Source organism: Sinohyriopsis cumingii, chromosome 1 (assembly GCF_028554795.1).
Source record: "Sinohyriopsis cumingii isolate HCF-2022 chromosome 1, ASM2855479v2, whole genome shotgun sequence".
Classification (NCBI taxonomy): domain Eukaryota; kingdom Metazoa; phylum Mollusca; class Bivalvia; order Unionida; family Unionidae; genus Sinohyriopsis; species Sinohyriopsis cumingii.
This window is the reverse complement of record NC_142961.1, coordinates 49,987,426-50,059,514: the sequence shown is the minus strand read 5'-3', so window position 1 is coordinate 50,059,514 and position 72,089 is coordinate 49,987,426. Positions and strand designations below refer to the sequence as shown.

The window sequence follows — 72,089 nt, the reverse complement described above, 5'->3', positions numbered from 1 at the left end:
GTGCCAAACCTTACAATGAAGAAACTAAAAGAAAATCAGCATAAGAACGTCTACTGTTTCATATATTCTAAAGAAAATGGACAGTTGAGTACGGTTAGTTACAATATGCCAACAGATGATTAACATGTTTAAACATTCCATTTATATATATCACGTAAACAATTACATTTCATGTCTAACGTCTTGTGCTATGTGCACAAACATTCAAGTAATTTAACCTAAACTGGTTCCACCCATCATTCATTCCAGGCCGTGTGACCAATCTGCGTCAAACCCAGTGTTGTTATTTAGCTTAAACTGACCAGACAGAACAACAGTGCTCCAACCAATTCGGACACATCGGGTGGTCCACGATGGGCTGCATACAGCAGCATTGATTCAAAGTTCCAGTACATCTAGATAGTAACAATTGCCTGCAATACCTTCACCTGTTCCTGGGTTTCAAGTTACTGCACTGATGCAGTGGAGCCATTGGAAGTAGTAGCTGGCATCGCTGCATATGTAACATCAGTTCTAACAAACTCCGGTGATGCAGATGCAAGCAGTTTACCCAACTGGTTACCAACAATTGCTGACCCATATAGGAGACCATATCTTATTATGTAAATGTATCTCATAACACTACAGATTCAGTCATTGTCAAAAGTACAACAACAGCTTTGGTTTGGTCTGATGGTCAACGACAGCTTTCGTTTGGTCTGGTGGTCAACGACAACTTTAGTTTGGTCCGTTGGATACATAGATTTTCATATTCTCGTTCTCCCGTCTGTCCACTATCTAGACTTGACCTCTTTGGGTTACAAACTAGATTCAAACAGACAGGAGATCAGGTTCCCGCTCGTAAAACTTAAGACATGTAACAGCTCGCTAATATTCAGCTTCCAAAACGCCGACCCATTTTCTCCTCCCCAATTAAAAAAGTACAAATACAAACATTATGATAACCATGAAATATAAAAAAAAAAACAACAACATAAAGTCCATTCCATAATTGGCACCTTTAACTTCTCCTGTGCTGTTGTGCTACTATGTTGGGTGTTCTTCAAGTGCCTAATTGATTTGACTACTGTCTTCATGAGGGGCAGATTTCTTGAGGTTTTAACGGTAAATCATCTTTCTCCATGAACGTTTCCTGCACTCAGACACCATTAATCTAAACAGTGATGTGTCCAACGCATTAGGATGTGAAGGTGTGCATGGAATTCATTACTTGATAACACTTGAGGTCTCACTGGACAGTTTATCTGGTGAATTTTCATCCGACAATGACCAATTACAGAAAAAGGAGAATAATTTTACACTGAAGATACAAATAAAAACAAACTAATGATTTTTGTATAAAGCATACATGAGAGATTTTGACTGCAGTAATCAGGTTAATTCCTGATGCAACTGGTGGTTTTTATACTGAACCAACACTGCCACCAACCCCTAAATTTTACATTCACTTTTGACAAGAAATACTATTTTGAATATTTTTCTGTGACAAGGCAGCTAAAAGAATCAGTATGTGCCTTATGCATGAATAAAGTTCACTAGTACTATAACAAATTAGCATACTTTTCATCACCCCTCAACCATCTAGATTCTTAGATACCTCTGTAGCAGACACACATAAATACGTAAGCCAAGTCGGCGGCTCATTTGCAGCCCAAGTTAGGCATTTGATCTCCAATGTTCATCTAACTGTGACAGGCAGTCACCAACAAGCCAACCTATTTCCAAGCCTAACTCAAAGTAAATCTAAACCACATTATAGATTTAGCTTATGTGTGAATTTATAAACGCTAGGCTTGTGATAATTAGGTTCATGCCTTCTACCTTAAAAATTAGGGGGATGTCAAAATACGAAACTATCCAGTGAGACCTTGAATACCAATATCAAAGGCAGCCTTCAAATAAAATTGATAACACTTGGACACCAAAATCTAAGGCAGCCTACAAGCAAAGTTGGAATTTACAGCACAGCTTCACTAAAGAATATTCTTTAGAAATCTCATTTTCAGTCTCTACTACGCATTTTACACTCTCATTTCTTATTTAGTTAGCTGGAGGGCTGCATAAATGGAATTGACCGTGATTGTGTTACACATGCATTGAATTGCCCGTGATTGTACTACACATGCACTGAATTGCCTATGATCGTCTTACACATGCATTGAATTGCCCTTGATTGTGTTACACATGCATTGAATAGCCTGTGGTTGTGTTACACATGCATTAAATTGCCTGTGATTGCGTTACACATGCATTGAATTGTTCGTGATTGTGTTACACATGTACTGAACTGCCTGCGATTGTGTTACACGTGCACTGAATTGCCTGTGATTGTGTTACACGTGCACTGAATTGCCTGTGATTGTGTTACACGTGCACTGAATTGCCTGCGATTGTGTTACAGATGCATTGAATTGCCTGTGCTTGTGTTACTCACGTATTGAATGGCCCATGATTGTACTGGACATGCATTGAATTGCCCGTGATTGTGTTACACATGCACTGAATTGTATGTGATTGTGTTACACATGCATTGAATTGCCCTTGATTGTGTTACACATGCATTGAATTGCCCTTGATTGTGTTACACATGTACTGAATTGCCTGCGATTGTGTTACACATACATTAAATGGTATGTGATTGTGTTACACATGCATTGAATTGCCTGTGACTGAGGTTACACATGCACTGAATTGCCGATGATTGAGCTACACAAGCATATACATTAAACTGCAGAATCTGTTATAGCCCTGTGTGTGATGTTCGAAGGGAATATCACAGATTTGATTAAAACGTACTTGTTAAAAATAATCGACCAGTTGATATAAAAGACATATACGAGTAGATATCATATAAAAGGTGAAGTCAACTTTCCTTGAACTGTTATGTATTGGGCAAAAGAATATGCACTGGGAAGACTATTTGCTTTGATTACCATCAAGCTTGGACACTGATTTTCGTTAACTCTCTCTCTCTCTCTCTCTCTCTCTCGCTGAACTTTGTTAACTCCCTTACATTCAAAATCAGTTTTAGGATGGGGGCAGCGAGAACAACTGCGCATCAAAGGCCATCCGTCAGTCAGACCCATCACTGGGGTGTGATGGAAATCTCGTGTTTTCCTCCCTCAATATGACCTTTTCACACTCCATCAAAAATAGCATTGCGCTCGCCAAATAATTTGAATTATAATTACAGCGTGACCAACAGATGGAAAGGAATAAATAAATTCTCAGATACTTGCGTTATACGATTCTTGAAAAATACTGAGACGTTGACAGTTGTGAATGAAAATGAGCAACGTACATTCTGGGTGAGAATGCGTCCAATATAAAGATCATATCAGTCACCATAATATATCAGCACGAGTAGTTTCAATTTTACGTGCAGCCTGAGAGTAACAAACCTGGAAGCATTCTGGTTAGCCAAGATTCCGATATGATAACCCTATCTACACCTTGGCGAAACAAGCAGACATTTCTGTGTTTCGGGTTTCTGAATTTCATAGAATGCGGCGACAATCAAAATTAAGTTGTTCAAATTTGAACACTACTGCTATATGATCGAGACAAAGGCAGCACAAAACTTTAATGGACTGATAAACAAGAAATTCTCCACTGCTGGTCCGTGTTTGTACAAATACCTTTCACTCAAACACACCTGTAATGGCTTCCCTCTGGTACGTAGTCATAGTTTTGATGTTAAGCTTACAAGGTATAATTTTTAAGTCAATTGCATCCACCATTTCGGGCCAGTGTAAAATGCAGCAATGTTACACGCTATTGGTAAGATGGCATTACATACTAAGGGAGGCAACTAATTAAATCCAACAGATGTCGCTAGAATAATGCACTAAAATATCTGTTCGATCCGCCAAGGTGTATATAGGGTTATCATATCGGAACCTTGGTTGGCGAAGATGACCTGGAAGGTGTCTGAAATAAACGGCACTATTTCTTCATGTATGTGTGGAATATATAAAGCTCCTCTTGATGGTCAACTTATTTTCTAGAATGTTCCAATTTTCCACAGATTTGCTATACATTAAGATTAGCTATACATTTACTTCGATATTGTACATGTTGTAGAAGATTTTTATGGTCAAGATTAGATGCTGTTGGCGCTGAATTTGGTAATGAATGTTTGTGATGGTTGCTATTATTGGTGGTGGTGGTAATACTGTTGTAGTCCGATAAATCAACCCCACAAATCTGTGTTGATACTGATGGACGATGTTGTGCCGAAAACCAATATCATCACGGGTGAAGGGCTGATTTATCGGCCTAATACTGCTGCTGCTGCAGCTGATGATGATAATGAACGGGTAATTTAAAAAGAAAAAGAAAATAAATCTTCAGAATCAGGCACAAACACCACTATCTCAGCTGCAACAACAACAGTAACAACCATACTACCACTACTACTACTACTAATAATAATAATAATAATAAAACAACTGCAATGGCTGGCCATCACAAATGCGTACGATTTTAGTACGTATTTATTCCCCAACCCCAATCTCGCCATACATAGCCAACTCCCCAGACGGTGACACATAACAACAAAGTTTCGTGGATTTTCACCTGGACGAGATGTGGTAACGGGCACACGATCGAATGGACTGACGCACAGACAGACAGAAGGGATGTTTGAGAATATCCGCGACGCCTTTTTTCTCTCAAAACATTGTCTTTAATAAGCGCCATCATTATCACCTGTCCTTTCCTTTATATTGTTTACAGGTATGCAACTAAACAAGAGATTAAAAACACCGTATTTCATCATTGGCAATTTCCACACTTAGATTACCAGTCTTACGCACTGTCAACTGAGCAATCGCGGCTCCCAACACATTATTGAGAGAGAGAGAGAGAGAGAGAGAGAGAGAGAGAAACAAAATTAAATTATGTTCGTGAGGAAGAGACATGCAGGCTTACCTTACCAGTGAGATCACGTTGTCTGCACCATACGATAAGCAAAACGTTTGCAACAGATCGTGCATTCAGAGAATACCAGATTGTATAGAACAGACGGGAATTGAAAGGGGATTTCCCACTTGATACTATAACCGCATAGCAGACAATACAAGGGCAGAGTATAATAGACCAATTAATAGGCAAAACACTCCAAAGGAACGTGTACGCCTCTAAATGAGGTACCGACTAAAGACACATTGTAATCCTATTATTCAAATATTCATAAACTGCAATAAATCATAGCGGCCAGTTGTATGCGTGCGTGCGTGCGCGCACGCGTGTGTGATAGAGAGAATTTATGAAGAGTTTAGATTACCCGATATTAGTACGAGCATGATCGGTGAACAACGTCTCATAAAGCGGATCTCTAAGGGCAGCCGTCGCCGCCAAAATTATATTAATCAAATGATGTAGTATGAAATCAAATGATTTAACCTAGCAAATGAAATGATAAATCCATATTCCAAATGATATGGTGTCACATGAAATGATTTAACGAACAAAATCGAATGATGAATTTAGATTCCAAATGACTTGGTATTAAATGAAATGATGTTGTGTGAAATGAAATGATTTAACCCAACAAACGGAATGATGAATTCAGATTCCAAATGATGTTGTGTGATATGAAATGATGTAGCATGAAATGAAATAATTGAACCCCAAAAATGAAACAATGAATTCAGATTCCAAATGATGTGGCGTTAAATGAAATGATCTGGTATTAAATAAAATGATTTAAAGAACAAAACGGAATGATGATATCTGCTTCCAAATGACGTGCTATTAAATGAAATGATGTAGTCTAAAATGAAATGATTTAACTCGACAAATGAAATGATGAATTTAAATTCCAAATGATCTGGCATTCAATAAAATGATTTAAACAACAAAAGGGATTGATGGATTCTGAATCCAAATGACGTATTATTAAATGAAATTACGTAGTCTGAAAAGAAATGATTTAACCCAATAAATGAAATGATGAATTCAGATTCCAAATGATGTAGTATTAAATAAAACGATTTAAAGAACAAAACGGATTGATGAAATCTGCTTGCAAATAACGTAGTATTAAATGAAATTATGTTGTCTAAAATGAAATGATTTAACCCCAAAAATAAAATGATGTATTCAGATTCCAAATGATCTGGCATTAGTTGAAATGGTCTGAAGAACAGAATGGAATGATCAACTGATATTTCAAATGTCGTGGTATTAAATGAAATGCATGGAAAGTAAACGGTCTGACTCGAAACAGCATTACAATTTAACGTCAAAATGTAAATCATCTAGCGTAAATCCAAACAAACACGTGGGGGGGGGGGGGGCGCTCTGTTAGCCAGACTTATAATCGACAGGCGTATTTACAGCATTCGGCTGAGACTTTTGCAGACGACATTTAACAGCTAAGGCTAGTGTTTCTTCTCATTTGATATAAACAAGAACTATGTTTTCCAATCAGCATAAAGTGACTATCCACATTAGAGGACGTCCATTAATTATGTCAACAATTTTTAGGCAATTTTTTACCCCCCTCCCCCCCCTTGTCAACAACTGTCAAACTTTCAGTGACCCCCTAATAAAATTATGTCAAAATTTTTTTACCCCCCCCCCCCACAAACTAACAATATTTTATACGGCTGGCCTTTATGCTAAAAATAGAATTATGGAAATTAAAAGGTCTACAAATAAATTTTAATACATTTTTTTAACTTGTTTAACAGATTTCAAATTGACTATAACACTTTGAATTCATGAAAAAATCGAGACTTTATGTTCTAGCTTCTATCATCTTCCCATGGAGAAGCCAAATGTTCCTCAATTGTTATAATGGGCATAGTGGCTGATTCATTCATTTGTTCAGATTAATACCATATGTGGTTAATCTGTCTACAGTCTACAATCTACATTGAATAAAAAACAAAATATAATGATGCAAGACTATGGCTTCCTTGGCAAAAGCTCAACCGGTTTAGGATGAAACTGGTGGGCTGTTGACGGGCGAGCGAGTGTGTGCCATACCAACGCACCGACTAATTTCCTATTTTTTTTATTTATTAAATTTATTGTAAAAAATAACATTGTTGACGTCAATTTATCTTGAACTCCCCCTCCCCCATTTCAACAATTGTCAAACTTCTTCAAACCCGCTCCCCCCATTTTGTTGACATAATTAATGGACGACCCCTTAATGAATGTGTGTGTATTTTTTTTTAAATCTGCCTTGTACTGCGCGAGTTTTTAAGGCTTCGACTCAGCTAGATCTATCAGCTAATGAGATTAAATCTTCATGTTATTTGATCAGTCGTAATTATCATATTTAATAACCTAACGTAGCATACACACTAGACTAACAAGTTGTTCTCCACCTTTTCTTTTTTTTTTTGACTGGTGGCGGAGACCAACGTTGTTATGCACTACTTGTGCTGAAGCGTCCGCAGGTGTATCTGCCGATGATCGGACCGCGCGCTATTAATTAATAAATTTATTTAGACTAACCTTTGTATCCAGACGATAAGTATAATCCCTCTTCTACTGATCCACTGCGTTCAATCCTTTAGAACACTCACCTTTTTAGTATAAATCCCTGTCAGAACAGAACACCTGTGCATTCATCGGCTGTTGACCTCGGATTTGAATTACCCACGCATGCGTGTAAAGCAGCATCACCACATGGCAAGAGTAACGCGAGCAAACCGACTAGGACTCACGGTACTAATTCCACTCCAATGGTAAACATATGGAAACACTATCATATTCAAAATTCAATAACTTAAAATTTATGGGTGCTGATAATGACACCTATAATTTTTTCGTGCACATCTAACCTTGGTGCAAGCTTATGTGTGGAGAACACCATATGACCCGCGGCAATTTGTTTACATACATGTGCATGAAACACGTGTTATTGATTCTGCACGAAATGAATCAGGTGCCACTTTCAGTATTGAGTACTCCTGAGTCAAGCCTGTAAAAATGCTAAAATTGCATCAGTAGAAATTTGTCAATATTTTTTTTACATTACATATAGGATAAGCTCTCAAAAGATATTTTTCCTAAAATTTTAATTTTCATTATTAACCAATTATGGACCACCAAACCTGTAAATACTCTATTATTTCTTCACCCATTTCTAGACTGGTTCACAGTTCTTCCGTATAATTAGTACCGTGTGTCCTCTAGCGAGGCATGTATCACTGGAAACTGACTAATGCTTGGGTGAGAGCTGTGCCTATACGGCAGAAATTTAGGAGACAGAGATACGTCATGTCAGAAATGTGAGATAGAGTGAATGATAAATAAATTGTAAAAAGACCACAAACCGTATTCAAATGTGAAAATATGCTACACAATAATAATAATAATAATGAGGACTTTGTATAGCGCCTAATCTTTAGAAGCTCTAAGTGCTTTACAACATTAGACAACACCTGTAAGATAAAAAACATATAATTATATGATTACAAAAACAAACACTATGAAATTAGAAAACATTTTTTTAAAAAAACATGCTGAGAATATTGAATGTGATCACTGTGTCTTTGTGTCTAAGTTCGATGGGCAATTCATTCCACGTTGCTGGGCCGTGGTATGCAAAAGAACGCTGTCCAAATGACTTTGTTTTCATAGTAGGAATAATGAGTATATGATTGTCAGAAGAGGAGCGTAAGTATCTTGCTGGTGTGTATACATGGGTGAGGTCGGATAGGTATGTTGGACTAGAGTCCGACAGTGAAACGTAGCACAGAGAACAAATTTTGTGTTTGATTCTGGATCGAATGGATAGCCAGTGTAGGGTACAGAGCAGCGGGGAGGTGTGTTCTGATCGTGGTACTCTAAGTATGATCCGAGCAGCTGTGTTTTGAACTTTTTGAAGTTTCTGGAGCAGATATTGAGATGAACTAGACAGAACTGAGTTACAATAGTCCAGTCTTGAAAGTACTAATGAACACACAAGTGTTTTAGTGGCATCAACTGAAAGATATTCGCGAATTGAGCTGATGCGTCTCAGCTCAAGTTATGCAGCCTTGCATATGTTCATGACATGTTGGTGCAATGTGAGAGTACTGTCCAGAGTAACACCTAGGTTTCGTACTGATTGTGTCAATTTAATGTTGGTGTTGCTGATATTTATTGTTTGAGGTAAAGGATGTGAATGAGAAAGTCTTTGTGTTGTGATCAGAATGGCCTCAGTCTTATCATCATTCATCTGCAGCTTGTTACATGATATCCATAATTTCACATCATAAATGCACCTCTCTACACCTTGGATGGTAGCATCAACTTCAGTAGGGTGGCTAGATTTGTATATTTGGGTGTCATCAGCATACAATTGGTGAGACACTGGATGATGATCTATGACACTTGAGAGCGACTGAGTGTACAGAATGAAGAGAACAGGGCCAAGAACAGACCCCTGTGGAACACCACAACATAGATTAACTGGGCTGGAGTGTATTCCATTTGCAAACACAATTTGTGTCCTGTTGACTAAGTAGGACTTGAACCACAGTAAGGCTGTATCATGAATGCCAAATACATGCTGGAGACCGTGAAGTAATATATCATGGCCTATTGTGTCAAATGCTGCGGACAAATCAAGGAGGGCGAGGACTGTAATCTTTCCGCTATCCAACGCAGAGAGAATGTCATTAGCTACTTTTAGAAGAGTAGTTTCAGTGCTGTGGCAAGGGCGATATGCAGATTGTACATTGCTAAAAAGACTGTTTGAATTTAGATGAGATATAAGCTGTGATAGAACAACCTTTTCTAAGATTTATGATATGAATGGGACATTAGAAACTGGGCGGTAGTTCTTTAAATCATTATGGTCTAGTGTTGGTTTCTTCAGCAGAGGCTTTACAATGGCAGTTTTGTAAATGATGGGTATTCCCCGGATGAGAGAGAGGTATTAATAACATCAGATAGTGAAGGCAATATTGGATCTAAGCACTCAAGCAGCAGTGATGTTGGAATTGGATCAAGTTCACATGACTTTGGTGCACTCTTCATCAGGATGGTACGTACTAAATCCATAGAGAAAGGTTAAAATGCTGCTAATGGTTGGCGCTCAAATTCTGTATCCCAACTGTATGGTGACTAGTCAATTGAAATTGTGGTGTCAAGCTTATCTCTAATGGTTTGTACTTTGTCACAGAAGAAATTTGCAAACGTGTCCGGAAGGTCGACTGGAGAGAAGGTAGCTGGAAGTGGTGTAGATTTGTTCCTTGACATTAGCTTGTTAGTAATCTCGAACAGCTCTTTGCAGCTGGAACTTTCCATCATCTTAGTAGTGTATTGGGCTGATTTCGCTGCATGGACTATATTTGTGATATTCTTCTTAGCGGCTTCATAGATTTGCTTATGAATAGTGAGTCTGGTGGAAAGCCAAAGCCTCTCAGCTTTACGGCGGTCTCTTTTAGCAGTGCGAAGCTGGTCCCTAACACTGCAATACCATGGAGAACACTTCTGAATTGATGCTCTGGACTTGGTAGCTGGGGCATGTTTGTCAAGCAATGAACGCAGGCAGTTATCGAGTTGTTCTGCAGTAGGAGGTAAGCAAGTTGTTAGGTTAGCTTGGATGTCGTGCATTAGTTTGGTTCTGTTTATCATACGGAGGTTTCTCTTAGTAGCAGATAAAGGTGGATGGTTAGGGACTGATACGTCAAGATGTCATATAATGCAGAGGTGATCTGATGCAAGGTCATGGGATACCAGGGAGGACCGTAGAATGTTATCATCAGGTATATGAAGAATCCAGTCTAAAATGTGACCATGTTTATGGGTGGGTTGGTTAACTGACTGTTTGAGGTTGAAAAACATTAATGGAATCTGTGAGTTTTGATGTATTTGAGTTTCCGGGACAGTCAAAGTGAAAGTTGAAATCTCCAAGAATAATCAGGTTGCCACCTATCGAATTTCCATAGTCCTGGAGATTCGGAAACTGCTCCAAAAAGAGAGAGTCAGACAGCTAGTTTTTTCTACTAGGAGGAGGGCGGTATAGGCAGAAAAAATGGACTGACCTTTGCTCCAGTGTGAGTGTGGTTTGGACTAGTTCAATTATTAATAATTTATTATTATTACTAGTGGTAGTATTTTCAATCATATTTAATAACATTTGCAATGGTATAAATGGATTTTATGACATACATACATATCTACATATTAATACTTTAATACTTTTATCAAGAAGGAAATCTAAGAAAGGGAAGAGCAAGAAAGACTCTGTAAGTGAAAAGGCTGTCGACCGAAAATTCGAGTATACAAAGACAAATCTCATCAGAGGGATGGAAGATAAAGTAAGAAGAGATGCTGTCGGAGAAAATGATGGCCCATCAATGGTGTCCTTTTGGAAGCAACACATGGTCAAATTCCACAACAATAACCACAGAAAATACTTTATCCTGGGGCACAATCTAATTACAAGTAAGCTATATTATATTTGTTTCAGAGCATTAATGTCTTTATATGCCTAATTAGGTCAAGCTAACTCCATCTAACATCTATGAAGGAACATCCTACATTGAAGCCTTTTATTACTGTAATTATTCTATATTCATTCTCCCAGCGACTATAAAGAACAAAATGGTTATCCATGATTAAACAAATACAAGAAAAATCCACTAAATGCTTACTTGTTCATAAAGTAATTTTACAAAATTCCTGCATTATATTTTTTGGGGTCCTTTTTTGCTGTACTTAGTGTTTAATTTAGGGTTACTGTACGAATAAGTATTAAAAAGGCAAGTCAAAATAAATTATAAAAGTTATGACAAGTGTTTAATTGGATGTTACAAAAGTTCCGCAGTAAAGATTCTATCGGTTCATTTATATAAAAAAAGTCACCTATATTTAACATAATTTTGGAACATCAAGGAAGTGACAGCTGAATACCCATTAGGACTATATCAGAATCATCAGATGCATATATCAAATATTCTGAAGAAAATAGTTTTAATTTAGCATGATCATTCTGCGGTAGTATATCACATCTTTATTTCATTTGTGGGTCAGTAACAGTAAATTTGTATAACAATCAGTTAAACAATGAGAAAACAGTCCTAAGTAACAAAGCAAATTAAATTCTTGCAGACTTGTCTGGGTGCGTATCAGAGAGAATGCAGCAAGACTTGGTGTGAAAGAGAAACAGGTAATCTTCGAGGAGGTGCCGGAAATATTGATGAGGTTGACCTAGTCAATTAATTTCTTAACAAGGAGTTCAAAGTAAACCATTTGATAACGGAATTATTATTAATCGTTTTGAATTGGAAGAATTGTGTTTTATAAATATATGAAGTCTTAGTATATGCAGTATTTTGTAATTCGTGGAAATACGACTTTAACATGATGTTCTTGGTGTCTAATATATTATGTGTTCATTAATTTGAAAATTACCATATACTGTTAATTTTGGAGGTTAAAATATTAATGCTGACTTTTTATTATCTTTATAGAAAGCTTACGATCGGCTGGTCATCAGCTGAGTGACGCCACTTTGAACAGACATAGCACGTTGGCTGGTGTGGTTGGCCATGTTCTAGACAAAATATATTCTACAACAGTCTCCGAATTGGAAAGTTTCCAGACAGGAAAATCAAAATTTTCACGAAGAAAGGATATTGAAACTTTTGTCAGAGTACTGAAGGACGAGGAACTCTTAAGAGAAATCCCTGGAAGATATCACAGAGCTTATCAGAATTTCCGCTCAGAAGCAAGAATAAAGAACACAGACATATACATCTCGCACATAAACAAATCTGACAAAAGAAACAAAATTAACTCACATGTCAATGTATGTATGTATGTATGTATGTATGTATGTATGTATGTATGTATGTATGTATAAAGTTCATCATACTAATCATGTTATAAGTAACGATTTGTTTCACGAGGGATTAAAATATGAAGGAGAAAGTTTATATTTGCAGTGAAAACAGGAGATGGGGAAGTGAGTCGGATGTACATGGTCTGATACCAGCAGTGCGGGGGAATATTTCATATGAAAAGGAAAGTTATCATTATTATTATTATTTCAGAACAGACACTGCTGTTTTTATTGTTTTATCTTGGTTGGTTGAAGAAATGGGAGACCAAGTATACAGAGACAAAAAATCAGCAAAGACACGTTTGATTGAAATGTATCATTCCTCCATGGATAAAGAGACACAGGACAGAATTATCAAGGAATTTCGAAGACACGTAGTCACAAGGGAAGAAGAAACTATTGTTTTTTATTAAAATATAACATTATCCATATGTTATAAGTTATGGTGTAAAATTATAACAGACGTATGTATGTATGTATGTATGTATGTATGTATTCATAAATACCATTGTAAATGTTATTAATAAAGTTCATCATACTAATCATGTTATAAGTAATGTTAAGTATTAACATGTATGCATGTATGGATGTATTCATAAATACCATTGCAAATGTTATTAATAATGTTCATCATAATAATCATGTTATTCTTATAAGTAATGTAAAGTATTAATATGTAGATATGTATGTCATAAAATCCATTTATACCATTGTAAATGTTATTAAATATGAGTAAAGATACTACCACTAGTAATAATAATAAATTAATAATAATAATATTATTATTATTGTGTAGCATATTTTCACATCTGAATACAGTTTGTGGTCTTTTTACAATGTATTTATCATTCACTCTATCTCACATTTCTGACATGACGTATCTCTCTCTCTCTCCTAAATTTCTGCCGTATCGGCACAGCTCTCACCCAAGCATTAGTCAGTTTCCAGTGATAAATGCCTCGCTAGACGGTTTGCTCGCGTTACTCTTGCCATGTGGTGATGCTGCTTTACACGCATGCGTGGGTAATTCAACTCTGAGGTCAACAGCCGATGAGTACACAGATGTTCTGTTCTGACAGGGATTTATACTAAAAAAAATGAGTGTTCTATAGGATTTAACGCAGTGGATCAGTAGAAGAGGGATTATACTTACCGTCTGGATACAAAGGTTAGTCTAAATAAATTTATTAATTAATAGCGCGCGGTCCGATCATCCGCAGAAACACCCGCGGACGCTTCAGCACAAGTAGTGCATAATAACGTTGGTCTCCGCCGCCAGTAAAACAAATAAAAAATGTGGAGAACAACTTGTTGGTCTAATTTAATACCAGATCATTTCATTTAACGCCACATCATTTGGAATCTGAATTCATTGTTTCATTTTGGGGGTTCAATCATTTCATTTCATGCTACATCATTTCATATCACACAACATCATTTGGAATCTGAATTCATCATTCCGTTTGTTGGGTTAAATCATTTCATTTCACACAACATCATTTCATTTAATAACACGTCGTTTGGAATCTAAATTCATCATTTGGTTTTGTTCGTTAAATCATTTCATGTGACACCACATCATTTGGAATATGGATTTATCATTTCATTTGCTAGGTTAAATCATTTGATTTCATACCACATCATTTGATAAATGTAATTTTGGCGGCGACGGCTGACCATAAGTTCTCCCTCGATTTCTCAGAAGGCCTAACACAGGAGAAAATACCGAGAAGTGTCATGTATGTGTAACTGCTTTTTGTTCATGAGGGTCTTTAACCGGGTACGAATAATACTGGAAATCTCGAACATTTTGATCTAATAACACTGGCTCCAGAGTTTCAAATGCGGGATCGGGTGCATTATTAAACTGTATCGTTGTTTATACATTATCAGTCTCATCCAATCGGCCATTTACATCCAGTCTCACTCCAAAACCGTAATCCGCTTCCCACTGCCACATTTGTAATAACTGAACCATCCAGACATTGCAGAGCGGCTTCACTGATGATTTTACAAACCAGCATGGACATTGTTTCAGTTGATGGAAGTGTAATCCCCTTTAGTTCTACCCGAGATGCTTGAGTGACTAATTGTCGTAGTTGATCTCAAATTCATTGAATCGCTCGCACTCCCAATTGTTTTCAACCGATCTTCAGCCACGTATCTGATGTTATCAACAGCTTGTTTAATGATTGGTGCATTACATGCAACCAGACCTCAAGAACGTTTGGCGATCTAGTGACTAATCCACGAACAACCTCACCAAGACTAGTTAAGTAATATACCGTTAAACTAGTTTTCTTGCGTGCACAAGTCTCACACTTCCGTGTACCAATGTCATTATATTTAAATGACGAGTCGACCTCTGATCTGTAGTTGTATTGTCAAGGTCTCCCCGGAGATATAATATATGCTCGTCCTTGTCCACTGGAATAAAAGTTGTTCAAACCAAGGATTGTGTTAGGGAAGATACACAGAGCGAGGAGTATTTAATAGCAGAAAATCCGGTGAGCATTTGGGGCGAATCCAAACAAAATATAACCCTGTGATTCGACTCCATTTCCTGAACATGAACTGTAGCTGTTACTGACAGTGTGGGATGTTACATTACACTATACCATGGTGGTGACAATGTGTGGTGCGATATTACATCCATTACGTAGAAATCGTTTGTCCTCGGAAATCTCCTTTAATCAACTGAGAACTGTTCTTAGTGACGACTGTTTAACATGAATCACATACTGTGGAGATTCAATGGAGAAGGCAGAGGTGAGTGTGGGCTCGTGTCACCAACGAAATTCTCCGTGGGATTTCATCATTCATTTACATAATATCGTACGCGCCAGTGGGAAGTTCAATAACATTCCAGGATGAGCACAGGTCCCTAAAAGACAAACAAGTTATTCGCGGAAAGGCCAACGAATGACCGTGATTGAATATTTGGCCAGCTGTAATACAGGCGCAACGACGCTAGTGGAATCTCAAGTGTGAAGGATACGGTTCCCGTTCTTTTCGTCGACAATCATATCAAATTTATTGTATCAAAAATTACTTCGTCAACTGTTCATTTCTTGGCGACAGATATTAGGTTGATTTCCATTTCCTCAAACACATTTAGTCGAACTTACTTCGACGTCACAATTTACGTTGAAATTAATTTTGGTGATAGTTTTTACGCTGACTAATTTTTTTTTAGTTCTACTTTAAATATCGGTTCTATTTATTATTGTTGAAACTTCTGCTTAGCAAACATTGCATCAATAATCAATCATGGCTGAGCACACGTTTTGATTTCGTAATCCACATAATTAAAATTGTTATCGTGGCCAAATAACCATAAAGTTGGTTTTGATTCAATGACAGAGATTTAAAAAATATGAATCAAATGGCTGGCCTTTAAGTAGTCTAACCAGGGTTTAATAGAAACCCATAATCGTTCTGATTAGTTTGTCGCCTCTACTTAATATAATGGTTTCATTTATTATTCAGCTAATACTGGTCACAAATTACGCAAACAGTCATGCATGGTGGAGCACTCATTTGATGCAACCTGGGTAAATAAACCATCAATTGTTTTCCCCGAAAAGGAAGACGATTGTACGATTTTGACCGTCACAATGGAGAAAGTAGCAGACGTAACGATTAGGCTATTTATGAGAGGTATTTCTATACGAAAGAAAAAGATAAAGGAGGAAAAATATACTGGCTTTGTGAATTCTGATCATGTAATTCACGTCTACACAGCACTGGAGATGTTGTATGCTCACCATTGAACATCGTCTACATTAGCCATCATCTGAGGGAGTATCGGCAGCGATATTTGTCGAAAAGGTTAGTCGTGAAGTAACTGAGTGGGAAAGTACAACCACAAATATCGTTAAACACGCGATTTCTCAAGTGCCTGTTGTTGGTACAGCGGCATTGGCCTCAAGGTATCTACTGTCACATAAGGAAACGCCGGGCAGCTATTGAGTCTGCTGCTGCAGACGACGAAGATGAATCTGCTTCAGGTCTAGTTTAAAGAAAAATTCAACGCACCTTCGATAATCACGATTTCTTGAGATTATCAACAGAGAATATATTGAATTTTGCATCGAGAAATGGATTCGGTGAACGAAAACTCAAACTGGTTTGCCGATAGAAACTTCTATGTTCCACGAAGAGATTCTTCTCATCTTTACAATTCAAGTGTTATTAGGAAATTCCGAAACAATTCCGTGTGATTATGTGCTTCTAAAGAACAAGTCACAGGAATTGTATGATGTTCATGCTTCAAATTCTATGGGATCTGAATCCCGATGAAAGTTTAAACCAGTCTAATTATGTCGACTACGAGCTTGCAGCCATCTCAGCCTTTAAAGAACAATTTTCAGATGGTATAATCCATGGCTGCTTTTTCCATATAAGTCTAAAATAATATCGACAAAATATCCGCAACTAAATAATTATCAACCAAATAAATGTTATCTAAATGAGTTTGATCAAATGAATAGTTGATAAAATAATTTTCAACAAAATGAATTCGACGATAAGATTGTCCACGAGAAGATTATCGATGAAATGATTGGTCACGTGGGATACATCTGCACATAAAATTATGTTTTCATTGACAAAAGTGTAATCATTGAGGTAATGCTCGAAAATAAAAACCACGCTGCATTACATCATCGATTCCACGTAAAATGGGAACTGCACCAATACTCATCGATGGTTTTATACGAGCTTTACTCGTTTTAAAGTCACATATGTTTTCAGTGAGTTCGTGCATCAGAAAGCGAGAATGTCCCCGAGTCCATGATGTCGTCGGTGAGCAACCTCTGACAAATCGATGCGGCCCCATTAATAACTTCTGGTTCGTTGTTTTCTACGTGCACCGATCCCACGAGTGTTTCCAACCTATCCACAAGTTCATTTACATGTGGCGGGTCTGTCGTCACGCACTCAGTAATATGACGGACAACGTTAATTGCTGTCTTTCCAACCTATCCACAATTTCATTTACCTGTGGCGGATCTGTGGTCTCGTAATCAGTAATATGACAACGTTAATTGTTCCTTATTGATACCCTCACCTTGCTTTATTAAATGACCCTATTTTTCAACGTCAAAGTTAAATTTATTCCAGTGTGGGCCAGATGCAGAATGCAGATAAAACTTGTCCCGAAATTCCCACTTGGTCCACGTTTGATAGACTTTTCTTTCAGACTTCTTATATTGTCCCTGAACAGTCCAGCTGGTGGGAAAATCTCATCATCTTGGAGGTACTTCGACGACTTTCTTGACTTGTTCCGCAGTTTCTCGCGTCGGTTTCATTAAGATTGCAAATGCTTGTTCGAAGCCCTGTCTGATGTCTTCTGTTCGTATTGTTGCGACTGCAACGTATCTTTGACGCGTTTGCGTTTGCATGCATCCATGTGCATGCGATGAAGTTCCATTTGATCGAGCTCGGCATTGCAACGTCAGTTAGCAGCCTCTGCTATGGTATCGTTTGCAAATTTCGTCATTGTGTATGTTTATTATGGTTGTTAAATTGTCTTGTTCAAACCGGCTCGATAGTTTCCCCAGGAAGTTATGGTCAATATATAGGCAACTACACGGGCTCTGGGTGACATCCACAAACATATCATAAAACTCATACCACAAATTTTTGCAAGGTCATGTGCGTGAAAACCACGAAATATCATTAACACGTTACAGTTGTCTCGAATCACTTTAGGTACGCTTGCTTGACATAGATCACGTGTAAGTTTTTGTGTCGGTCTCGTGCAATAGTTTTCAACTATCACATTATCGCGCATAACAAGATTATCTGCAGCCGCATCGAGGTCATCCATGGTAGGAGCTTCATCAATTGTGGAAAAGAGATCAATGGTGGATGACTTACTTCTTGTGGTGACATTGTCACTCAACGAGCGAAACGCTTCTGTGAAATCCTTGAGTACATCATAACACGGTTGATCGTCCACAGAGGGTGTAATCACGTACATGCGATCCCACGTTAAATATATCTTGATCAGATTCAACAACAGTTCGGTTTTCCCTAATCCAGCCGGGAGAATAATTAATAATTAACGTGACAACTGAGTTTGGAAACATGTCACCGTGCGTGGGTCATCTGAACATGCCTGCGCAGAGAAGTCGATGACAGAAAAATCTGTGATTGTTCTCTGGTCGGAGCGTTTTCTCTTTCGTGATGCCATGTTCAAAGTAATTTGTTGGATAACTCCCTTATGACTAAACATGGATTGTGATGCCGCATAAAACTCGTACTGCAAATCCAACTAGTGTTCAAACACGTAATGGTCGAGCTACGATCGCCGAAATTTGTGTTCGGTATGGAACAAAGAAGTTCACGTTTATTAAAAAGAAGTCGTCGGCCATGTTGCTGCTGTGTTAATGAAGCTACCAGGCACACCGTGGAGTAAATATCCTGGTAAAAAGCATATCCCTAGATACCACTACAATGACTCGGAACACGGCTAGATATAGGACTTGATTATAAGAACCAATCCAAGCCTTGAAAAGCACATCTGAATCGTTTCGATGATATAGCGAACACAGTATCAAGTGATAACCGTGGGCGTCAAAGTGCTGTCAGAGATCTCATCCATAACTTGAATGCTTTTAATTCTGCACTACGAGAATGAATCGCGAGATGTATCATCAAAGGAGGTATGAAGATTAAGATTGCATTTAGAGGCTACTAGGTGGTGAACAAAGTTCAGTCTTTGGAAGTAAAAATATATTGGTATAATAAACAAACACGAATAAGAAAAAGTAGCTTCCGCACTGCAGTCCTCGCGGCTACTGGAAGCGTGAAGGGGCCGTTGAAAAGTTAGTAAGCGCGGAAAAGTCACCCATGAGATTGCTCCATCATGGTTGACCAAACAAGAGTACAGGCAAATTTACCTACCCGCGTTAATTTTCAGCGGATGATTTCATACGAGGACACCTAACGAAGTTTAATCGGCTGGTATTTTGTTTGACATGAAAGGGTACAAGGACACACATACACGTACGTGTTATCCATTGTAGATGTTGCCGTCAGATACAAGGACTGACTTCCAAAGATTCGGTGAGTGTCGCAGACGTTCTTAAACGTTTCTATGCACGTGCACCACTGACATGGACGCGGCTGTAGCAAGTGAACCCGGGCAAAGTTGCTACATTGTCAACAAAACATAAGGTGCTGGTTCGTTTTGGACATGTTGACATAAATCGTGATCAAGCCATTGGTGGAACGTGGAACGAGTTAACCGTTCACTCACAGAACGATTATTCGGACACTTATGCGTGCATGAGCATGTGGTCTCGAACTTGAAGTGCTCTCACTCTAGAGCGATCCTGCCAGCGGGTAACACGATTTGCATCAGTCATATAAGCATTAAATAATCACACGCACGATTGGATTAAAACCCGCTGAGGCAATTCGGCAGTTCTAAGACTGTCACCGTTACGCATAAATCAGTTGCACAACCATCCGTGTTAGGCTCATTCGGAAACTATTTCGTTCGATGCCCGTATGCACCAAGGCGGGTACCATCGTGCTATTGACCTAGTATGGTCCATTGACATATTTTCAGTCACAGACCGGATTGATTTTCCGGGACAGTCAACACATTACTGCGGATGAACGAGCAGCAAAGCCATCAAGAGCATTTGTGTAAGAGGAGTTGCAAGTCGTTTCCACGGATACAGAACTATTACCTAAGTAAATTTTAATGTGCTAGAGCGTCAATTTTAAGTTGATTGACAATGCGTGGTGTCCGTATTCGTATTTGGTGATTGAATCGGATAATATCCATTATTTGGTGTTAAGCAGTGACAAACTCACATTGGTGCAACAGTAAACCACTATGCGATGTGTTATGTTTATTTAATTTGAATTACTTGTTGGTTAGTTTTATTATATTTTTTCTTTTATTACATGCTATTGTAAAGTAACGTTGTATGTTGGACTTGACCTTGACCAAAACGGAGTTAATTTCTGTTTGATTTTAATTGACTTCATTATTTTATTCTGTGTAAACAACTAATACATGTCTAAATTATTCTCTACGTGTATGGGATTAAAATCAGTATCATTATTAATAAAGTTAATATGTTTATTTGGGTCTAGGTTTAGGTTTTCGAATTTCCTTAGTGTATTTGACATAGTCTAGATTCTGTTTCTTGTAATAACTAACATTTTTATTTTGCAAACATCATGATCATTCTCGAAAGTTTTTTTTCTTCTCCACTAGGTAATAGTTTGTTTTTATTTTATAGAAAAAGCTAATTGTGATAGATAATGCTAACTGTGACATGAGGTCAAGTAGAGAACTATATAATCTTGTAATTGAGAGGATTTATTTTCGGGCTTTAAGTCATGGCACAATGAAGTTGTATTATAAGTTGTGTCCGGTATAATTTCGGGCTGTAATATATTGTCTTGAAATTATTGAATTCAAGTGATTATTTTCTCTGGAAATACAAAAGTGCTCTGATAAAATTCTTGTATAGAGACATACACTGGAGTTTATAGTGTATTCAGAATTTATAGTGTATTTAACAACATACACTCGCCAGCGTAATTTAGTGCAAACTGGTTTTTGGAGTATATATATATATATATATATATATATATATATATATATATATATATATATATATATATATATATATATATATATATATATATATGACGATACCTGAGTCTATTTGTTTGACAAAAATTGCAAGAAACGAACGTTGTGGACAAGTAGATACCGATAGTACGCTCTTAGGTTCGATACAGTTGTGTACATCCTATTCGTTTTGGTATTGATCGATACCACCTTGGTTGAATGAAAATGTTTGGGTTGGCGAAAACAAATGGTTCGCGAAGACCTCTAGCATTAGAACAATATATGTGCATAGGATATAAGTTTTAGTTGTCTAGAATACGATTTTGATTGTTCTCGCTCTTGATGTTGGTTCTATCTAATATAAACTCGTATTTATTTTGAAGATGTTCTACCATTATAGGTCTATCTAGAAAACAAGAATAATCCATGGTTGCATCTCATGCATAGAAACCGATTCCATCTGCTCGCAACGATTGCAGAAACCGGGTAGCAATTGGAACAATTCTTCGGATGGAATATTGGCTGTGTCTATTTCGCATACAAGAATCTATGCCAGTATTATTTATTTTGTTTTGTTTGTTTTTGTTGTTGTTCTTTGTTTTTTTGCATGTAATACGTAGAGTACATGTGCATTTTTCGTGATATGGAATTAGTTGTAGATCAATATAGAGATTGTGTTATTTCGATGTATGGAGCTGTGGAACCAATACGAACATGTAGAGCATCTTGCAAACCATTTGCAGATGCATGTGTATGAATATGTGCAAGAATCGCTTTTGCAAAAAGATCTGCAGCCGATAGGGACATCCCTCCTGCTCTTGTATGAGATATTTGGTTGTCGGAAAGAAGACTCCAAACATACAGATCCTTGACAAATAGAGCTGATATTGGTTGCAACTTTGCTCAAGATTTTCTGGTCGATTTGGGGAAGATCGCCTATATTTGCTATATCCAATTGAAAGTTTTTCAGCTTTTTTTTTTTTTCAGAACGCGTGCAAATCGGTTCTCTCTCCAGCAGATCACATACTCTTATCGTGACCGGTCGAATATGTGTTCCTTGCAATGTCTGTTGTCCTTCACTCGAGGAGTGTCGTTTTAGAAACATGATTTTTGGTTTCCATATATATGGACAATGTCATTTATCCACCTGACATTGCTCAAAAGGGCACCAAAGTAAAAGTCTGTTTACTCAAATTTTGCATAATATGCAATAAACGTGCGCAAGAATACAACGGTGGTCAAATTTCAATTGACAATTGACTGTACCTTGAAACGTATATTTCTTTTTACCGGGGGGGGGGGGATATCCGGAAACCTGGACGACCCTGCCAACCCCCCCCCCCAACCCCCCGACCCTGCACACATAGTCGAGCTATTATTTGGTAGAACTTCAGGCAATGTATAATTTCAACATACTCGCTACTTCAGGCTTGAAGCCGAGTTCCTGTAGGGAAAACACGTGGTTTACTCAGGTGTTCTCGTGCATCTTGCCTTACAAGTGATTAATTTCGTCATCATAGAACTTATCAAAATGAATCTTGGAAAATCTTGGGAATATATTTCAACATGTTATTGGTGATAAGTATTTACCGCCATGTCGGCCTATTCTGCGCGCCAGGTAATTCTGCGGAACGATACGTCATTTCTGTAAACATTTGATCACGTGCTATTTTGGGTCAAAAATCCATTTTGTATCCAGAAAGAAGAATCGTACATTAATTAAGAAAAGTGATATTCATAAAGTTTAGAAAAATATCCCACATTTAGACTCGAAATGCACATAAAAATGTGATTTCTAAATGGCAACGTGAAGACCCACTCCATGACCTTCTTGAACCTGTAACCCAGAAAATTCGATTGACTATGCATCTTTTAGAATCATACAAATAAATACATTATATAAAAGATGGAAATGTGTACATTAAAACAAAACTATTTTAATCCAAGTTTCCAATTTTGCAAGAAGTTGTCCCACACGTACAAAATCGTCTGCTACCCAACGTGTCTACTAGCCACTAGAACATAAATTCTGAACAAATTCCCCGGCCGATAGTCTGTTTCTAAATTATGTAGTAATTTTTCCCCATCAACAAGACGTAAACACATTACACCTTATTCATGATTGTTTCTCTTCCACGTAATAGCTTATTTTTCATAAAATGTTGAACCTTACTAATTTTTTTACAAGATCGGTTTAGTTTGCTTAATATATCTTGCCATTTATTGACATTACATCTTTTCAAAGCTATGCGCAGAAAAAGCTGACATATTGCGAGACAGGAAAATAGTGGGGTGGTATCCCCTGTGTCCAAAATTAATATTATTTTGAACAGAATATTCTGGTGACAACTGCATCTTTTCAAATGGTTAGCATTGCTGTATTTTATTTTTGTCAATCGCTCGAATTCAATATGCGTTTTGCTTCAATATTGGAAACGAAAACCTTAGGTGCGCAGAAATGCCCGACAGCAGTGTAGTTTTAAAAGAAAAATAGCAGGGTAGAAAGACTTTCTTCTCTATCAGAGACAAAGTCTAAAAAGGATTTTAAAAAACTGAGTCAAATATCGGTGTTTGGTCGAATGCCAGTGATGATTTCATGTCAAAATTTTCAATACACATCACAGGCTACAACAATCCAGACTTTCAAGAGCTACTGTAAAGCCGACAAAAATCAGACATGTATCATGTCAAACTGGTTTCTTATTTGTCAAACACCCACAATCCGTCCCAGTTGAATCAAGCATTAATGCAAGCGCAAATGAAAATTCCTGCACTTACCAACCAGAGTGGTTCATTCATCAGTCCACACGTTATTCCACCAATTTTTAAAAAATGATAATCCATTCTGCTTATCATTGCACTAGTGACAGCAACAATATGATATTTTGTTGATAGTTTACTACTATGCGGTAAATAGTTATAAAAATGTGACTCGATGACGTCAGTCCGACTGTGAGAATTGGTTTGTCTGATAAACGGTTTCCAATATTACCCCGAACGGCGTTATGGCTAGACAAACAAGTACATCTACGCTTTTCTTTCTCTTCTTCCATGCATTACTGATAGCGGAGACCAACGCTGTCGGGACGTATTCCATACTGAAGTTTTACGCTGTTTCAGCCTCCCGTCACTTCTGACTATCGGACGCTCGCTAGTAATTCATAAATTTATTTCGACTGACCTTGCTATGCGGATGGTAAATAAAATCCATCTGCTTTTGACTGCTCTCCGCTATCAGCAATGTCAGGAAGAAAAAAGAAAAAAAACAAAAAAAAAAAAAAAAAAAAAAACAGAGACCTACTTGTTGGTCTACGTTATGGCTTATTCTGTCAATATTCATGTGAAGTTCTGTTACTTTACACAAGCGCCATCAATTTTCATATTAATGTCAGTTGATAAACAACAACAAACTGTACAATTTTTTATTTTTATTTACTCAATTACTTTACTTTCTTTAACAATACTGTATTTTCATCCCCATGATTATGCAGTATTTAGCAGGACCGGGTCTGGGGTGCTCGATGATATATCGGAGTAAACAAAAAATAAACAAGAACAATATGGCCACCGCTTCACGTATTCAATCCAACGGGTCTCACTAAACACCCCAAGACTCTCAAAAAACACATCAACACTCAATCATTTGCCTACTTTAAATTTCAACAACAGCACAAACAAACATAGAAACAAAAAGTGTGAATATTTAGCGATTGTTTATTTAACAGAAAAAGTAGCGAGATCAAAGATTTGCCAAAGGGAAACAACTCTCATTTCGACGAAGAGTGTTCGGGTGCAGTAATGTGAATATTTATCAACATTTATAAATAAGTAGCAATACCACATGGGAGCAAGACATTTCGACACCAAGAAAATTCCCTAGACATTTCGACCCCAAGACACTTACACTCCAGTCAAGGGATAAGTCGCCCCCAATCAGAGGCGTAGCTATGATATTTTGCGCCCGGGGACGAACTATAAAATTGGCCCCCCAGCCCCCTCCCCGTTTAATCACATTTTTGAATATTACCCTTGTTTACTTATTATGATGTAAAGTTGTAAGCCTCATTTTGGCGCCCCTGTACCTTGGCGCCCGAGGACATATGTACCCCCCTGCCCCCCCCCCCAGCTACGCCTCTGCCCCCAATTCATGCATATTGAAAATAATAATTAGCACTAATATTAATTTCCACTAATCACGCCATTATTCATTGACGTCTACAATTAAAGAAGATACCAACACATCTCTAAGTCGCCGAAAAAAATGTCAACAGTTAATTAAAATTAAAGTAACATTTATTAAGTTATTGAATGCACGCTAATCTGAATGAAACGAAATTACATTTACTGCACACTAGAAATTTGCAAAGAAATCCGATTTGTTTTAGAAACAATAATTAGCTCACTGCTATTGATCATTCGCACTAATCACATGGTTATTCATTGATGTCTGCAATAAATAAAAAAGATATAAACAGTTAATTATAACTAAAGTCACTTTTATTAAGTTAATCAATGCACGCAAATTTGAATGAAAATAAAAAGGTTTGAAAATTAAACGCACCACACGCTTAAAATTTGTACAAAAGAGCCATACATGTGTGTACATTGTGGATTAATTTACAGTAATTACAGTTTATATTGTGACATTTCGATCGGATATATTTTGGTACAATATGAACTGAAATGTGTTAATTGTGACAATAGTGTTTTATCCTTGTCTACAATATCCTAATCATGTCAGGCCTCGTTAGCTTATTTTGTCTTGTAATATATGCGGAAAATGACAGCATCGCATTTACGATACAGGTTAGTGTAATGATTCATTATCCTTTTTTATTCTGTCAGTCTTTCGCTCTTAAAGATATATTTATTTATCTATTTCTGAATTGAACATACCAAGTAGCATACATGATGCTTGTATATTCATACATTTTAGATATAATAGTATATATATAATTATTTTTTCCCTTCAAGCTTACCAACTTCATACAGTTATAGAATTTCTTTATTTTTAGAACATAATGTAAATAATTAAATATTGAATCAATTAACGATCTGTAAAAACATCTTACTAATTTCAATATTTCAGGCTGACTCCAACATTGTTTGAAGTAGTTGCGAAGTATTAAATGTTTGAATCTAAATGCCAATATATCATGTTCTGTAGTTTCCAAAATTATTTCTAAATTAATTATTACTGAGCATGAAGTTGGTAGCTAAATCTTCTTTACAATAAATCAATACTACGATTACAGATACATGTAAATTCTTGATATCATTTAACTTTCCAAAACACAATATATATTTAATAATTAGTAGTATATAATAATAGCTTTATTAATTACGGTGTATTTTCCATTTAGTGACTTCATGTACTTTGATTTCTATATACGTGTAATGTCCTTGAGGACGTTTCCGAAAATCTCCGTGGTTTGCTTTTCGGATTTGCACCTCCAGACGCTGTCATGTATATGACAAATGTGTTGTTTTTTTCGTTAACTGATAATTCGCGCTGTCGTAAAGAGCGCTTCTATCAACCATGAAATGGTGCTGTGTCACGCTGAAAAGTTTGTGTATTAGATCTTGCGCGTGTTGTGGTTTCCAGTCAAACGAAAAGTTGTAGAATGTTATTGATGGATGCATTGTCATTAGTCAAATTCACGCATTCAGTATTTTTGCAGCTATCTTTTTGAAAAATTATTTATGTAGTCTTGGTTTCAAGTTATTTATAAAGTATAGTGCAAATGTCGGATGCTATTCATTGATGACTATTTCCAAAAGTTCTGATCAACTTTCAAAATCTATTGTAGTATTTGCATCTGTGATGACACCGGTATCAAATATCTGGGTCTTTATTATATCGCGTTAACCCTTTTCCACCCATATTTTATTTTGAAGGAAGTGCCTGACATTATCTTTCAGATGTCTCGTGCAAAGATAGCATGTAACCGAGGGGAATACATGATCTATTGGCCTGGATATACTCTTCTCATCATCACTTCCAAATTCCATCATCTCAAGCACTCTTTCTTCCACGGACTCAACACTTCTATCTAGCAGTAGTGAATAGGGATAGTATAGCGTCAATGGGACTTATCATTAAAAAGACCCTTGGGAACATATAGCGTCAAGGGAAATTTAACATGGAGAAAAATCGTGGGAACATATAGCGTCAAGGAAATTAACATGGAGAAAAATCGTGGGACTGTTGAGCGTCAAGGGGAATTTAAACAGGGTGGGACTGTATAGCGTCAAGGGAAATGGAACATGGGATTTTTTTTTTTTAAATTTTTTTTAAAAAGGGGTAGGCAATGGAAAGGCTATCTCTTTTCGAGAAATATGGCTGGCCCTGAAAAGGGCCTTTGGGTTTTTTCTTCTTCTTCTTCTTCTTCTTTTAACTTCTTAACTTCTTCCACCATCCTCTTATTTTGTCCATCATTCCTTTCTTCTTTTTCTTTTCTGTTTCCGGCAACCAGTCCGGGTGGCCCATGGCCCGGAACTTCTCTTGGATTTTCATCCAGTTTGTGTTCAGTTTTTCGAATTCATCCCTTTTTTTTCTATTTTCTTCTTCTTTTCTTTCCTTGGACCACTTTTCTTTGATCTTCTTGACCTCTTCGGTCAGCACATTCCTCATTAGTTCTTCAGCTTTCTTAAGTTTTTCTAACCCCCACTTCGCGAAACACCAATCTGTCCATTCTACAATGTCTTCTAGAAAGCACCTTGCACTCGTCACATGATCTATCGCTTCTTTTAACTTACCCACTTTGACATACGGTGGGTTAATTAAACCTCTGATTCTCTTCTCCTCATCCTCTATCATTTCTTTTACAATATTTACGGATAAGTGGAGGCTGGTTACTTGTCTTGAGACGAAGTCTTTTGTCACTGCATACCTCCATTCCTGTTCAACCCTTTCTACTACACTCAATCCATCCACCATCCAATACCAACTTCCCATAAGATCGTTGTATAAAGCTGAAGCTGCTGGCATCTTCTTGTTTACTTATTCCGTAGAATGGGCTCCAATGACCAACACTGTTAGTTTTATAGTGAAAGCGCGTACGTGAAGGAAAACATCCCTGAAAACATAAAATTGATCTTACCTCGATCATGACCAAGCAACGCGCGGACGTGAAGGAAAACATCCCCTACTTTTCTCATTTCATATAATATAACCCTAACTATACTCTTCAGATACGCTAAGAAACCCATAATCTACTATTCACACAAACATACCTGAGCTCTTACAAACACAAACACACAAACACACAAACGCATACCCTCACACTATCTTAAAAAAGAGTTAGTGTTTATATACACACTACTCTACCTACACACATTGGCAAATTGATCGTTATTTCTTTTCTAGAGTATTGGGTAGCCCTGAAAAGGGCTGTTTTTTGAACTCCTGATGCACCTATCTAATGGTTGCACCGTCCTGGCCTGGCGCCACACACGCATCTTCTTCCCCAGTCTTCTTTCACCTTTCTTCTGGGGAGCGCAGAGGGAGGATGATTCGCTTCAACACCCCAATCCTCTGTCTCGGGAATATTGAACGACATCCTCTCTTCTCTTTTCTTTTCCTCTTCTTCCCTCTCTCTTCTCTCCTCCTCTTCCTTCTTTACTCTTGCTTCTTCTACTATAGCCTCCGCTGATAGTTCGTTTACTATGCGCCTGGCATATTCCAGGTGCATCTGGAGTTCTAACAGTTTCACTATTCTGCTAGTCATTCTTCTGGCTGTGTTGATCAATCAACAAGGGTAGCTAGACTGCCCAGCGAGTTTCAATTTATAGTGAAAGCGCGGACGTGATGGAAAACATCCCCTAATAACATAAAATTGATCTTACCTAGATCGTGACCCAAAAAAAAAAAAAAAACAGCAACGCGCGGACCTAAAAGAAACACTCACTCACTTTTTATGCTACCCATCACTATTTTAAAATTTTTTATAAATCACTCCAATATACTATCCACATACGCAAAGCAATCCAATCTAACTCCAAATATACACCTCTAACAGCCAAAAAAACAAACATCATTTTAATCTACTATCCACACCAACCTCCTTGATCACTTACATACACACAAACACACAATCCTATACACAAACACATACCCTCACATTTTTTTGAAAAAGAGTTAGTGTTTATTTTCACACTACTCTACCTACACACATTGGCAAATGGATCGTTATTTCTTTTCTAGAGTATTGGGTAGCCCTGAAAAGGGCTGTTTTTTTTTGTTTGCTATGGCATTCTTTTTAGTTTCTAAGAATGCGATGTCCTCTGAGGATAGACTTTCTGGCGATAGGTCTGCTTCTTCGGAAAGAGAAGAAGAACTCTTTGGTGTCGATACGACAATCGACAAAGCCTCTGTCAGCTTCAGGTTGCTGCTGCTGCTGCTGCTGTTGCTGCTGCTGTTGCTGCTGTCTCTGAAGTCTGTACTTCTCTGTCCATTCTTCTTTTTCCCTGTTCATTTCTTCTCTGAAGAGCTCTTCTATCAGGTCTTCAGTGATTTTTAACATTCTCACATTCTCTATTTCTTCTGGCTTCGGTATCAGACTGTGTCTGACCCTATGCAAATTCACGTAGGCTTCGTTGAGTTTAGCTAGTTTGGAGCACATCTTCTTAAGAGGATGAGTCGACAATGGATGGTTAGACTGGGAACAAACCGGTTCTTAAAGTCAAAGCGCGGACGTGAAGGAAAACATCCCCACACGGTTTTCGAGTCGCAACGTTTAGTGAGTGTCATGAGAGGGATAGTAAGAAATGAAAGAGCATCAATCCAACATTCTTATAGCTAAACAAAAGACAAAAGCATTTTTTTCAAAACACAACATTTTTTATTCAAAAATCACTTAACACTAAACAACAACTCTAACATTTTTAACAATAATCCAACAATATAACATCAAACAATTTTTTCAAATCACAAACATTTTTATCTCAATGGACAATCTACTTTAAACAGGGCTGACAACGTTGTGAATGAAATTGTGATTTCCACTGTTGGAAATCATTAGGTCATTGATGGACACTACGTTTCCTAGCTTGAGACAAAAGATAAGCATAATGGTCACAAAACCATCGATCTACTTTCACATCGTTTCTAGCAGAAGAACGAGGATCGAAATGAGTCACTAAATGTTCTAAGGAATAGCCCAGGCTGCGATGATGCAGAAAATACACACAGTACTGTCCACACACCAAGGAATCTGTGCCTTGTAATTTCACATTATTGAATCGGGTGGTTTGAGCATTTCTTCTCATAAAGTCAATGATATCGTCTTCCAAAGGGGGCAATCCGTACGAATCGAAATATTCCACACATCCTTCTTGAGGAAAGTAGACGGCTACCCAGTGGGTTCCTGGGAGATGACTGTCGTCCGTGTTGATCACGTAAGCTTGATGGTCTTTAGGTTTGCGATGAGGGAGTTCATCTTTAGCACAGACGACAGGATTCCAAGAAGCCGTATACGAACTGTGGTTCAAAAGGTAATAAAGTTCCCAGGTATCCATTTGTGTTGTTTTCTTCTTCACAGGTAATAATAAGTCGTCAATTCGATCCTGACTTTTTGCTTGAAAATGTCTGACGAATAAACGGTTATTCGTTCTGTTTCCTCACTCTGATTTAGGAGAGCTTCGATACGATGGATCTCTTGAGTGGTTAATGGTGGACAAGAATGTTCACGCAAGTCTTTATACCACTGGTGCAACACGTCTTTGTTCGAGATGAGACCCCAAGCTTCGTCCAGATACTCGTCCAATTTTTCTTCTTGACTCAACATCAGGCATTTATCGTGTTGAATTTGACTGGGATGATCGTTTTGACATCCATAACAATTTTTCTTGATCAATTCCGTCATTTTGTCGACCAAGTGTTTGGCAAAACAGGAGACTAAATGGGCTTCTTGTTCTGGCCATCTCGACTTCATCATGATCACTTCTTCTTTTTCCACACATTCCATCTCCAAAGTTTCTCCACTAGGTAAAGAGGGAGAACAGTCTTCCATGGCTTTCTAGTAATCTAGAATGACTTCTCTCAAACTATTGATTTCTATGGTATTATCAAATTCGGCATACAGGATGACGTTCACCGTTACATCAGGGTCTCGGTTTGCAAACTGAAGTTCCACACGAATTTGACCAGATTTTATAGGGTGGAAATGTCCCTCGTCGCTGCCTTGGTCTGGAGTGAAATCGAAAGCCCACAAAGCATAACCTCCTGCGTAATCCTCGTACGTAATGCCGTGACTGGTGTTGGTTCCTAACTGGCCGGTGGCTTCGTACAGGGACAAGTACGATCTCAAGTAATTCTTCTTCTCAAAGTCAGGTTCGAAAGGTCGGGTACACAAGGTCTTGCCATCGCGACTGACTTCGATCTTGGACACACCAAAGTGTTGAAAGTAGAAAGGATTTTTTTCGACAGCTCCGTTGAAGGCTGTATTCTCGACGATACCAACGATTAAACGTTTGGGTAGCTGTCCTTGGAACAGATGATCTTCGATCATGGATCGCTGTCCCTTGGGAATGGTGAACGTTTTCACTTCCACGCGTCGTATGGGATACTTGGCGGTCGTTCTGCTCAACGTCTGACTGATGTCGTTACCCACTTTAGGTAACACTTCCACACGGCGTACGTAGAGCCTGGCTTCCTCGATGACAGTTTTGCAAACAGTAGTACCTATCAAATGGAAAGCGGCACTGCTACGATTCAGTCTCAGGCGAACATTCACCCCGTTTAGCAAATATTTCTCTTGCAACCACATGTCCAGATGTAAACGATCCATCAGTTCTAAACTTTGTCCGTTTTTGATTTTGTCTCTTCGTTCTACAAATCCGTCATTGTTTGGTGTTTTGCTTGCATCAGTTTCGAATCTTTCAAACTGGCCTGCTTCGTCAGCTTCCCATAGCACACAGGCATTGAGATGAGTGTTCTTGGCATCTATTCCGTACGTCAAGAGATTTTCCAGGTACGCTCGATAAGGGTAAGTATCCATGCTGCTGCTGACCAGTTTGTTGTTCAAGTACAAGTCCACTCCGCTAAACAAGGAATGCATGAAATTGTTGACGGAAGCTATTACCTCATCGCCATCTAGGGTCGAATTGTCCTCATCGACAACTTTGACTTTCAAGTACAAGTAACTGCTATTCAGATCGATGTAATCTTCGGGCTGTCCTTTGATTTCAAACTCGATGGGAGCTGAGGCTGTCAATGAGGAGACGGGGTGAAATTCCACCCACTGGGATTCTTGCATTGTCATCATGGTGGGGGGCATGGCAAACAGATCCAGTTCCGTCTTGGAACAGGCGCAAGACTCTCGGTGCATCATTTTTTCTATGTTTCAATAATCGAAAACGTCTAAGTCTCGAACGGTTCTTCTTTTCTTGGCCTTTCTCGCTTGAAGTCTGGTGAAAGGGTGCTTTCTGCATCGTCTCTTTCTGCCTTGTCCTTGCTGAATGCCTGACTCGGTAGCGTGCAGGGCATTTATAGGTGTGTCTCGTCGGCCTAAAATGTCTTTACCCGTTTGCAGCAAGACATTTTTGCCTGCCCTCATGAAGGCTTCTTTAGGGTTTTGTTTGTCGATGATGACATTTTGGAGAAATTCTTTGCCTTGCGTCAGTGCCGCATCTTTCAAAGCGTGCAATCCGCGTGTCACCATCGGTTTCAACACTGGGGCCACCGAACGAAAGGCCGATTTTAACATGTCTCCTAAACCGTGTCCTCGCTGTCGAGCAACCCCTCGGTACACTGGATACATGACTTACTTACGAGTCGTGAGAGAACCGTTTTCGAAAATGGAGTTTCACCGTGACTTTTCCTTTGGTGAATGGAATATTTTGTCCCAAATCTCCTTTTATAGTAATGTTGACTGTGTCCAAATACGACTTACTGACAGGCAAATAGTGAGGATGGACAAATTCACGGTGGACGTGGTAAGTGTTTCCACCTTCCTCGTCAGCGTTTGCGACAGAATCCACTTTGAAAGGAATGACACGCAGTAACTGTACGGAGGTGTGTCCCACCACGTTGTACTCCACCACATCGGAGTACACGAACATCAAATTCAGTCCTTGGTTCAGTTCTACCGGGGTACGAAAATACTTGGCAAAAGAATCGTTGTCAGAAATGACTGGTAATTCACCTTTTTCTTTTTCTACTTTCTTCCTTAGCTCCATGTCACCGCCCAACATGTCAAACAATTCATGACAAAATAAGAAAGACATGATTTTGGGCCCCTCAGGAAATTTCATCAGGAAGCGACGAGCTGTTTTGTGGTACTCCAGGGTGACAATTTTTTTGACACTTTCCAAAGCTTTCAGAAACACACCATTAAACCTGGTGGCTATGGTGTTGACCAAATGTTGACCACTAAAATAATAGCCTGGGGGAATGAACAAGTGATAGGTGGTCCACTTTTGATTTGGTGTACGGGTTTTCTTGTCATATTTGCTATGGGTATCCATCCACTGTTGCATTTGCTCGTCATGAACTTCCACATCAAATTTATTTTCATTGGGAAGGACATTGAGGACTTGGGTCGGGTGAATCATTTCTACTAAAGCCACTTCCCAATGGGCTTCGTGATCTAAGGGGATGGCCTGAGGTAATTTGGCCGTGTAACAGCACAACGTGTTGTGGGGAAACACCTCCATGGAACTGTCACTGGGTAAGGTTAAGTAAAATTGGTTTTGGTGACTCATAATTCCAGAGTTCTGTGGCTGTCCGAGGGGTTACTGGACGTCAGAGACGTGTCTCCGCCCAAAATGGGGTTCTGGTTGTGGTTGTTGGAGTGGTGACTGACACTGGCACTGGACACAAGGTTCCCGTTCGAGGACAATTTCAGGGAGGGATTGGGAAGCAGGTAACCGATGCAACTGCTCAATAAAATGGTCCACAATTGTTTGTCTCCTTGTTGCAAACTCAAATTGGCGATGGCTGCCCCGATGACACAATACATCACGAAGATTTGGCAGAAAAAGACGATTTGCGTTTTAGGCACACGTTCTCCACACCACACCCACAAGGGTTGTTTTTGTAAATCTTGCACAGAAGAACTAGGGGAAGAAGGAGTGGTCGACGTAGCTGCGTCTGCTGAGTGAAAGGGCATGATAGTCACTTCTTCTTTTTATAGTCGATGACTTGCGAAGCGTCGATCCAAGAATCGAAACTGGGTGGATATCCTTTCCAACGTACTTTGACTTCTTTGACACGTCGTTTGCCCACTTTACGGGTTCTGCGTTCGAGAATGCTTTCGATGTCGTACACGTCGTCTTCTTTTTTGGTGACACGTTGTAATTCGGGTAAATAAAACGTTCCTTTGAGCACTTCTCCGTTCATGTCTTCCAATTTATAGACGGTAGGATGACGGCCATGCACTCGTCCAGTGACGCGAAACAATTCGGTCGTCCAGTTAGGTAAGTAACCTTTGTCGAAAGTGCGTTTGGTTTTGCCAATGCGCACCCAATCTCCTACGGTCAACTCTCCACTTTTCTCGGGGACAGCCCTCGTCGGGGACGTACCAAACAGACGCTCAAACACCAGCACTTCGTTGTCGGGAGTCACGTCTTGCGGGGCACGTCCGATGCTTCGATGGTAAGATTGGTTGTACGCTTGCACCAGGTGCGGTAAGATGTCGATGTACTTCAGAGTGTGGTGATGCGTAAAATATTTCCACATGCGTTCTTTCAAAGTACGTTGAAAACGTTCCACGATGCTGGCTTTGGTTTCGGGATTCTCGGTGGTAAAAAAATGAATGTCACGTTTCTTTAATTCTTTTTGGAAAGCTTGGTTCAGAAATTCGGTGCCTTTGTCCGTTTGCCATCGAAGAGGGTGACGACCGCTTTGTTTCAACACCCGTTGCAGGGCTCGCACTAACTCGCTGCTCGATTTGGAAGTCAAGGGCACGACCCAGGCAAATTTGGAAAAGACGTCGATGACACAAAACAAATATTTGTAGCCACGATTGTAGCTGGCCAAATGAGAGACATCGGCTAAATCGGCTTGCCATTGATGATCGATGCCTTCCACTCGGGTGCGACTTCTGGCAAACTTGCGTCGAATGGGTTTGTGTAAAGTGTAGGTAGCTTGTTCTTGTAACCATCGTTGCACTTGAGGTAAACGGAGACTTTTCAGTCGAGTTTTGGCAGCACGATACAATTTTTGAACTCCTGCGTAACCTGCAGGATGCAAGGGATCGTAGTAAATGCTGGCTAAGACTTTTTCCATTTTTTTTGTGTTGGTTGGTGTGTTAATAAGGCACCCACTCTTGGAAGAGGCTACTCTTTTTCTCTTGGGGTATTTTCTTGGATTGCAAGGCTTTGCGTGTGCGGCCAGCAATAGGTGTCGAAGAGGAGAAGGATGTTTGGGCGGGGGATATCGGTTCTTGTTTCACTTCTGTCTTCACTTCTGTCTTCACTTTCTTTTTCTCTTGTGATGAAGAAGGGGTGGCCATCATCTTTTTAATCCATCCAATTCTGGAGGTAGGTGGTGTTGTTAACTTGCGTACTTTTTCTGGTGGAGTTTGAAACCCTTCCTCTTCTTCTCCTTTTTCTGTCTTGGTCACGGGTAGTGATGGTACTGGTACTGGTACTGGTGATGGTGCTGGACTTTTCATCAAGGTCTTAAAATCTTTTAGAGTGGGTAAAGCTGTTTCGTCTAAAGCTTTCTGGTGAAAGAGTTGCAGTCGTTGCAAGAGTTGACCGTACTTTTGCGATTTTTCTGTTTCGGACAAATCTTGGCGATCCATCAAGGACTGCAATTCATGTTGTAACTGGGACATCTCGCTCAAATTGGGATTGGGAGGTAAATGTGGGGTGCGTTGTTCTTGCCACCGATGGTATTCCATCCATCGTTTGTAAGGCACTAAAGCTAGTTTTCGTCCTTCCATGGGGTTGTCAGGGGTCGATTCTGAGATCTTGGGACTTTCGAAGGCCTTTTTATCTTGCTCCCATCAGTCCTCCCAACATGGTTCCCAAGACTCCTTTCAGTATGGGGCCTAACAAGAGAGGCAAAATGCCTCCACGTTGAACCAACATCTTCTTTTGACGAATGGGAATTTTCTTTTGAACCATTTGGCGAAGAACGTGACGATGTTTGCCTAAGCATTGTTTCTGGTGTTTGGACAAAGGGATCGTGCCTTTCAAAACGTTCAAACAACATTCGCACACGGTATCGATGACCTCTTTGGAGGCCGTTTGAATGAGTTTTTTTCGTAGGGGTGGAGAAGCTTTGGACAGGACAGATAACAGGTCCCCATGTTTGGCTAAACGTGGTGGCAGTCCTTTCCTTTTCTTTCCTTGGGGTTTTCTGGAGGGTGACATCTTTGAGTCTTTAGGAGCACCAAAAAAACACTGATACCCTACTCGGTCACATGCCTTTTTTATACTGGAACGCGTCGCCACTGATTGTCTTTACGTCGTATCAACTTCATGACAGGCATGACACGTCGTGCAGGGGTACGTAACGGACTAAATCGAGTCAGTTCTTGCTTGGACAAATCCAGTAAACTTTGTAACATGCCCGATCTTTCATGGACTTTGATTTTGGGAGAAGGTACTTTGTGAGCAGCAGCCACTGCCACTAAATTGGAGGGTCCTGCCACTGGGGAAGTTCTTTTGGGGGTCATCAACGGAGAAGTTCTTGGTGTGATTAACGTCTCCAAATACTCTTCAGTTCCTGGTGACATCAACGGAGAAGTGGATAAACGTGAGGCTGTCGGAGACGCAGTCACCGCTGTGGCAGATCGTGGTTTGCGAGTGTAAGGCTGCGTCCTGGCCGCAGTGCCTCTCTTGCGACTAGTTTTCTTCTGTGGACTTTTCTTTTTCTGGGGACTTTTTCTCTGTTTCTTTTTCTTGGGGCTTCTTTTCTTTTTCCGGGGTGGTGTCTGGTAAGAGGAGGGTCCCGCCACTGGAGAATTTCTTCTCTTTGGGGACCTGGTCTTTTTCTTTTTCTTCTTGGGGCTTCGTTGGACTTTTGTCTTAGGGATAACTTTGGGGGCATTAGGATCCCATCTTAAGAGTGAGCGAATGATGACACCTCCTAGAGTACCGCTCCCTCCAGGTTTCAAAATGATTTGGTTTTTGGTTTGAGTGTCGATGCGGGGATCGGCCAGTTGGACCAAAGCGACTTTGTTTCGATCGAAAAAGCGTTGGGTTTGATGAGGAATCTGAATGATTCCTTGGAGTAATTGACGTGCCGTCACCGTAAACCATCGTAAGACTTCTTTGAGACTAGCTTCTAAGACACGAGCTCGTGTTTGTGGATCTTTTTCTCGACTGATGCCATACAAGGCACGAATCAATTTGACGGGAAGATGCGACTGAAGGGACGTCATGTTCGCACTGAGTGTGAGACAGACGAAAAAGGGTCTGAGGTTTTTATAGATTTTTTGATGGGGAGTGAAATGAAGTCGAGGACGGAGACGTGTACAGGACAGGCCCTCCGTCTTGGCACCAGTGGTGAAACAAGTGGGTACGAAATCGCAAATCCTCGGGAGTGGTAGGTTTCAAATCGACGAGTAAATAGGCGTGTGGCGTTTGAGTGGCATCGTCGTACGCCTGAGTCAGCCAAGGCGTTCCTAACTGTTTGGCTAAGACTTGCACTTGCGATTTATCTCGAGGGCTTTTAAACAAGACCACGTAATGTGCATTGAGACTGATGGTGCGATGGGCTTTACTTTGTTGAAACAAATTTTGGGTGATGTAAACGACACTGGCATTACGGTGATGCCCTTTGCGCGTGAACCACAATTTAATTTCTTCTTCGTCTTCTCCTAACATGTCGTCGAAAATGACCAAATGGGTTTGACGGGAGTCAGAGACGATGCCGTCGTCTTCTTTAGGAATGCCTTCCACAAACACGATGGAATCGCCTTGACTTTCTCGCAAAAGGCTGTACGCCGATTGCCACTCTTTGTAACACCACACGATCCGTTGAGGTGGCCGATCGATCAAATGATGTTTATGTTCGATCAAACGTTTGACGAATTCGGTTTTGCCTGAACCGCTAGGTCCAGAAATGAACATGTTAAAGGGATGGCGAAGATACAAAGCCTCCCAACTGGCACGATCTAAGTGTTCGTCGATGACTTTGACAGTAGAGGAAGAGGGAGCAGAGACAGCAGAGGTAGCCATGGTGTGAGAAATGTCACTTGTGACACGAAAAACAAACAAGACAAGAGTTTATATACTTTTTTCAGAACACGTTTATTGAATGTTTCAAATATGAACACGAAAGACAAAAATACATACAACCCAAATAGTGATGTACAGGAATATAAAACACAGCAAAGCGATCAAAGTGGAATATAAACAAGTGTCTGTACAACATGTTTTGGGTAACCAAGATGTCCTAGGGACAGTGTGTAATGTTCTTACAGTCTCTACCTGAGGTATTGCCACACAAGTGTCCTCCCGGAATGACCTTTCAGGAATGTCCATGACAGTCCTGTCCTGAAGCGAGTGGTTGTTCTCGGTGACGGGTTCTTCTGGCACCGTCACTAACACGGGTTGAAAAGTAACTTTTTTCCTTGAACAACTCTTGTGCATACTGGGCCACTTCTTGGGTCCAAGCCTCAAAACCCCCCTTTTTCCAGTCACGAACATCTGTCCAATGAGGGTGTAAGTCACAAGCTACACACACATCGTCATACACGTCTTGGGTAGCTAAAAGTTGACGAATCTTTTTTTCCTGTTGAGGTCGAGAAGTATCCAGATGAAACCGCAAGGCTTTGAGCAAAAGGAGTTTTTCGTGACCATTTAAGGCCATGGAGGTGGTAAGTACTGATCGTAAAGAGTCCACAAAGAATCGGCTGGTAAACGAAATCCCAGAAAACAAGTCACTAAGACACACACCACTTGTCGTCCCAAATTGAATGGATACAGTTCTTGTAATAATCGATGGTAATGATCCACGGTTTGAATATGGTCATTGAGTTCCTTCCACGGAATCTGTTGGATGACATGTGACATAAACCGTGGCATGGCAGCCTGTTTTTATATTCTCTTTTTTTCGGATGCAATACACGTACTTTCTAACCAGAGATCTTCGTTCTCCAGTAGGGAATCTAAATCTTGCATACTGTAACCGAAACGTCAGAGTTCGATTAGGTGTTTCCTCTTCCGCTAAGCAGATTCCACGTAAAATATGTTGGTAATCCTTTAACTTGTCTTCCTCAATGCGTTGCACTAGGTGAATCTCGAAGTAACCATAATCATGAACATGTCGATCATTAGCGACCTCAAAGTTTTGAACAATGTCTGACCATTGAAAGAATTTCTGACGAATCAGTTCTCTTATACCATTCAGGTACCAGTGGTTAAAGATCTGGTGACGTATCGGATGCAATTGTTCTTTACGTTTGACTTGTATTTTGACCAGCTCTCGGTAAATGCATTCTCTCAATTCCACAGGCAAGGCACGAATGTTCTCTAGCAAAGTATCCATGAATAGGTCATACTAAATCCTCTTTGGTCTGACACAAGAAATGTACTGTTTGCACAAACATGGTTTTAATTCATTGTCGAATCTAAATCGTTTCACCACTAATCTACACATTACAATTCGTTCAGAAGTTTCCTCTTTCACTAAGTTGACATTGCGTGAAAGATGTTGGTAATTCGTTAACTCTTCCTCTGGAATTCGATGCAGTACGTTTACAATGTAGTAGATAGAATCGTCAATACCAAACCATTCCTTTTTATAACCAGGAGGTCGTTGATCAATGTCTGTCCAATGGAACACTTTCAACTCAATCAGTCCTTGTATAGCCTGAAGGTACCAGTGGTTCAAACACCGGTGACGTAACGGATGCAATTGTTCTTTACGTTTCACTTGTATTTTGACCAGCTCTCGGTAAATGCGTTCTCTCAACTCCACAGGCAAAGCACGAATGTTCTCTTGTAAAGTATTCATGAACAGATTATTATGGTAAGAAGTTACTTCAATGTCTCGGTCCCACTAAAGGTAAGTAATGACAATTCGGTGACCATCGAGCATGTTCAACGTAGGCCGAATCTTGCGGTTCCCAGTGGTGAAGTGACACACCGCAACTGAAGCACTTGACTTTATCTCCTTCGCCCAAGTAGAAAAATCCGGCTCTGGCTAATTCTTCGGGGGTCGGTCCTCCCAGATACTTAGGCCATTTTCCTTTGAACGATTGAAGACGATTTTCAAAGTCGCAGTATTCCTACAAACGCACAGGGAACGAATATTCGTCTTTCACAGGTTCGTTTCGATGAGGATTGAGTGACATGGGCAGGAGTTTGCTCAGGGCTGGATGACATCCGTAGGGGGGTAGACGTGAAGGTGAACATTCCCCTTTAAAACGAAACCCAGTAAAATGTCCAAGAGGACGAGCGGCATCACTTTCGCATCCCACAGGTTTGACACGCACAGCATCGCTTTCCATGATAGGGGTAGGGACACTAAAGTTCCCATGATGCTTTACGGCATCGCTCAGGTCACAACGTACAGCATCGTACACATCGCAAGGCTCACAATCGCACTCGTCTGCAAACTCCGTTACGCAATTACAATGGTAACCACATGGACAATCGCAGTTTCCTTCCGGACATTTTCCGTCGCAATGCCTGGGTCTTATCCATCCAGTATTAGTCACACTAGAGGAAGATACAACTTTTTTACAATCCCCAAACTGGAACGATGTCTCTTTCAAAGTATTCATCTTGTTCGCTCGGTCTTGGTAGTCCCAATGAACTATCGATCTTGCCTAGGGTTCCTTTTTATATACAGACCAATACCGACGTGACCGTACGGTAAGGTAAAGTGATTGGGAAGTCGCACTCGCTTCTGGTATACAATTTGATAGACTTTTTCCAAGGGTCGACTGACGATGTGGTGAGTGGGTAAACGTACAATCTTGTTCGGTTGATAGGTGGTCACTTTAAAGTTTCCATCCTCTCCCGATTGCAAGGCTTCTTTCAATACCCCAAAGTTGACCACTCGACTGGTACGATAATTCAGAGTCAGTCCTTTCACTTTGCATGTCGTGTGCACTTCTCCTTGTTTGTCCCGGTATTCGTAGCCGTAATTTTTGGGACCACCACTGACGAAACTTAGAATCTTGTCGTCGGGATGCTCGTCTGTCCAGGCTCCTAAACGGTCTCCTTCGATGTTAGGGTGATGTTGAATCGGGTGATGGATGTAAATGCAACTGTCCGTGTCAAAGTACAGGACGCGTTCTTCTAACAGTTCTAAAGCTTCGTACAATTTTAAGCGAGCATGGGCTGTCACGTAAGCCGCAATGATGACATTTCCAAAAGGGTCGTCTTGTACAAAGTCCAGATCTTCTTCGTAATTGACCAAGATCAAATTCTCTCGAACGACGTCCACGTGTTTCATGTATTTGGTTTTGTCGTGAATCATCTGGAAGTAGCGGGAAGGTTGTGTCAAATATTCCGTCTTGGGTAAACACGGTCGTTGTGCCATTTTACCCCACAAGCAATTTAAAATCACTTTGGCAAACGATCGCCTGCCTTCGTTTTTTTCGATGTGGTCTAAAGTGATGCCTTCTTGTTCGTAGTATTTCTCTTTGAATTTTATTTGGTCTTCGGGAGTGTGACACCAGGACGGATAGCCGCTGGCTTCTTGCTTCAGTTTCAAAAAGGCATCCACGTAGTCTGCGAAAATGCCTTTCTGAGTAGGGTCACCCTTGTGGTATTGTTGTGTCTTGGGAAAGTGGCAAATTTCGTACACTTCTAACAGTTGGTATCCCATGTCCAGAGCTTTGAACAATTCTACGCTGACCCAGGTTCCCGTCAAGGCACGTTCTTCCTGGCTGTGCTGACAAGGTTGGTCTTGGTTGCACGTTTCGGCACAAGTACGGCACAAGGGAAACATCAGTTTGCCTTGACAATGGTGAGGTAAGACGGGATGGTATAGGTTCGTGGGAGGCAAAACTTTACACTTGATCAAGCCTTCGTATTGTCGAATGTTTTTCAGGTCGATGTGTTCCGTCAGCAATTGCGGGTGCCCTACAGGAAAGCGACAATATTTGCACACGTAGGGATACAGCGAACACACGTCCAAGTATTTGATTTCTTCTCCTTTCTCTTCGTCGGCTTGGTACAGCAAACAGGTGGTATTGGTCCTTCCTCCGTACAAACTATCCCTCGGGTTCAGCGGGTCCATGAACTGGTAACTTTCCACGAGGTGTTTAAACTCGGGATCGGTTTTCATACGGTGATCGTACTCGTGTTCCCACATTTCCACCACTTGGTATCCTTCCTGTTCCAACTTTAGGCGCCGCTGACAAGTGTCCTGGTACAAGTCTTCCATGGTTCGTTGTAAAAACTGATTTTTAGTACTACGATCAGGATAACAGACGGGACATCCGTGAAATAAGCAACCGTTAAACTCGTACACGATCTTGGGGTTTTCTAAGTCCCAGCCATCGACCGAATACGTTCCGATGGTCTTTTCGCCCCCTCCGTTGCGGGCATGTTGAATCCACTTGTCTTCCTTGTCGCACAAGTAATGTAACCAACGTAAGGCTTTGACCGAGTATTGACGTTTGACAAAGTGGGTCGTTTGAGGACTGATGACAGCCACGGTGTTTTCAGGCATGAATCGTTGTCGATACACTAAGGAACACGCTTTGGCAATGGTGCAAGCTTCTTTCAAAGGATCGACCCCTCCGTGTTCCATGAACAGTTCTCGAAATTTTCCACAGCAACGCCGTAAAATGTCCACGTCGGAACGACAATACTTTAGCATTTCTTCCTGAAAGTCGAAAGGGTCCGAGGCGTGAGCCTGGTACCAAGCGTAGAAAGCTTCTCGTTGTTCGGTACGCATGTTGTCGGGGTCGTAATAGTGAGCCTCAGGCAAATGGGGTAGAACGGCATGTTGATTGGCTTCCGTATTGAAAAAGTGTGGAAAGTACCCTTTAGCCATTTCTGTCATTCCAAACGTTTTAGGCATTCGACTCAAAGGCATGGCCAAATAGCTCATCGAATCTTTAAACTGCACTTGTCCCACTTGCATGAAAATGATTTTGGCTCCGTTCAAAGTCACTTTAGGACGCTTGGTGCCTTGTTCCGTATAGTACCTCAAAAGAAACTGTCCATCGTATCCGGAGAAATTGTGAGCCATCACCGTGGCATGACGATGACAATCTCCGTAACGTTCGATGTCCTCTTGGCTCCACGTCTTGTCGATGGGGTCTAAGACCCATTGGGCAAAATCGGCTAACGTGTTCGGTCCCCGAAAGATTTTTTCACGCCCTCCGGGAATCTTGCTGCAGTGAGGGCAATGACTGAAAATAGGTTCTTGAATGCACTTCTCGCACGCTCGATGAGCCACGCAAAAATTAGGAATGTGAATGCCGGTTTCTTGCATGCATTCGAAATCGAAAAAGATGAAATTGCCTTTCTTCTTGTGACCATCCTCTTTCTCTGGTGGGGGTTGGTATTTTTGCACGTAACATTGGTGTTCCAAGTCCACGATGTGGTGACAAATGTGACATTTTTTCTTTCCTCGACATACGTGTGCCTTGGCAGCATTGGTACATATGACTTGTTCACACGTAGGGCACAATCTCAGGAGTTGACAAGCACATTTCTTCTGTGAACCTTGCGTTTTCAGATGTTGTTGGTAACAGGTAGGGCTGACAAACGTGCGCAGACAAGTGGAACAAGGCACTGGTTCTTCGCTCAGACAGGGTGAAGAGGCCAAACATCCTGAGCATTTCAATCCACAATGCTTGTGTTGCTCTCGATTATTATAACCATGGTCACATTTCTCACAGTAATAACCGTATCCCAGGAATCCGGTGATACTGGTAATCGTATCGAAATGGTCATCGTGATGATAAACATGAATGTATTTTCCGTCCTTAAAGTCTTGCCCTCGAAACAACAGAGGCCCGCGCACTTCTTGAGGGTGCACTTTCAAGGTGTATCGTGGAGCTAGGGCATCTTGCAATTTTTGCATCTCAGGAATGCCACAGGGTGTGTCTTTGGACAGGCCAGCTTGTTGCAACAGGAGTTCTGCTTCATTTCGTTGTTTGGCTCGGTCCGATTGTTGAATAGTTTTCCAGGTTCTTTTCCATTCTACCGTGTCGTTCTTGTTGGCATAGGTTCGTCCCACCACGATGGCACGGGCTAAACACATCTGGTCATGAGGATTGTGAATTTGGACAAGGCTACGCTTAATGCTGCGAAGGTCGTTCACCAATAACATCTTTTTGCGTCCGGTCCCTTGAGGAGGAGAGACGTGGGTCATGTCCAATGTGGCTTTTCCATCGGTGATGTCAAACTGGTCATTAGATTGTTGCACATGTTGAATCTTGTCCATGACTTTGGAAGCGGTCAATTCTGCAGGGGTGCTAAACTCGATCCAAACAGGGGATTTCAAACCGTCGTGTTGTGTAGAAAGTCTCAAGCGATCGTCTTCTTTGGGTTGACATTGTTGCTTGAGTGCAGTGAGCAAAGAATCCCACATCTCGGTGATGAACACTTCTGCTTTCTCTAACGGCACTTCAGCCTTGAAATCTTTAAACTTCACTGTGTATTTGTAAGCCGTGGTTCTAAATTTTCTAGAGGAGCGCTTTTCCGTCTCTCGAATGGAATAGTATTTTTCAGGGTTGAGTAAGGGTGGTGAACTTGGTTTAGAGGGTTCAAATTCTGGTTCACTCATGTCCTCTTCAAAATCACTGGCATGAATTTGTGCCAAGATTTCAGCCCTGGTTCGAGGCGATAGATCACGTTTCTGCCTCTTACTTTCTTCTTTCTTCTCGAATGAATAGGATCGTTTCATCTTGAAAGCAAAAAGTCAAATGACTCAAGTTCAAACACCATGAGCTACTTTATAGTCATAGCAGACCAGCGTATATAAAAGGGTGTGTGTCTTGTCCTTTCACTATTCATTTCACTCTCAAACCGAGCACAACGATGGAAGAGACTACCCAGATGGAACGTTTCGTCAGAGCTTTGCGAGGGGTCATTAGAAAATTCTCTTCAGACCAGCCTACGGACTACTCTCCTTCCTTTAGAGATAAAAGTCAAGATACTTGCTATATCTGTCAGAAGAAAGGGCATTGGTCTTCAGAGTGTCCAGACCGTCAAAAAAGAACAAAAACAGGGACTAAAAAAGACAAAAGTCAAGATACCTGTTATTATTGTCAAGAAAAAGGACATTGGTCTCCAGATTGCCCAAAAAAGAAACAAGAGGAGTCAGAAGAAAAGAGGGATTCTTCAGAAGAAGAGAGGGATTCTTCGAAAGAAGAGAGGGATTCTTCGAAAGAAGAGAGGGATTCTTTAGAGGAAGAAGAGGAAGAAAAAAGACAATTCTATTTACAAGAGGCAAAGAAACAGGAGAAGAAGAAAAGAAGAAGGGAAGAAAATGAGGAAAAGAGGGTGAAGAAATTCAAAAAACAGAGAGACTAAACAAGGAGAAAGAAGAAGTCAATGAACTTTTTATTAAAGTGATGTGTTGTGAATTGTGAATTGGATTGTAAAAAATGGAGAAAAGAATAAATGAATGATATAAGGTAAGTGTCTTTGAGTTGTGATTTTAAAATAAGAACGTACACTCACGCACTCATACACAGACACGTACTATAAGGGTAAAATGGGTGGGGTTTATTTTTTTTTTGAGTTATTGGCAAATTGAAATTGTATTTCTTTTCGAGAAATGTGGGTGGCCCTGAAAAGGGCCTTTTTTCTTCATGGTGAAAGGGTGAGTTTAAGCAATCAACTTTATCTGCCTTATGCCTTTGCCACGGCCAAGGCCTACTTCTGGACTGCGTAATGTTGATGATGATGATAATGATTGGGTTGAAATCACTAAGGGTGGTACGGTAGGCTTAGTCACAGGGTTGACGTGTTTAGCTCGGCAAGGTCGTATTCTCTTCGGTCGTGATAAAGAAATCTGATACATTTGTTTCAGACTTCTTAACTCCGCTAAAATGTCCAACAGTACCGTGACCGTTTGATTTTCACCCTCTTGTTTCTTTGCTGCTACTTCTTCTTGCTGTTGCTGCTGTTGTTTTTTTCTTACCTCTTCTTCTTGTTGCTGTTGCTGTAGGAGAAAAGCCTGTTCCGCTTCCTTTTGTCGTTGTATAAATTTCTCCAATTCTTCTTTCTGTCTCTGTCTAAAATTCTCCACTTGCGGTAATGAAGAAGGTAACGAAGGTTCCGGAACAAATTCTTGCGAAGAGAGAAAATCCACAAAATCCCAATTCACCTCTTCTGAAAGTAAGTCCGGGTTCCCTTGGGCAGTCTCCCCTGTTGGTGCAGCCCAATGGATCGTTTTCTGAGTTTCCGTCATGTTGAATCACTGTCGCATAGATTGACTGCACACAAGCGCTAGCGAATCTATATAGACTACGTGACGTCACAGACTGCTCTCTTCAGATTGGATGCGGGCTGACTGAATTCTGTAACGCGTGTTCGGATTGGTGAATGAACTCAATCCGTTTCAATCCTTTCTGTCCCTTTAAATAAGCGCAGTTCACTGCATTGATTCACCTATTGTCGGAGCCTCAACATGTGGACAGACGTTGAATCTTCAACCCTTGTGTCAACAATGATGTTCAGGACGGACATGCTCATGTATGTCCGATCCAAGTGGACCGTTGTCCACAGGACCAACAGCAGCCTGTGGATAAGAAGAGTCTATATAGAGAGACAAGGTTGCCTCAAGCGGACTCTGATGTATGGCCCTGCTGTAAGACGAAGTTTGAGGACAAGAAGATGTCGCAAATGCCCTTTATGTTAAGGGCATATTAACATAAACCAAAGGCCCTTTTCAGGGCCAGCCATATTTCTCGAAAAGAGATAGCCTTTCCATTGCCTACCCCTTTTTAAAAAAAATTTAAAAAAAAAAAATCCCATGTTCCATTTCCCTTGACGCTATACAGTCCCACCCTGTTTAAATTCCCCTTGACGCTCAACAGTCCCACGATTTTTCTCCATGTTAATTTCCCTTGACGCTATATGTTCCCACGATTTTTCTCCATGTTAAATTTCCCTTGACGCTATATGTTCCCAAGGGTCTTTTTAATGATAAGTCCCATTGACGCTATACTATCCCTATTCACTACTTCTAGCTCTGTAGCAATATGTTCCAGAAAGCTCTTGTAAGTTCTGTAAGAAGCGTCTGTCTACAGAAGGACAGGATCAATACATATCGGATGTTCGTTTGTACTGTTTCCGACAAATCACTGATACGTTATACCATCGTTTTACTCATCAATAACTCTTTGATACGTTGTACTATCATTTTACTCGTCAATAACTCTTTATGCAATTTGTTTTGTAAATATAATGCGAAGAAAGCACGATTTGCTAGAGAACTCAATAGTCAATAAATATGCATTGTTTTTGATAGTGTTGATAATGGCTTGATTTACTAAAAGTTAATTTTATATTTTCTTTTTGGAAACATTGGAAAGTTATTTTGGTAAAAATAAATGTAAATTCGATAGCTCATATATATTCTTTCTGATTTCAGCTAGAAACTTGCTATATTAAATAAATTTAAAACGATGAAAATCTACCTTGTATATTCTATTACTATGCTTGCGAAAGCATTAATAACTTCTGAAATAAACCAGTTATGTGTGTTTCATCGTTTTTCTTCTTTTAAATCAGTCTGTAATTTGGGTAATGTATTTGGCATGTCCTCTGGATTTGCTATTGAGACAGAGTAATTCATACTGAGAATTAAACGACTTGGTGGTTTGTGAGTTATTATTGATAATTAATTGTCTATGTGACTGTACCAGTCATTAAATGGCCTGTATAATCAGTCAGTTTAGATAAATTCATCTGATATATCAAGCACGACATTGATGTAAAATCGAAAGGAATTACAGAGCGACTTTCCTTCACGGCGACATAAAATCAAGGGAAATCACTCGCGTGGAGCTTGTAACACTCTTTGGTCATGTATTCTAAACGTCTCTGTTAAAAATGTTGATGCACGATTTAAAATTAAAATTTGTATATAAACAGTTTATAACAAAATAAATGAGAGAAGTATGGTGCATAGCCATTAAATAAGGAAATTGTTTAATAATATTATAAAATTAAAGAGATTTGATGCATAAGAGTTAGTTTCCGTAGGTTATTGGAAATAGGGACATCAACCAATACTATTAATCATTGATGGTAACAATGTCCGTATGTGTTTTTGCTTTTTTTCGCTTCTTAGTACGTTTATGAGAGCTTTGGTGCCAATATATGTAATATTGGGGTGTTCATGGAGAGTCTTGGGGTGTCTTGGGGTGTTTAGAGAGACCGTTGCTAAGAACGGTTCTTTGTTGCTCTTAAGATATTAATAAGGTTACCGAAAGCGAATGAATCTTACGCATGGGATACAATATCTCGAGATACATTGTCAGGATTTCTTCAACGCTTCAAATTAATCTAACATGCGATGCCACCAGTGGCAGTAACAGAGCCTCATTCTCGACGACGCAAGCCTCCCAGGTTTCAAATTGTACGGGTTTTCCCCGAAGCGTCCGGGTTGATCTGTTGTCAATTACTTCCGCGGCGCCCGTGTAACTTCTATGCAACAATCCTCGACTCTAGCACACGTACAGTTTTCCCTCGTGGACCAGGACAAGTACGCATTGGATCTTCGCGGAGAAACCTTGTCGATCCAAGTGTTCATTAGAAATTGACTAGATATTTAATACAATGAGAGTCATACGTGAATGTGTGATAGTCGTGCGAGATGACGTGAGAAAACCCGCTTATGTGACATATTACGGACAAGGCCTTGGCGATATCGTCCTGGGATTTTTCACAAGTGTGCCGAAAATGCTCGTGGGCCTCGCCACGTGTGTGGCACCGATTTTTAAACACGCTGAGATGTGATATAAAATCTGGTATTGCGCACGGTCCAATCGATTCAAGATCAACAACGATGCTTAGTGACTCGGCAAGAAAAGCCGGCTACACTCCATCCAGGGCGGTCAACGAAGCTTTTCAAAAACGACTGGCGTGTTAGTACATGCCAATACTGATTCGATTATTGGAAATAAAGCATTGGTAATCGGATTCGGAAAACGGAGCTGTCTGAAAAGGTACTAAACGAAATCGATAATGTATAAACGATAGCTCTTTTCAAAGATGTATCTGATTCCGAGTTTGACATGGACGCAATTCTGTCCATGCGAGATCTAAGCAAGTTAAGTTTTCAGTAGTATTCATACCGCACTAAATGCCTATTGGAGAGGGACGAATATTACAAGTCCATTACACTTCTCGGTACTTTCACCAATACGATGCATCCTTGGAAATCAGTGGAAAACTTAACAGGCCGATAATTCAAATTGTGGTACGAATTACAAGATTGGATTAGTCAAAACGCATCATTATGTTTTTCAAGACTGCATATCTCATCTACGTAAAGGAAATCGAAGTTTGGACTAAGTCGACGTTGCCACGACGATTCTTGGAATCGCCAGATACAGCGATGATTACACGAGGTCTGCTGGTGCATCAATGATGTTTCACAACGATGCTAACCGACATCGTATCCAGCATGCCACTGGAAACGTCAGGAACGTGGTAGGAAATGTCGAAACGTCCTCTGTAATTGCCATCAACCCGAATTTCGACCTTGGACTTTGTACAAAGTCGGGATCAATTTCACTGAGATTTATTAATGTTCTCATGTGTGATTCTTCTTAGTCATATATCAAGTTTTTGAAGTGATGTTCGCAAGGCTATTTTTGGAGCTAAACACAGTTGTTCTAAACCGAAAAGGCCATGACAATTTTTCTAATTGGCGTGATAATGTTGCCATTGCTAGCAAAGCCGAATCATTGAAAATAAAGCTGTAATTGGCTGTGATAACCTCTTCGATGACCGCAGAAGCATGCTTGATATAATTTATGAACCCAGGAGGCGTTTCAACGTTATCATCTCTCGCGTTAATCACAGACTCGTATGGAGTAACTGATAAGCAGTTATTATGGCAAATAACTAACTAATCAATGAGGTATCAGTGCTCCAAGACACGCGTTTGTGGTGTTTCTCTCGGCACACAGGAACCCACTGATTCAAAATCAAAATATCGACATAGGTCTGCAGATTTCTCAGCATGACTTCAATCATTGGTACCTTATTTATTTTATCTCATTAGAACACCTGTGGTTGTTGAAATAGTCGGTTGTTGATATGCACTTAATGAACGTGTTACTGCTGTTTAGCAAGCAGTTACCGTTGCATTGCTGTGATTCTCCTTGTCAAGACTTTGATGTTGGAGGGCACAGGTGGCCGAACGAGGGTCGTGAACGCGCCAACAGAAAACAAGTAATTGAACAGCATAATTTAAAATAATGTCAGATCATGAAGTTAAGTTTGGTTTTAGCAACAACTAGAGTGGGAAATAAAGAGCACAATAAAAATGGATGGGTGTGTTGTCACACTAAAACTGTTTCTGGAAAATCTGACCATAAATGACTCTTTTTGGTTGATCCAAACGCATCTTGATAAAATCAAGACGGATAAACAAAATAATAAGAAGGTAACATTAAAACTGTCCAAGTCAGAGGTGACACAAATGCAAAAGAGCGATGGAATATGTCCATTCTAGCAATGTTGTTGGCGGAGGCTCCTGCGGTTGTAAAACGGGCTTCGTTAATGGCTGTCAGAACAGAATCCGATACACTTTTGCTAGCCAAGGTTCCTATATGTTAACCGAATCTACACCCTGGCGTAACGAGCAGATATTTTTGTGCTTCGGGTCTGTGAATTTCATAGGATGCGGCGGCAAACCACCGCATCCAATCAAGATTTTCCACTGCTGGTCCGTGTTTGTACAAATACCACTCACTCAAATAAATCTGTAATGTGTAATGACTTCTTTCTGGTACTGTCGATGTTAAACTAACAAAGTATTCCTTCTGAAGTCAACTGCCGCCACCAATTCAGCCGATGTACAATGCACCGCTGTAACAAGCTATTGGTCACTTGGCATCACATTCTAAGGGAGGCAACTCATGAAATCTAATAGATGTCGCTAGGAAAAGCTAAAATGTCTGTTCGATCTGTCCTGGTGTTTATAGCGTTAACATATCGGAAACTTGGCTAGCGAAGATGAATCTGATATGATTCTCAAAAAACTATTGGCGGATCAATAAAAAATGGAAAAGATCTTCGACTACCCCGGACAACTCGGGGAGGAAGAGGTATTCGGCTGCCCAGGACCCGAAAGAAATGAGGTCTCGATTGTGGTCACCGTTAATGGCAACAAAAGCTAGGTTTCTTGCGCGTCTGTTGCCAAATATCGATACGCTCGCTATGCCAAAATCGGTTAATCGCCTCCGAGGTGTATTCATGCAGAAAACACAATTGCTGGAAATATTCTTGTGTGTTGCGCCTGGACAAGGCCATCCTGTGGAACATTTGTACAACAAGATCACATTATTAATAGTAGAACTGTGATGGGCCCTCAAAGAAACCGACGTAAAAAAAAATAAATAAAGTAAAACAACCATTGCGTGATGAAATCACCATAAAAGACCGTCGTACTCGGGAAATAAAAACACGTGTGTGTGTGTGTGTGTGTGTGTGTGTGTGTGTGTGTGTGTGTGTGTGTGCGTGTGTTGTTGTGTTGTAGTTTTCACCAGCAGCAAAGTGAATTTGGGTATAGAAAGCGATGATCTAGGTCGGTAAGACCGGTCTAGAATTTATATAACCTCTGCTCCATTTATAGCACACACATACCGCAAATTTGTTGGTGTAGGGTTTAACGCCATTTTTCAGCACAAGATAGGCTATACATGGCGGCCAGTATAACTGGTGGAGGAAGAACCCTGGAAAACCCCGGGAAGAACCACCGACCCACGAGAAGCTACTGGCAGGCTTTCTCACGTACCAACGTTAGCCGAGGCTGAGACTCGAACTCACGCAGACAGAGGTGAGATGGCAGTGATCCGTAACGGCGAGCGCTTTAGACCAATCGGCCACTCGGGGGCCCACCGCAAATTTGTGACAACACGTACAGCGGTTAAATTATGATTCTGAACGAGGTCAAATATGAAAGACAGATGTACCAACATACGCATGTCGAAGCAATCAAAATTATTTGTTATTCAAGGCAAATGATGATGACATTAAATAAACATAACAGTTCCGGATTGCATAAAGGGTTCAACAACTACAAAAGGTGAAATCCTTGTATTTATGCTTATATCAATCACATTTTTGTCATAGACTTTGCAGTGATGACATTAAACAAACATAACAGTTCCGGATTGCAGAAAGTGGAATTATACGGTTCATCAACTAGAAAAGGAGACATCAGTGTATTTATGCTCATATCAATAATATTGTCATTTGCTTTGCATGTACTTTGAATGTGCTACCAAACGATTAAATTTTAACAAGGACATTAACTAACAATCTCAAAAGACGTACAGAATCTTGTACCTTTTGTGTTTGTGGTTCCCTCCTCCCCCATGATTTTTATTATTGTTTTCAAGCTTCTTAGTGGAGAGGAAGTTAAACATCAAATATAGCACATATTGGTAATGCGTGCCATCCGTTTCTCATTTCCTCTACGGACTTTACGGCTTACGTCTTAATTTTAGAGCTATATTTTAGAACAAATTGTCTCCCACAAAGACAAGAAAAACAGAGGATCTGCATTTTCAGCATCGTCCTATTCTGCATAACACCATTCCCAGTTTAAATTCATGAAACTCATCAACGTACATGCACATCAAAACTTGAATAATGTTATTCCATGCATCTGGGTTCTTTTTTAATTGCAATTATTATATTATTATGCCAAAAGACCATTATTACGGTAGCACTGAAAGGAAAACAAAGGGCTTACTTTACATAATTTGTACTTCGGCCCATTTTCTTTTTCAAGTATGGGCAATGAAACATCTTTAAATGTAACAAGAGGCCCAAGTGGATCAGAAATCGTTCACGTAGCTGACCAAGGTAAACAAAAATAAAATCGCCAATGCTGGCATGTCCGAATTGCAAAGCTTGGTTTTTATGAAAATGGATCTAATGTATCACATTGCACAACCCTGCAGTAAATAATATCTAAGAAGCTGAGCGAAACGCAAAGGTTAATGCCGATAACTGGAAAGTGAAATATATGTCAAAATGATTTAGCTTTAATTGAAAATTGTAAAGCGTTTCATAATCATCGCCAAGCTAATGAATCTTGTTACGTATATTTGATTTAATTTATATTTGATTTAATTTGATTGTTTGTAACTTTTAAAATCTTTTTATTTTTAATTTCATTATATGTCAAAATAATGTAGTTTTGTTTACTAGGAACTCGATACTTTTCCAGAAAATAGTTTGACCTCGACTGCTCATTTGTAAACACCTAAAGCTGACCTAGTTCCCGACCTTATATCAGAAATCAGTGGGAGAAGTAAACAACTTTTTATTTTTATCTTATTCTGTGAGCAAAATGATTGGCTCTTGTCAAGGTCATACTGGGACTACGTGCTTTTATACGCAAATACTTCTCGAAGGTTCTGGAAAATTGACCCTCATCCGGGAATTTGTTTTGCGTTTCTAGTTACTGTATAATCATTGTTTATAGAGATTTTTCTCAGTCTGGGCTTAAAACATTTGATGTCAATGTGTTCTTTTGTTGTGTCAGTTTGGGGGGTTATTTTAATGGTTATTCGAATTATTTGTATCCAAAAGGATTAATTCTTTTTCTTGGAAATATTTGAGTACTCATAAAGAATTCTTGGACAAAGACATTTCATTAATTCAAAAACCGGATTATTGTTTGTGAATAATACAGAACTGTAGACCTTACAAAACCACAAAGGATACAGTATACGTCATCGTCTTCCATCTTGGATTCTTCGTCGGGACTCGAGCTTGAATTCAATAGAACATTTCATTATTATAACTTCTAAAATTTAATTTGTGGATTATTTTTGGATTTGATTCTTAAAACCGTAAGTTCTTATTTTTTTCTTCATTTTTACAGTATTTTTCCAGGGAAATAAATTATTTGTTAAATTTTTCAAAGCTTATTGTTTTCACTCTTTCTTGTGTTACTGTTTATTCGAGACTAAACACGTAGCACAAGAAACTGCGATGAAACAACTATATACATTTTCACGTGACTCTACTTGTCTGAGGAAATGACCTAAACGCAAAGCATAATCATGATGTTGACGCCAGATCAGCTGATAGTTGGACAGACTTCTAAGCTGATTCTACTGGTTATCAAACATTTCTTTGATCGTGTTGATATTTTGTACTTTAAATGAATGTATGTTCATATTGGTATATGTACACACGTGTGCCTGCCAATAATGCTGCAGTGAAATTGACCTATTGTATTAAAGATATTAACTTAAGAAAAATATATGAAGCTACTGCAAATTTCATCTCAATTTATTCATAAAATAATCACCGCTTCATAATGTTTGCCAATCAGAGCCCAAATAACACTATTCATGTGCCCACAGTTCAGTGGAGATTAAACTCGGCTTGAGATTTTGATATAAAAGCACACAGCAGGTTTTATCCCAGTCTGGTAGTAAATAAAATCCTATAGCACACCCATCATGTCAGCCAATCAGCGTCCAGGTCACCTCATTTATGTGTTGATTTCGCTGATCAGCCAACTAATTCGCGGACTTGTTAACGAAAACTTACAAGCTCATCACAATCTCATCATAAATAAAGCCTGAATTGTGCTCATAAAGAGTCAGCCACTAAAAAAAATCAGAACCTCGATCACCTCATCAGTATGTGCGGATTTGGTTGGATATCCAAGTTATGATCAATATTACTAATATAACGCAACATTGCAAGTTTCATCAGAATCTGATTATTTAAGACCTTAGTGCATCGACAAGGTCAGCTAATCAATACACGGATCATCTCATTAAATGTGCGCACCTGTCAAATTTCATCCCAGCCTAGTTGATGTAAAGTTACATAGCAAATTTCATCCCAGCTCTTGATATCAAGATACAACAGCAAATTTCATCAAAATGTGATCATAGTTGAAACCTAGCGCGGAGAAGGGTCCTATAAACTGGTATATGGGGACCTGCTGCCCGTTAGAGTACACTTCTTAGAGCCTGGCGGTTTATTATTTGATGTCCTTTCAATAAATTCCACTTATATGCGTTGGTTATAATCTCTGATCCTCAATATATAACTAAGTCCATAATTAGGAATCTTGGATTTATTACTTTGCAGTAGGGATTAGAATGTAATGTAACCAGGAGTAGACATACAAACAAACCACACCATGAACTTCATGCCCCAATGTAAGTTTTCTGTATCCAGTTTTCCAACTATTACATGGATATGAATTTTAAGATTACAAGTACTGTTATACATAATTAGATGAGTTTATGGTACCCGGGAATGCACATCTCTGTTGAAAATACCGTATGAAGTTTACCCCCCCCCACCTCCGACCTACAGGTGGGAGTTTTGTGAATATGGAAGCAGGCCTAATTTGCGTTGATATTTCTTTGTATTGGCCTATGATGTGCTTTCTCGCGTGAGATGGAACTGCTGAGGTCTTATCTTACTCTTGCATATATGTAATTTGTAATCTGCCGGGTCAATTTAGTTAAACAAAACTTACCTAAAACGAATATAAAAAATTATACCCAACACTCATTACATGCCACCGCCTCAGCAAAAGAAAATCAGGCCCGGTGTTCTCTAATTTTCTATATTACACAATTAGACTAAAAAATCAAATTATGAAACAAACATGTAAGAATGTTAGTTCCAAATGAAAATTTGACATCAACTGACAAGGTGTAACAACTGAAATCCTGTAGTTTTCACTGTTGTAACTCGATGCATAAGAGATTTATTCGCAGTGAAAGTTTGGAGACAGGACAGACATGTGTATTCAAGAGCTGCATAAAATCAAGCCTAGGATATGAAGAAGAAAAAAACGTGACTGTAACTTAAAAAAAAAAACAGACAAACGCAAATATGAAAATTTTGATAACTTTAAGACCCAGCAGGCAGAGACAATTGGTCACAAGAATATTTCTCAAGCAGAACTAAAATCCTGAGTAATATAAAACGATTAATAGAAACATAATTCTATAAATTTTTAAAACAGCCACCAAGCAAAGGAAATACAAACTAAATAACACATTTGTCTGTACTATTTTCACTTCCTATGTCAATATTTTAATCGGATTTTTAAAACCAAATTGTTATAGATGCTCATTTATTCGATTTTTGCATCGGTAATCAGTTTAATACATCTAACCCGCCTTTTGCAATCTATACACAACAATTATCCATCACTTTAGAGAATTAAAGTTTATCAGTTTTTCATTTTATAATTAAATATTTTATTTATTTTGTTAAAGCAGTGGAGTCGTTTCATCGCATGTTTCTCTACCCGTCACGTTAGAATCAAAGCTATCACCGACTCTCTCAACTGTGGAGTCTTTATCCCGGACATCATGTCCGTGTACGGGCACAGTTTCACTTTCCGCAGACGTATGTTTCCGTGCTACTCTTGGCAATGCGGACAGGAGCTTGTACAAATAATCTGCATTCGAAGCTGCAATGTAGATATTCGTTTTCATGTACATTTGTATTTTTTCATCTCTTAAGCGAGATTGATCTAACCTGTCCTCAATCACAAGAATGATCAATTTGCGATTCTTATCGCTAATAAAACGTTCGTGCGCTTGGTAAAACTCCTGGATGCACCACTGACTCTCAAGAAAATTGTTCGTAAGAACTGCGAGAGTAGCTATGCTTGACCTAATACTTTCTTCTATACTTTCGAGGAGAACCTCTCCCGGCGTAAAATCGTGATAAGATATATACTTAATCTCTTCTTTGTCGAAAAATGGGAAAAGAGTTTGAGTTACATAATCGCTGTCTAACTTACTGAAAGCGATAAATACGTCGTTTTCCAGTTCTGAAGTGAGTTTAGAACGCAGACAATTGCAACATTTAAAATGTGCTACAAGAAATACTTGCATATGTTCTTTTTTTGCGATAAGTACAAATACGACAATCATAAACAACAATATTGATCCTAAAAGTATCAAAAGTGGTGTGGTATAATCAGTTTGGCAGATAAACAAATTGTCTTCAACTTCTATGACAGCTTTTCCATTACCAGAACCGGTGGCACACTTGATTTTCTCCAACTCTAATATCTTGATACGATTTTTCAAAAGCCAGTGTTTCATCCACAGTGTGTGACAGTCACAAATATAGGGATTGTTATGTAGGGTAATGGATTCGAGATGCGTCAAGTTGAGGTTCTGAATATCACTTGGTAGAGTTTCCAGAGAATTGTCATTTAGGTACATCTTCTCCACAGTGTCAAGATAATGTAAGAAGTTCTTGTCTACAGTTGACACAGCACTCGAGGATACATCCAATATGGAAACATTGCCTAAGTAGTTTCTGTCACTTAGCGCCCTTAAATTACGACTATGAATCACCAGATGTATCGTCTTAACGTCTGGAATTAATGACGGCAATGCATCTAAACTGTCGTCTGTACAAGTTATCGTCAGTAAATTGCAGACGACCGTAAACTGACAAGTACAAGTGGATGGACAGTCTTTCTCGACAGAGCAGTTAAACTCATTCATTGGAACGTCAATAATTCGCATCCCTCTAAGAGATTCTGGGTTGTAGCACGTGATAGCAAACACGGGATTGTCTGGATCCATTGGCCAGAATTCTTTGATGTAGAGAGCAAAGGGAAATAAGTTGCAGTCGCAAAGGAGCGGGTTGTAATTGATATTAAAGCCACAGTTTCCCAGTCTGTAGAGATCTTGGAGCGATTTAACCTGTAAAATCCGAAGCAAGTAAGCAACATCTACTGTGGTAAAATTGTTTCTTATAAGGTCAACATATATGCTGTCATTCAGATTGAATATAGAAATTGGATAGTGATAATAATTGGTAACATTACTGATGTTATTGTGTGAAACGTTTACAATTAAATTCTGGTGATTGGAGAGGACAAGAACGAAGGCAATGCCGAGATCAACTTCCTTCAGTCTGTTAAATGACCACTGTATGTTAATCAAAGTCTTCAAGTTACTATTTATAACGTCAGGCTCGATGATTTCTAGAAGATTGTATCTGATGAAAAGGTTCTTGAGCTTCACCAGAGCATTTAGTGTGCCATTACGCAAGACACTTATGTTGTTGTAATCCAACACAAAAGTTTCGAGAGTTTTTCCAATATAACCAAAGACAAAATCATCCAGCTCTTCAATGGTGTTCTTCTCTAAGTTAAGATAGGACACATTTGACAACATTGTCAAAGCCGACGGTATGTTTGTGAGTTTACTTTCAGTAAGGTACACATTGTTAGCATCCGTATTGTTCCCAATACATTGGAAGATCTCTTCTTGGCGAGGAACGGTACATTGCATATGCAGTGTTTGCTCAGTTCTTCTACAGTCGCAGTATTGTTCATATCCTACTCTGAATGTGTAACTTACCCATACCAATATAACACACAACCAGCATGCCAATTTTCTCGCCATAGATCGGGCTCCGGTTACAAGGATTTAAGATTATATCATTAGAACGCATTGAATACGAAACACATACAGTGCTTGTGAACAGCAGTTTATGTGACCAGTGTTCTTTTCAGACGATTGGTTGGTTGATGGCGTTTTTCGCTTCAGTCGCAAACTTAAAACATCAATGTGGCCGGAATAACTGTAGCCCTAATCCTTATCTCTGTTTTTTTAAAAGAATTTATCGTATAATTTTCTCCAAGCAATGATATGAGGAAGTCTTCGAAGTATTTTTTCTTTTTTTGTCATCTAGATGTAGTTCCCATATTTGAGTCATCCTGAATAAAAACATAGAAGCAAACATTTAGAAACTAAGCACACAGTCCTTGATGTTTCCTGTATATATAATTTTACAAACCAAAATAATTTCATAAATGACTTAAGTTTCAAAAAGTAAAAGAAAATATTTATTAAAAAGCTACAATTAAAAAGCTACAATGTTATTTTTATTTATATTTTTTCTGTAGACGTCATTTACAAACGAATATAATTTTTAAAATGAATGACACAAACACGCGCATTCACACTCAAATAAATACATGCAGAGAAACAACAAGAATCTGTCATTTATAAATTAGATAGCATAATTTTATTATGTTTTGAAGAATAGGTTAATTACAATATGCATTTTACTGCTAAAAAGTGAAGTGGTTGAATAACGAACATTTCTGTACATTCCTGTTTTTCCCACCGCATAGAGATAAGACTGTTGGTTAGGAGAGATTAGGGGACAATATCATTTACTTATCGTAATTCTTCAATTCATGATCAGTAAACACATTGATGGATATATGGCTGGTATCTCAATCGTTTCAAGAGACTTTAAGTTATGACCTTGGAGCGACACCTGTATGACCCATTCTCCCAGCGAGGGGGTGGAAAGTGGTGTTATCCATGGGTATTTTTGGAGATCATATCAAAATGTGTGCTGACACACTGGTTAATGATCATGCTCACCAATTTTGAGACATGTGTGACTTACAGATTATAAACTATTTAAGATTTATGTAAAATTAGACCACCCTCTAGACTCGCCAATCAGGGTGGATCAACATTCAAAATCCGTGTACACATATACTGTCCACCGCCACCACCATCCGAAATTATATTTTGAAAGGAGAGGAATAGCGTGACATGTAGAACGCACGCACAAACGGGCAATATCACATTACCCCACCTTTTTTATGAAAACCTCATAGATCGATGCTTTCGAAACTTGCTTTAAATAATAAATGCTATAATCATCTACAGCAAATATAAACTGCAAGCTCGTAAGGATCCACGCTACTAATAATATGAAAAAATGGGAACCACGTCTAGAAATGGGTGAACATAAACAGTGACGTCACTAAGGGTTGCAGCGGGTGCTGACCGCAACGGGTGACACCAAAATTACTGTCTATATAAAAAAAAAAAAATTTGAATTTTTGTGCAGGAAGGAGGTCTGTGTGGGTGACACCATGAGTTAACTCACGTGACTGTCTCTAAAAGTTTTGAATTGTTGTGCAGGAAGGAGGTCTATGTGGTGACACTATGAGTTACCACACTGGGTGACACCAGCCCTAGTGACGCCACTGTACATAAAATAGAGCATATATGGGTTTGGCTGGCCGTGATTGGTTATTAATTAAAGTAAGATTTCAGTAAAAATAATCTTTTGAGAGCTTGTCCTAGCTGTGACTGAATTTTTTTTCCCAGAGACAATGATTTATTGATGAGATTTCAGTCCTTTAACAGACTTGAAATTGGAAATCATTTGTTGTCACTCACTTGTGAAGATGACAGAATGTCCAGTTAAGCATCGTAGTACTGAACTATTCTTACAAGGGTTTCAATGAGTATGAATCGGTGCCAAACCTTACAATGAAGAAACTAAAAGAAAATCAGCATAAGAACGTCTACTGTTTCATATATTCTAAAGAAAATGGACAGTTGAGTACGGTTAGTTACAATATGCCAACAGATGATTAACATGTTTAAACATTCCATTTATATATATCACGTAAACAATTACATTTCATGTCTAACGTCTTGTGCTATGTGCACAAACATTCAAGTAATTTAACCTAAACTGGTTCCACCCATCATTCATTCCAGGCCGTGTGACCAATCTGCGTCAAACCCAGTGTTGTTATTTAGCTTAAACTGACCAGACAGAACAACAGTGCTCCAACCAATTCGGACACATCGGGTGGTCCACGATGGGCTGCATACAGCAGCATTGATTCAAAGTTCCAGTACATCTAGATAGTAACAATTGCCTGCAATACCTTCACCTGTTCCTGGGTTTCAAGTTACTGCACTGATGCAGTGGAGCCATTGGAAGTAGTAGCTGGCATCGCTGCATATGTAACATCAGTTCTAACAAACTCCGGTGATGCAGATGCAAGCAGTTTACCCAACTGGTTACCAACAATTGCTGACCCATATAGGAGACCATATCTTATTATGTAAATGTATCTCATAACACTACAGATTCAGTCATTGTCAAAAGTACAACAACAGCTTTGGTTTGGTCTGATGGTCAACGACAGCTTTCGTTTGGTCTGGTGGTCAACGACAACTTTAGTTTGGTCCGTTGGATACATAGATTTTCATATTCTCGTTCTCCCGTCTGTCCACTATCTAGACTTGACCTCTTTGGGTTACAAACTAGATTCAAACAGACAGGAGATCAGGTTCCCGCTCGTAAAACTTAAGACATGTAACAGCTCGCTAATATTCAGCTTCCAAAACGCCGACCCATTTTCTCCTCCCCAATTAAAAAAGTACAAATACAAACATTATGATAACCATGAAATATAAAAAAAAAAACAACAACATAAAGTCCATTCCATAATTGGCACCTTTAACTTCTCCTGTGCTGTTGTGCTACTATGTTGGGTGTTCTTCAAGTGCCTAATTGATTTGACTACTGTCTTCATGAGGGGCAGATTTCTTGAGGTTTTAACGGTAAATCATCTTTCTCCATGAACGTTTCCTGCACTCAGACACCATTAATCTAAACAGTGATGTGTCCAACGCATTAGGATGTGAAGGTGTGCATGGAATTCATTACTTGACAACACTTGAGGTCTCACTGGACAGTTTATCTGGTGAATTTTCATCCGACAATGACCAATTACAGAAAAATGAGAATAATTTTACACTGAAGATACAAATAAAAACAAACTAATGATTTTTGTATAAAGCATACATGAGAGATTTTGACTGCAGTAATCAGGTTAATTCCTGATGCAACTGGTGGTTTTTATACTGAACCAACACTGCCACCAACCCCTAAATTTTACATTCACTTTTGACAAGAAATACTATTTTGAATATTTTTCTGTGACAAGGCAGCTAAAAGAATCAGTATGTGCCTTATGCATGAATAAAGTTCACTAGTACTATAACAAATTAGCATACTTTTCATCACCCCTCAACCATCTAGATTCTTAGATACCTCTGTAGCAGACACACATAAATACGTAAGCCAAGTCGGCGGCTCATTTGCAGCCCAAGTTAGGCATTTGATCTCCAATGTTCATCTAACTGTGACAGGCAGTCACCAACAAGCCAACCTATTTCCAAGCCTAACTCAAAGTAAATCTAAACCACATTATAGATTTAGCTTATGTGTGAATTTATAAACGCTAGGCTTGTGATAATTAGGTTCATGCCTTCTACCTTAAAAATTAGGGGGATGTCAAAATACGAAACTATCCAGTGAGACCTTGAATACCAATATCAAAGGCAGCCTTCAAATAAAATTGATAACACTTGGACACCAAAATCTAAGGCAGCCTACAAGCAAAGTTGGAATTTACAGCACAGCTTCACTAAAGAATATTCTTTAGAAATCTCATTTTCAGTCTCTACTACGCATTTTACACTCTCATTTCTCATTTAGTTAGCTGGAGGGCTGCATAAATGGAATTGACCGTGATTGTGTTACACATGCATTGAATTGCCCGTGATTGTACTACACATGCACTGAATTGCCTATGATCGTCTTACACATGCATTGAATTGCCCTTGATTGTGTTACACATGCATTGAATAGCCTGTGGTTGTGTTACACATGCATTAAATTGCCTGTGATTGCGTTACACATGCATTGAATTGTTCGTGATTGTGTTACACATGTACTGAACTGCCTGCGATTGTGTTACACGTGCACTGAATTGCCTGTGATTGTGTTACACGTGCACTGAATTGCCTGTGATTGTGTTACACGTGCACTGAATTGCCTGCGATTGTGTTACAGATGCATTGAATTGCCTGTGCTTGTGTTACTCACGTATTGAATGGCCCATGATTGTACTGGACATGCATTGAATTGCCCGTGATTGTGTTACACATGCACTGAATTGTATGTGATTGTGTTACACATGCATTGAATTGCCCTTGATTGTGTTACACATGCATTGAATTGCCCTTGATTGTGTTACACATGTACTGAATTGCCTGCGATTGTGTTACACATACATTAAATGGTATGTGATTGTGTTACACATGCATTGAATTGCCTGTGACTGTGTTACACATGCATTGAATTGCCTGTGACTGAGGTTACACATGCACTGAATTGCCGATGATTGAGCTACACAAGCATATACATTAAACTGCAGAATCTGTTATAGCCCTGTGTGTGATTTTCGAAGGGAATATCACAGATTTGATTAAAACGTACTTGTTAAAAATAATCGACCAGTTGATATAAAAGACATATACGAGTAGATATCATATAAAAGGTGAAGTCAACTTTCCTTGAACTGTTATGTATTGGGCAAAAGAATATGCACTGGGAAGACTATTTGCTTTGATTACCATCAAGCTTGGACACTGATTTTCGTTAACTCTCTCTCTCTCTCTCTCTCTCTCGCTGAACTTTGTTAACTCCCTTACATTCAAAATCAGTTTTAGGATGGGGGCAGCGAGAACAACTGCGCATCAAAGGCCATCCGTCAGTCAGACCCATCACTGGGGTGTGATGGAAATCTCGTGTTTTCCTCCCTCAATATGACCTTTTCACACTCCATCAAAAATAGCATTGCGCTCGCCAAATAATTTGAATTATAATTACAGCGTGACCAACAGATGGAAAGGAATAAATAAATTCTCAGATACTTGCGTTATACGATTCTTGAAAAATACTGAGACGTTGACAGTTGTGAATGAAAATGAGCAACGTACATTCTGGGTGAGAATGCGTCCAATATAAAGATCATATCAGTCACCATAATATATCAGCACGAGTAGTTTCAATTTTACGTGCAGCCTGAGAGTAACAAACCTGGAAGCATTCTGGTTAGCCAAGATTCCGATATGATAACCCTATCTACACCTTGGCGAAACAAGCAGACATTTCTGTGTTTCGGGTTTCTGAATTTCATAGAATGCGGCGACAATCAAAATTAAGTTGTTCAAATTTGAACACTACTGCTATATGATCGAGACAAAGGCAGCACAAAACTTTAATGGACTGATAAACAAGAAATTCTCCACTGCTGGTCCGTGTTTGTACAAATACCTTTCACTCAAACACACCTGTAATGGCTTCCCTCTGGTACGTAGTCATAGTTTTGATGTTAAGCTTACAAGGTATCATTTTTAAGTCAATTGCATCCACCATTTCGGGCCAGTGTAAAATGCAGCAATGTTACACGCTATTGGTAAGATGGCATTACATACTAAGGGAGGCAACTAATTAAATCCAACAGATGTCGCTAGAATAATGCACTAAAATATCTGTTCGATCCGCCAAGGTGTATATAGGGTTATCATATCGGAACCTTGGTTGGCGAAGATGACCTGGAAGGTGTCTGAAATAAACGGCACTATTTCTTCATGTATGTGTGGAATATATAAAGCTCCTCTTGATGGTCAACTTATTTTCTAGAATGTTCCAATTTTCCACAGATTTGCTATACATTAAGATTAGCTATACATTTACTTCGATATTGTACATGTTGTAGAAGATTTTTATGGTCAAGATTAGATGCTGTTGGCGCTGAATTTGGTAATGAATGTTTGTGATGGTTGCTATTATTGGTGGTGGTGGTAATACTGTTGTAGTCCGATAAATCAACCCCACAAATCTGTGTTGATACTGATGGACGATGTTGTGCCGAAAACCAATATCATCACGGGTGAAGGGCTGATTTATCGGCCTAATACTGCTGCTGCTGCAGCTGATGATGATAATGAACGGGTAATTTAAAAAGAAAAAGAAAATAAATCTTCAGAATCAGGCACAAACACCACTATCTCAGCTGCAACAACAACAGTAACAACCATACTACCACTACTACTACTACTAATAATAATAATAATAATAAAACAACTGCAATGGCTGGCCATCACAAATGCGTACGATTTTAGTACGTATTTATTCCCCAACCCCAATCTCGCCATACATAGCCAACTCCCCAGACGGTGACACATAACAACAAAGTTTCGTGGATTTTCACCTGGACGAGATGTGGTAACGGGCACACGATCGAATGGACTGACGCACAGACAGACAGAAGGGATGTTTGAGAATATCCGCGACGCCTTTTTTCTCTCAAAACATTGTCTTTAATAAGCGCCATCATTATCACCTGTCCTTTCCTTTATATTGTTTACAGGTATGCAACTAAACAAGAGATTAAAAACACCGTATTTCATCATTGGCAATTTCCACACTTAGATTACCAGTCTTACGCACTGTCAACTGAGCAATCGCGGCTCCCAACACATTATTGAGAGAGAGAGAGAGAGAGAGAGAGAGAGAGAGAGAGAGAGAGAAACAAAATTAAATTATGTTCGTGAGGAAGAGACATGCAGGCTTACCTTACCAGTGAGATCACGTTGTCTGCACCATACGATAAGCAAAACGTTTGCAACAGATCGTGCATTCAGAGAATACCAGATTGTATAGAACAGACGGGAATTGAAAGGGGATTTCCCACTTGATACTATAACCGCATAGCAGACAATACAAGGGCAGAGTATAATAGACCAATTAATAGGCAAAACACTCCAAAGGAACGTGTACGCCTCTAAATGAGGTACCGACTAAAGACACATTGTAATCCTATTATTCAAATATTCATAAACTGCAATAAATCATAGCGGCCAGTTGTATGCGTGCGTGCGTGCGCGCACGCGTGTGTGATAGAGAGAATTTATGAAGAGTTTAGATTACCCGATATTAGTACGAGCATGATCGGTGAACAACGTCTCATAAAGCGGATCTCTAAGGGCAGCCGTCGCCGCCAAAATTATATTAATCAAATGATGTAGTATGAAATCAAATGATTTAACCTAGCAAATGAAATGATAAATCCATATTCCAAATGATATGGTGTCACATGAAATGATTTAAAGAACAAAATCGAATGATGAATTTAGATTCCAAATGACTTGGTATTAAATGAAATGATGTTGTGTGAAATGAAATGATTTAACCCAACAAACGGAATGATGAATTCAGATTCCAAATGATGTTGTGTGATATGAAATGATGTAGCATGAAATGAAATAATTGAACCCCAAAAATGAAACAATGAATTCAGATTCCAAATGATGTGGCGTTAAATGAAATGATCTGGTATTAAATAAAATGATTTAAAGAACAAAACGGAATGATGATATCTGCTTCCAAATGACGTGCTATTAAATGAAATGATGTAGTCTAAAATGAAATGATTTAACTCGACAAATGAAATGATGAATTTAAATTCCAAATGATCTGGCATTCAATAAAATGATTTAAACAACAAAAGGGATTGATGGATTCTGAATCCAAATGACGTATTATTAAATGAAATTACGTAGTCTGAAAAGAAATGATTTAACCCAATAAATGAAATGATGAATTCAGATTCCAAATGATGTAGTATTAAATAAAACGATTTAAAGAACAAAACGGATTGATGAAATCTGCTTGCAAATAACGTAGTATTAAATGAAATTATGTTGTCTAAAATGAAATGATTTAACCCCAAAAATAAAATGATGTATTCAGATTCCAAATGATCTGGCATTAGTTGAAATGGTCTGAAGAACAGAATGGAATGATCAACTGATATTTCAAATGTCGTGGTATTAAATGAAATGCATGGAAAGTAAACGGTCTGACTCGAAACAGCATTACAATTTAACGTCAAAATGTAAATCATCTAGCGTAAATCCAAACAAACACGTGGGGGGGGGGGCGCTCTGTTAGCCAGACTTATAATCGACAGGCGTATTTACAGCATTCGGCTGAGACTTTTGCAGACGACATTTAACAGCTAAGGCTAGTGTTTCTTCTCATTTGATATAAACAAGAACTATGTTTTCCAATCAGCATAAAGTGACTATCCACATTAGAGGACGTCCATTAATTATGTCAACAATTTTTAGGCAATTTTTTACCCCCCTCCCCCCCCCTTGTCAACAACTGTCAAACTTTCAGTGACCCCCTAATAAAATTATGTCAAAATTTTTTACCCCCCCCACAAACTAACAATATTTTATACGGCTGGCCTTTATGCTAAAAATAGAATTATGGAAATTAAAAGGTCTACAAATAAATTTTAATACATTTTTTTAACTTGTTTAACAGATTTCAAATTGACTATAACACTTTGAATTCATGAAAAAATCGAGACTTTATGTTCTAGCTTCTATCATCTTCCCATGGAGAAGCCAAATGTTCCTCAATTGTTATAATGGGCATAGTGGCTGATTCATTAATTTCTTCAGATTAATACCATATGTGGTTAATCTGTCTACAGTCTACAATCTACATTGAATAAAAAACAAAATATAATGATGCAAGACTATGGCTTCCTTGGCAAAAGCTCAACCGGTTTAGGATGAAACTGGTGGGCTGTTGACGGGCGAGCGAGTGTGTGCCATACCAACGCACCGACTAATTTCCTATTTTTTTTATTTATTAAATTTATTGTAAAAAATAACATTGTTGACGTCAATTTATCTTGAACTCCCCCTCCCCCATTTCAACAATTGTCAAACTTCTTCAAACCCGCTCCCCCCATTTTGTTGACATAATTAATGGACGACCCCTTAATGAATGTGTGTGTATTTTTTTTTAAATCTGCCTTGTACTGCGCGAGTTTTTAAGGCTTCGACTCAGCTAGATCTATCAGCTAATGAGATTAAATCTTCATGTTATTTGATCAGTCGTAATTATCATATTTAATAACCTAACGTAGCATACACACTAGACTAACAAGTTGTTCTCCACCTTTTCTTTTTTTTTTTGACTGGTGGCGGAGACCAACGTTGTTATGCACTACTTGTGCTGAAGCGTCCGCAGGTGTATCTGCCGATGATCGGACCGCGCGCTATTAATTAATAAATTTATTTAGACTAACCTTTGTATCCAGACGATAAGTATAATCCCTCTTCTACTGATCCACTGCGTTCAATCCTTTAGAACACTCACCTTTTTAGTATAAATCCCTGTCAGAACAGAACACCTGTGCATTCATCGGCTGTTGACCTCGGATTTGAATTACCCACGCATGCGTGTAAAGCAGCATCACCACATGGCAAGAGTAACGCGAGCAAACCGACTAGGACTCACGGTACTAATTCCACTCCAATGGTAAACATATGGAAACACTATCATATTCAAAATTCAATAACTTAAAATTTATGGGTGCTGATAATGACACCTATAATTTTTTCGTGCACATCTAACCTTGGTGCAAGCTTATGTGTGGAGAACACCATATGACCCGCGGAAATTTGTTTACATACATGTGCATGAAACACGTGTTATTGATTCTGCACGAAATGAATCAGGTGCCACTTTCAGTATTGAGTACTCCTGAGTCAAGCCTGTAAAAATGCTAAAATTGCATCAGTAGAAATTTGTCAATATTTTTTTTACATTACATATAGGATAAGCTCTCAAAAGATATTTTTCCTAAAATTTTAATTTTCATTATTAACCAATTATGGACCACCAAACCTGTAAATACTCTATTATTTCTTCACCCATTTCTAGACTGGTTCACAGTTCTTCCGTATAATTAGTACCGTGTGTCCTCTAGCGAGGCATGTATCACTGGAAACTGACTAATGCTTGGGTGAGAGCTGTGCCTATACGGCAGAAATTTAGGAGAGAGAGATACGTCATGTCAGAAATGTGAGATAGAGTGAATGATAAATAAATTGTAAAAAGACCACAAACCGTATTCAAATGTGAAAATATGCTACACAATAATAATAATAATAATGAGGACTTTGTATAGCGCCTAATCTTTAGAAGCTCTAAGTGCTTTACAACATTAGACAACACCTGTAAGATAAAAAACATATAATTATATGATTACAAAAACAAACACTATGAAATTAGAAAACATTTTTTTTAAAAAAACATGCTGAGAATATTGAATGTGATCACTGTGTCTTTGTGTCTAAGTTCGATGGGCAATTCATTCCACGTTGCTGGGCCGTGGTATGCAAAAGAACGCTGTCCAAATGACTTTGTTTTCATAGTAGGAATAATGAGTATATGATTGTCAGAAGAGGAGCGTAAGTATCTTGCTGGTGTGTATACATGGGTGAGGTCGGATAGGTATGTTGGACTAGAGTCCGACAGTGAAACGTAGCACAGAGAACAAATTTTGTGTTTGATTCTGGATTGAATGGATAGCCAGTGTAGGGTACAGAGCAGCGGGGAGGTGTGTTCTGATCGTGGTACTCTAAGTATGATCCGAGCAGCTGTGTTTTGAACTTTTTGAAGTTTCTGGAGCAGATATTGAGATGAACTAGACAGAACTGAGTTACAATAGTCCAGTCTTGAAAGTACTAATGAACACACAAGTGTTTTAGTGGCATCAACTGAAAGATATTCGCGAATTGAGCTGATGCGTCTCAGCTCAAGTTATGCAGCCTTGCATATGTTCATGACATGTTGGTGCAATGTGAGAGTACTGTCCAGAGTAACACCTAGGTTTCGTACTGATTGTGTCAATTTAATGTTGGTGTTGCTGATATTTATTGTTTGAGGTAAAGGATGTGAATGAGAAAGTCTTTGTGTTGTGATCAGAATGGCCTCAGTCTTATCATCATTCATCTGCAGCTTGTTACATGATATCCATAATTTCACATCATAAATGCACCTCTCTACACCTTGGATGGTAGCATCAACTTCAGTAGGGTGGCTAGATTTGTATATTTGGGTGTCATCAGCATACAATTGGTGAGACACTGGATGATGATCTATGACACTTGAGAGCGACTGAGTGTACAGAATGAAGAGAACAGGGCCAAGAACAGACCCCTGTGGAACACCACAACATAGATTAACTGGGCTGGAGTGTATTCCATTTGCAAACACAATTTGTGTCCTGTTGACTAAGTAGGACTTGAACCACAGTAAGGCTGTATCATGAATGCCAAATACATGCTGGAGACCGTGAAGTAATATATCATGGCCTATTGTGTCAAATGCTGCGGACAAATCAAGGAGGGCGAGGACTGTAATCTTTCCGCTATCCAACGCAGAGAGAATGTCATTAGCTACTTTTAGAAGAGTAGTTTCAGTGCTGTGGCAAGGGCGATATGCAGATTGTACATTGCTAAAAAGACTGTTTGAATTTAAATGAGATATAAGCTGTGATAGAACAACCTTTTCTAAGATTTATGATATGAATGGGACATTAGAAACTGGGCGGTAGTTCTTTAAATCATTATGGTCTAGTGTTGGTTTCTTCAGCAGAGGCTTTACAATGGCAGTTTTGAAAAATGATGGGTATTCCCCGGATGAGAGAGAGGTATTAATAACATCAGATAGTGAAGGCAATATTGGATCTAAGCACTCAAGCAGCAGTGATGTTGGAATTGGATCAAGTTCACATGACTTTGGTGCACTCTTCATCAGGATGGTACGTACTAAATCCATAGAGAAAGGTTAAAATGCTGCTAATGGTTGGCGCTCAAATTCTGTATCCCAACTGTATGGTGACTAGTCAATTGAAATTGTGGTGTCAAGCTTATCTCTAATGGTTTGTACTTTGTCACAGAAGAAATTTGCAAACGTGTCCGGAAGGTCGACTGGAGAGAAGGTAGCTGGAAGTGGTGTAGATTTGTTCCTTGACATTAGCTTGTTAGTAATCTCGAACAGCTCTTTGCAGCTGGAACTTTCCATCATCTTAGTAGTGTATTGGGCTGATTTCGCTGCATGGACTATATTTGTGATATTCTTCTTAGCGGCTTCATAGATTTGCTTATGAATAGTGAGTCTGGTGGAAAGCCAAAGCCTCTCAGCTTTACGGCGGTCTCTTTTAGCAGTGCGAAGCTGGTCCCTAACACTGCTATACCATGGAGAACACTTCTGAATTGATGCTCTGGACTTGGTAGCTGGGGCATGTTTGTCAAGCAATGAACGCAGGCAGTTATCGAGTTGTTCTGCAGTAGGAGGTAAGCAAGTTGTTAGGTTAGCTTGGATGTCGTGCATTAGTTTGGTTCTGTTTATCATACGGAGGTTTCTCTTAGTAGCAGATAAAGGTGGATGGTTAGGGACTGATACGTCAAGATGTCATATAATGCAGAGGTGATCTGATGCAAGGTCATGGGATACCAGGGAGGACCGTAGAATGTTATCATCAGGTATATGAAGAATCCAGTCTAAAATGTGACCATGTTTATGGGTGGGTTGGTTAACTGACTGTTTGAGGTTGAAAAACATTAATGGAATCTGTGAGTTTTGATGTATTTGAGTTTCCGGGACAGTCAAAGTGAAAGTTGAAATCTCCAAGAATAATCAGGTTGCCACCTATCGAATTTCCATAGTCCTGGAGATTCGGAAACTGCTCCAAAAAGAGAGAGTCAGACAGCTAGTTTTTTCTACTAGGAGGAGGGCGGTATAGGCAGAAAAAATGGACTGACCTTTGCTCCAGTGTGAGTGTGGTTTGGACTAGTTCAATTATTAATAATTTATTATTATTACTAGTGGTAGTATTTTCAATCATATTTAATAACATTTGCAATGGTATAAATGGATTTTATGACATACATACATATCTACATATTAATACTTTAATACTTTTATCAAGAAGGAAATCTAAGAAAGGGAAGAGCAAGAAAGACTCTGTAAGTGAAAAGGCTGTCGACCGAAAATTCGAGTATACAAAGACAAATCTCATCAGAGGGATGGAAGATA

The 72,089-nt window shown here is 39.2% G+C and overlaps 1 protein-coding gene across 2 annotated transcripts; it reads right to left on the bottom strand.

Moving 5' to 3' along the window:
- Positions 1–56,584: 56,584 nt before the first annotated feature.
- Positions 56,585–65,843, bottom strand: LOC149806845 (protein toll-like). 2 transcript variants are annotated; one of them, XM_089958593.1, is made up of 2 exons: positions 65,756–65,843; positions 56,585–59,214 (listed from the first exon to the last, which is right to left on the bottom strand). In XM_089958593.1, the coding sequence occupies exon 2, from the start codon at positions 58,898–58,900 to the stop codon at positions 56,735–56,737; it is 2,166 nt and encodes a 721-aa protein (XP_089814719.1). In that variant the 5' UTR covers positions 58,901–59,214; positions 65,756–65,843; the 3' UTR covers positions 56,585–56,734. The 2 variants fall into 2 exon arrangements, with proteins under 2 accessions (XP_089814719.1, XP_089814724.1); XM_089958598.1 differs by having other exon boundaries at positions 65,761–65,840.
- Positions 65,844–72,089: the final 6,246 nt, after the last annotated feature.

Coding starts and splice junctions, on each gene's coding strand:
- LOC149806845 (XM_089958593.1), bottom strand. CDS start 58,900: ATGGCGAGAAAATTGGCATGCTGGTTGTGTGTTATATTGGTATGGGTA.